At 35.7% G+C, this 72089-nt stretch overlaps 1 protein-coding gene and 1 pseudogene across 1 annotated transcript; one reads left to right on the top strand and one right to left on the bottom strand.

Moving 5' to 3' along the window:
• Positions 1 to 4764: 4764 nt before the first annotated feature.
• LOC133192459 (uncharacterized) lies at positions 4765 to 6492 on the top strand (annotated as a pseudogene).
• A 29645-nt stretch (positions 6493 to 36137) lies between these two features.
• LOC133192386 (prostaglandin E2 receptor EP2 subtype-like) lies at positions 36138 to 71857 on the bottom strand. Its single transcript, XM_061328401.1, has 5 exons — positions 71668 to 71857; positions 67148 to 67383; positions 64699 to 64822; positions 53383 to 53570; positions 36138 to 37425 (listed from the first exon to the last, which is right to left on the bottom strand). Exons 1-5 carry the CDS (start codon positions 71855 to 71857, stop codon positions 37189 to 37191), a joined length of 975 nt encoding a protein of 324 aa, XP_061184385.1. The 3' UTR covers positions 36138 to 37188.
• Positions 71858 to 72089: the final 232 nt, after the last annotated feature.

The following is a 72089-nucleotide window of genomic DNA, read 5'->3' as shown; positions in this document are numbered from 1 at the left end:
AGAGACAAGGAAAGTGGGGTTGTTTTGATGTTCAAAAAATGTACAAGGTTAACAAATACTCTAAATTTATTTCAATGACAATAATTATTTTTACTCTCAAGTTATTTCAATGATAATTATTTTGTTGATGAGCGCAAGGTTTAATCCTTGATATTTGCCGTTATAATATTTCTCGCCTCATGAATATTCATTTAATTACGCCTACTTACAGCTAATTCGTACACAAACCGATTCGTATAGAAGGAGTCAATTTGTATGAAACCACAGAAGTTAATTCGTACACGAAGTTTACGGTTTTGTGAACATGAAACAAATGCGAACATCAATTCATACACACGGCCTTTTTTACGTTGTGTAAATGTAAAATTTCAATAATATTTACTAAAAGTAAAAAAAAAAAACTTGGGGAAAATATATTTATGGATAATGGTTTCACATTTTAACACCTTACCAATAATTAGTGTTAAACCAACACACTGTCGGCAGTTTCTTTGATATGCAACAAACGCTAATTACGAGATTTCTTAATTTGGTATTCCCTAATTACGAGATACTCCTTTCTTGGAAAGCGTCGATCCCCAAATTTCTCCATTTCCAAAAATTCAATAAAAATGGTTCGAGGGCTGCGTATTCCTTATTACAGAACTGCATGATTTTTGAAATGTTTTACTTGAAGCAGAATTTATTCAAAAACCTCTACATGAGACGAAGAAAACACTTGCTGTGACCTTCAAGTCGACATTTCGTTATATCGACGACGTATTATCAATTAAATAGTTACTTTTTTTCATATGTCGACTCGATATATCCCAGTGAGCTTGAAATAAAAGATACCACAGATTCTGATACGTCTGTTTCATGTTTAGATATTTTATTAGAAAAGACGTTAAGGGTAACTTAAGAACAAAGCTTTATGATAAATGTGATGACTTCAACTTTTCAATCGTCAACTTTCCTTACTTAAGTAGCAATATACCCTTCTCACCTGCATATGGGGTTAATGTCTCTCGGTTGATTCGACACGCAAGAGCATGCTCTACGTATGAAGAATTTTTAAAACGAGGCAAAACTATTGACAAACAAGTTGATAAAACAAGGATATAAACAGTCTCGTTTGAGGTCGTCGTTTCGCAAGTTTTAAGGTCTATACAATAACCTTGTCAGCACATACAACCTATCATTAAGTCAAATGCTGAATGATGTTTTTCATAATAATTGTTAAGTCATTACTTAAACACTGAATTGTCTACGGATTTTCCCATTTTTTCCGATCATGACAAGGAGCACACAGCGGGTGTGACCGGTCGGCTCACTCCTCCATGGCTCTAAATTTTGAGGTCCGTGTTTGCTCTGCTCCAAATTTGTATCGTTTCATTGGACTTTCGAGATTGAATACTGTTCGATATCTTCATATTTCATTGAAACATTTTGTGGATTTTTTATACAATAATACTTTTACAGCTAATTGAAATTTTACGGTGTCTTTTGATTATTTGAATTTCTAGTATCTGATGGCGATACTATGTTAGAAAAAGATATATTTTCGAAATGGAAAAAAAAATCACGACCTCTTAATAAAAGTTTACATAAAAGAGGTGTTGAAGGCAGATACGATGCCATAAAGTTAGCAAAGTTCATTATGGTTCTTTCTTTTAAAAAAGCCATTGTCTAATTATCTCGGACACGAAAACTTCTGAACGGATGCTAATTTATCAAAGCTATAATTACAAGACTGTGACGGACATAAGCTACCCATATGTTTTATTTGTATTTGAAAATTTTATTGTTCCTCGATCAGTGTAAGAGGAGTTACATGTACAATACATGTACATGAAATATTAGGATTTTTTTGCAAATTCTTTCGGTCAGTCTTCTCCTGCATGTGTTTCCAAAACTTCGTATTGCACAATGACTAGCGAAACATATTATCAAGACTTGAGTAAGAAAGAGTAAGAAGGAAAAGCAACAACATTATGATTTACAAATTGAGTCAGATACAACAATTTCTACGAGCGGCAATGACTCTATGAACTGTCTGATACAAAGGAATCGGATCTGGGCCATCAACTCGATCCACACCATCCCTTACAGTAAACCTGCGTGATTTAAGACAATCGAAAAAAGGATCAGGGCTTCAGAAAACGAAAAAAGAACACTAGGCAGAGCTAGAAATTCAATAAAGAGAATTGAGGACGAAATCAGAAAGCTCAAAACAAAAAGTAAACAAATTGCGAGATTTAAAACAAAAGTAAACAAAGAATCTAGAGTGCAAAATAACACCATGGAAGGAAATCGACAGAATTAATTAAGAACACCGAGAAGGAAAGGAAAGATAAGAGAGTCAGAAGTCTCTGTCGAAACTGTAGCTCTACTGGATTGTACTTATAACAAAGGAATAGAAAAGTAGCACTTGGACTTGAAACTTTGCAGCAGCAATAAATAAATAATAATCCTTGTTTTCCTCTCTTTTTGTGGCAAGATGAATTGCAATCAGACTAAAACTGTAGAAAGAGTAGCCTTTTAAAAGAATTTTAGAGAAATTCCGATTTTAGTTACCATGGCAACATCATTCATCAAAATCGAAAAACAACAAAGACAATTATGTATATCAGTGTCTACTTGAATGCTACGTTATATTAAAATCAGACCAAACTGTAGGTGAAGTAATGTTTTTAAAGTATATCAAAGATAATTCCAATTTTTTTGTAACCATGGCAACACTTCATCAAAATCAATAAATGGATATACAGAATTATGTATCTCAGTGTAATCTATTTGTGTACCAAAACTGTAGGAAGAGTAGCGTTTTCAAAGTATTTCACAGAAATTTCTATTATCAATAACCATGGCATCACCGTTCATCCAAATCAAAAACCGATACACGGAATTATGTATCTAAGTGTAGTCTACTTGTGTGCCAAGTTATATTGAAATCAGATCAAAACTATAGGAGGAGTAGCATTTTGAAAGTATTTCACAGGAATTTCTATATTTAGTAACCATGGCAACACCGTTCATCCAAATCAAAAACCGACATATAAATTATGTATCTTAGTAAAGTCTATTTGTGTGCCAAGGTATATTGAAATCAGATCAAAACTGTAGGAGGAGTTGCATTTTGAAAGTATTTCACAGAAATTTCTATTTTCAGTAACCATGGCAACACCGTGCATCGAAATTTAAAATCGAAGCACTAAATTATGTATCTTAGTAAAGTCTTCTTGTATGCCAAATTATATTAAAAGCACACTAAAACTGTAGCAGGAGTATCGTTTTAAAGTTATTTCACAGAAATTTACATTTTTAGTAACCATGGCAACACCGTTCATCGAAAATTTTCACCCTCGAAAAACCATTGTATCGGCTGCGCCTCGGTTGACATTGATTTTCTTGGGGTGAAGATTTTCAATGTTACACTCAACTACATGCAATATTTATATATTATCACATATATCAGGCATAAATATTTTATTTGCTATAAAGCTTGAATTCATTACTGATTCAAAGAAATTTTAATTGCAAGCCAGTGCAGTTTCTGACTATAGTGCAATTTTTTTCAGCAAGAAAAGAAAATCACACTTTAGCATGTTTAGTGACATATTATTAGTAAGTTTTCAACTTTTTTTTATGAAAACAATGCATAAAAAATCACTTTTCCAAATGTGTTTCCCAAGGGAGACTATACATTAATAAAAAAAGTGTTTAACCGATTTTGATTAGAAATGGCTTGAAGAATAAAGTCCTAAAATTTAAATAAATTGTAGAATTACATGTTATACCATGTCAAGAAATACAATTCTGTGAAAAAATTGATTTTAACAAACTGTATGACAATCTCGCATGAAAAAAGAATTTCCAAAGTTAAGGAAGCTCTTAACACTAACATAAAATGTTTTTTTGGACTTCGAAAAAGTTATGCCACATAAAGGTATACATATTGAGTTTATCTAGTTCATTTTTAACATAGGTACCTACCATATTTCCCCAGGAATAATATTCAAAGACAATGAAGTCTTCCTGAACAGAAATTACTGCTGTTTACTTACACTGGAGAAATACATGCAAATAGTTTATTCAATTACTTTATCTTGATCCAATAGAATGTTTAGAATGCATTTATCAAGTACACATTATATCTTTGACTGTAGATTCCAATTTAGACTATCTTGCATCTAAGGGCAGATCACTGTAACTGCATAAAAATACCATGGAATTAGTACTTTTCAGTGAGCAGTGTTTAGAGCTTCCTTAAATAATAACTGGTATATCATATTCAATCAAATGATGTTTTATGAATTACAAGCAGCATTTATACGACTGTGAGTCATGTTCCTGTACATACATGTTTATGTGAAGAAGGTTGACCCTCAGCTTACAAAAACTTTTATCAATATCAAGGAAAAAAACCCACTTAAACCATTGATATATATTAACATAGGTACCTGCTTTAACCATTTATAGCTAATTATTTGTAAAGAGATTGTCTGACATATACTATAATAAGGAGATCAAAGCTTTTTTAAAGCAATAGTTGTAAATAAGGTTCATAAAATTATGTATATTTTGTCTTCCAGTATGCCTAGAAAGCGTCGAAATTCTGTGATGCAGAAGAAAAAGTACCACTACAAGAAGGCCCGAGAAGAACAATCCCATGTACAGGTGGAACACAATTATGGCCAAAGTGATGTTCCTCAAACTGAAGAAGATGGATCCCCCTGCTCAGAATGTGAATCTGATAGTATAGACCCAAGCACACAAGAAATGGACATAGAGAATTTGGATTTGAATGCAGGCATCTTTGTTGGAGAAAGTGTTGAAGTTGAGACAGAGGAGGTGACAGATCAATTCGAAATTTTATGACACCGGTTAGCTGGAAACGTGCCTTCACCATATATTATGGACTTCTATGAAAAGGAACATAGTATTAACATTCTCCAGCTCTACAGAAAAGAACACAACACAGCTGTGAAGTCATCACTTGTGATTGGACAAGACTGCCATGTTCAGCTGTATGTTCATCGCACATTAATTCCTGAAACACATGATTTTTGGAGTGAACTTTCAACACAAGTCCACAATGGAAATGAGTGTTCAAGATTCTGGAAAAGCTTTTACAGTATGGAGTGTGCATTGGAAATCCTGATCCAGAATTCCAGGAATTGACACCAGTTGGATGTAGAATCTCAAACGCCTCATCACCAGAAACTTTAGCCTACCGTGAAGGTGACTTTTGTGCTGTCCAAGAGAATTTGTCATATTCATCTACCATCAGATCTTCCCAATGTGCCATGCTTGTTCTTGAAGCTAGATGTCCTCAATGTTCAAGCTATCGTAGACAGTTAAAGGCAAGAAAAATCCGTCAGGAAGAAGAAAAAGAGAAGACATTATCTTTGAGCAGCACGTATAAACATAGGGATATGAACAGGGATATGCTTTTAAAGAAATTGGAACAACAAAAGGAACAAATCAAGTCCATGCAGCACACAATTGATAAAATGAGAAGAGACTGCGATAAAGAGATCATAAGAAATGGCATTCCTATGAATTCCGTCCAAGAGAATTGATGGCCACATGTGAGGAAGAAATGGTACAAGCCTATCCTGATTGCAACTCTTTCCAACGCCTCTTTTGGGAACAACAAAAAAAAGCCATTAGACATGGGAAAAATGGTATGCGTTGGCATCCGACAGTTATAAGATGGTGTCTTTACCTCAGACAGAAGTCGGCAAAAGCTTATGATGCTCTTCGAGACTCGGGCTTTATCACACTACCAAGTTCAAGGACACTCTTTGATTATACCCATTATCTTACCAGTGCCTTTGGTTTCCACCCAGATGTGGTAAAGTTATTGCGCGAAGAGTGTGAGAAAAGAGAAATGTTTCAGGAAGAATGGAAGAGCTACACTGGTATTTTGTTCGACGAAATACGGATAAAAGAGGATCTGGTATATGATAAACACTCAGGAGAAATCATAGGCTATGTAAAGCTTCGTGACATAGGAGACCAACTCTGTGCATTGGAGAGAAATGTTAGTGGTGATGCCGGAAACTCGAGTGTAGCCAAATGTATTCTTGTTCTGATGGTGCGCAGAATAACAAGCGACCTGAAGTTCCCATTTGCAGCTTTTGCTACAACAGGTATAACAGCAGACTTCTTGTATCCAATAATTTGGAAGGCTGTGGAACTTTTGGAGACTGAGGTAAAAGTTAAAGTCCTCTTTCTCACCTGTGATGGAGCATCAGCTAATAGATTTTTTAACTTACATCGAGTTAATGAGGATGGGATTGTCCATTTCACTCCAAATCCACATGACCTGTCAAGAAAAATCTTCTTTATATCAGATGTACCACATCTGGTTAAAACAACTAGAAATTGTTTCAGCAACTCAAATTCCCACTCAAATACAAGAAAATTATGGAAAGATGGAAAAGACATAACGTGGCTACATGTGTTGAGACTTTCTGAGGAACATTGCTAGAATAATTTGTATTCCACCTGCCCAAAGCTCACAAGATTACATCTTGACTTGACAGCTTTTAGCCGAATGAAAGTCAGTCTAGCAGCCCACGTGCTTAGTGATACTGTGGTGAATTCATTGGAATATCATTATGATGATACTGTAAGTGAGACGGTTAGATTCATCAGGACTATGAACAAATTCTTTGACTGTTTAAATGTGAGGAATCCATTTGAAGGCAGGAATAAACGTATTGCGAACTTAGACCCATACAGATTTACAGATGATGTAAGATTGGGATGGCTGAAAGAAAATTTCCTTGGTTACCTCCAAGAGTGGAAAATTTCTGTTAACAACAGAAGGAACCTATTCGACTCCCAGAAAGCGTCAATGCAGCTAAGCCATCAAATCCTAAATGGACTCAAAATTTCTACCCTTTCAATCACTGAATGTGTGGAGTTCATGTTGGAGCAAGGAGCATCTTATATTTTAACACACTGCTTCAACCAGGATCCCCTTGAACAACACTTTGGCCACTACAGACACAAAGTAGGACATAACAATAACCGAACTGTGTTTGAAGTCAAGAACATTTTGACACAAATTAGAACTGTAGGTGCTTTTGCTTTGGGACCAAAAAGAGGAAACATTCAGAGGGATGAAAATGCGAATGATGTCGACATAAACAATAATAAGTTGCCAAGGAGGAAGCCTTTGAGAATGTGAGTAGACCAAAGTGTGGCTGTTGCTTAAACGAAAAAAACTTTTTCTGTATACTATACAGTTAAAATTTTACCATTATTTATATTTAATTTATTTATATGACTTGTTTTTGTTTTTATCATACAGTTGTTGATTGTAATAAATTATCTGATTTGTAGTTTGTTTTATTTCTACAATGAAATATAAGTTTCTTTGCCACATTTTACAAAAGAGCTTATAACTAAGACCAATAACTTTAGGTGATTGTAAAATTTTAACAGAATCCATTTGATATTGCCTGCATTATTATAAATATATCTTTTAAACTCTTTACATAGATTAAACCAAATATTAAATTAATGTGAAAGAAAGTTATTTGTAGAATTACAATTTCGTCTTAGTCACAAGTTCTTTTGTATTACATGGCCCTTGGATGAAACTGTGTAGCCATGCTACCAAAGCTGTAGAATCTCATGGAATGTCACTGTGACATTCCCCTGAATTTTGCATTGACAAGATGATATAATTACTAGCAACCTGGTTGATCATATGGGCTCTTGAAAAAAAGTATTACTGTATTTTGACATCTTAAAATAGATCATGTCTCAGCAATGCGTAGTAATATTCCACTATTTGTGATTTTAATATTCCAATACAAATTGAAATCTCGTCCCCCCCCCCCCCCCCTTTCGGATCTGAAAATGACACCTCAAATTTTTCACAAATTTATTAAAAGAACAACAGTAACATTGATTGTGTCAAATACATAGAACTGTTGAAAGCACATTCATTAAATAACATTAAGTACATGACAAAAATGAACGCAAGTCAAGATAAAAAGTTCAGCAGAAGGCATTCATAATTTCCTAGTTGGTCAGTTACTGGTCTTTGGTTTAAGTGCCTGTCGAAGACTGTCACTTGGTTTCACAGATTTTGCATTCAGCTTCTTGCGGAGAAGTCTGGTCACAGCATACCCCTTTACTGTGGTGAAAACACATATAATGTCTTCCAAAATTGGTAATAAGTCAGTCTCTGGAAAATCAACGAACAACTGTGTCATGTAATGTTTTACCATGAACGAATCCATCATCTGCTCTTTTACAACACAACTGTTCAAAGAAATAGACTGCAAGTTGTTGAAATCCACTATTGTCCAGATGGTGTTCTCCAGTTCCCTCACAAGCAGGTAAAGCGCATCTGTTGGTCTCAGCAAGCCACCAAGACTACTTTTAGTAAGCCACTTGTCGAATTCGGCAATGAAACTTAAGTTATTTTTTTCACATGTCAACTTCTCTAGGATATCCAATCGCTCGCAACGGTCTTCCTTCTTCTTTCTAAAGCTTTTCTTCTTTAAACTTTTCACAATGAAACCACAAATATAAAACAGAATTTGCTGGTCATTGTTGGAGAGTTCATTTGACTGTCGATCGGACACTGTTCTATTTTGTTTGAGCATAGTACTCACAATCTCACAGGGCAGGTCTAAAATGTATGTTTGAAGGAAATTCACAATATCCTCTCTTTTCTCGGTAAAGTCTCTTTAGATGAATTGATTCACACAGTCGTGCTGTAAGATACTTGACAATCTAAGGGCATGAAGTTTGTAGAACATCTCTCTTGAAAGGTTGTGACATAAATTCAGGCTGAAAATGTCTTTCAAATGGTTCTTGAAAAAAGAATCCAAGAATTCCTGTGTGGTACAGAACATCGCAAGACGGCAACGCCGTTCATCGAAATCAAAAACCGATGCAATAAATTATGTATCTTATTGCAGTCTACTTGTGTGCCAAGTTATATTGAAATCAGACCAACATACATAATTAAGTGCATCGTTTTTTGATGAATGGTGTTGCCATGGTTACTAAAAATAGAAATTTCTGTGAAATTCCTTTAAAACTCTACTCCTCCTACAGTTATCATTTGATTTCAAAATAACTTGGCACACAAGTAGACTACACTATGATCCATTATTTAGTGCATCGGTTTATGATTTTGATGAACGGTGTTGTCATGGTTACTAAAAATAGAAATTTCTGTGAGATTCCTTTAAAACGCTACTTCTCCTATAGTTTTGGTCCGATTTCAAAAATACTTATCACACAAGTAGACTACACTGAGATACATAATTCTGTTTATCAGCTTAGATTTTGGTGAAGTATCGTAACAAAAAAATGCATAAAAATAAGAGAATAAAATAATTGTGTGTATTGTGCTGATAGAGATAACGGATGCTAACTCTATAAATAAAAATAATGAGAGATGCTGACCACGAGGGTTTGAACTTTTATCCTGTACGGTTCCAAGAAAATGATTCATTGGAATGCGGTTGTTTACTTGTTTATCAAAAGATATATTTGGTTAGAAGGAAGGAGCAACCAATAGTTTTAAAGTGACCAGAGGTCAGTTGTTGGTATAAATTAGCTACACCAATTAAAATTTAAAGATTATGCAAAAGATAGAAATGATTTTTAAAGTGCATTAGGGAATTAAAAAGTGTTGGAGGACAGAATAATGATAATTGAAATTCAAATTAAAATTTAAAGTAATTATTGCAAATTTCGAAGGAGTTACAAATATGGAGATGTAAAACTACAAGGATACACCTGGTATAAAATGAGCGGACGGGCGGACGTAGTTCAGTCAGAAACTGGATTGTGCCTGTCTCTGCTTACATTTTGTACAGGTGAGATCATTTTGTAGACTTGCGCGTTTTTTTAAAAATTAGTAACATTTTCAGATGGCTAATTTTATTTACAGGTTAAAATATTTAAATTATAAGTAGTAATGTTTATTATAATGTTTAGTATCTTGTGTAAAATTATTTCTTGTAATCATTAATAAAAAATGGATTGTTTAATTTAATAAAAGTCGGAAACTGAAAATATATAAATAGTGCAGGGTAACAGTTGAAATTGACACCCCAAGGAAAACCATTGTCAACCGACGCGTCAGCGGAGGTTGACAAAGATTTTCCGAGGGGTGTCAATTTCAACTGTTACCCTCAAAAACGTGCACTATTTATTTTATTATACTGAATGTCTTATTGATTTCGGATGTCATTAGAAAAAATTCGGAGATGGTCGTTAAGTTCACTCTTAGAAAGCTCTCAAACTCCCCGCTTCTATTTTTCTCAATAAGAAAGCTTCGGAAAAGATTTACCAACCTCTTTTTTGTTTGTTTGCTACTCAAAAAGTCCTTTATCATCTAAAGTTTGCACTCGCTAGGATGTGCTGTTTTCAAGTAAGCTACATCGGACGCAAGCTTTTATTGACGTCGTTTATTCGACTTCTTTCAAACGCACAACTGACGTTCTGAGAATTCTACGGTGAACCGTGCGCGCATTATTTGAACGCATGTGACATTTTCGTTATGTTACCCGTTGCCAGGTGTGTTGCTAACGCTGAGGATAACATTACGGATTGTTATATGCGTCTAAACCAATCAGATTTTAGTATTTAACATGAAAGTATAATAAAAAAAATTATCATATATATTATTTGCATTCGAATGATGTCACAAGTATGTACCACGCTATTTCATGTTTTTTTTTTTTATATAACCTAAATGATATGACGAGGTTAAAATGTCACCTACCTATATGGTGTGAGGTTCGAACACAAAGTGGTTAATAAATATATTATACGGTTTCGATTTTATTTTTGTTAACTTTATTTTGTCTCATCGAATTTATTGTTTTAGGTAGGGTTAAGCATTGATGCTTTGCACATGTGCTTGTTTGGGTCACAACTTTTTATGTGTACAGGTTTATGTCATTATTTTTATGTACGATAAGGAACAGCTACCTTTTATATTGGGTTAAATAAACAGAGAGTACCATCAGGGACAGTTATACTATCAATTAATAATTTATTTTTTTTTGGTTCTCAAAGGTGGAAGACAAGATCGCAAAATTAACAATATTTATGGTAACGTTAACTCTGGGTTAAGCGAATAGTCTTAACCTGCAGTGCGAGTTTTATGGTCAGCGTTTTTGTCATACCAGTTGTTCAAATCGAAATATCTGGATTTTATTTTTGTCTCACTACAGTTTGCTATTCTAAAGAGCCTTGCCGCCTCTACCCAGGTAAAAAGCCTAGGCAAAGTGTACACATTTCTTTTTTCATTTTTTTTTTTTGTGTGTGATTAATATATTGTAATTTTTTTTCTGACGGTGTATTTTATAATTGTATATCTCTGTGTTTGTATTTTACTCCATATGTATATATATATATATATATATATATATATATATATATATATATATATATATATTCTCGTATATTCTTTGTTTAAGCCATCTGAAAAAAAAGTAATAAAACTAGAGCCGAGCTCGTTGCAGAGCAACGAATAGGTCTTCCGTTGGAGCAGTGACCTTGAGTCAAGGTCATGCCATATTCTAAGATGATAAATAATCTTTTAAGGGACAATCAACTTGCAATGCTTCGCCAGTAGAAAGACAATAAAATAATGTACACTTTCTATTTTGTGACCTAGAACTTGTCCAGATGACCTTGCGTCAAGCCATGACACACTCTGGTTAAGACGCAAACCTATCTGTGTTACCGACTTGACAAGTTAACACATGTTCTTTCAGACCACACATCCAGTAAAAGCATCTTGTTCTTAGTGACGTTGAACTTGAGTCAAGGCCATGACACAGTCTGTATGATACCAACAATACCCATTCTGAGTGTTTCCAACTTGACAAATTTACACATGTTTTTTTCATTTCGTTTCCATATAGTTGTAATTTATTACTTTTAACTCGCTGGTTTCAAATTTTATTGTATATATGTTTTATGTCCAATTTCGATATTGAAAAACGTCGGCATCTTTGAGTACATGTACAAGGTGCATTACGTTACCCTATCACATCATGTTCTATAAAGCAGACCATACATGTATATATAGTCAGCGTTATAAAAAAAAAGGTTAAAAAAACCCATTTTATTCATCAAAAATCTCTGCTTAATTATCTTTGCTGATTTCTTACAGAACTAGAGTGTTCCCAGGAACGCATGTGTCGCCTGCTTTTAGCTTCATTAAAGATGTAACTAAGTCTAAAAGTTATCAGCTATTTATTTGCTAAGGCATTTAATATAGTTCATGCCAAAAAAACAAAACAAAACAAAACAATCCAGGGATAGTAAGACTGCGATAGAATCTAACAATCAAATAGAAATGCAAATCCTTAACCCCTGAAAGCTAAAATGGATATTAATGAAATTTGATTGATTGATTGATTGTATGTTGTTTTACGTCCCATTCGAGAATTTTTCACTCATATAGAGACGTCACCATATACCGGTGAAGGGCTTCAAATTTTGACCTTTACTCGGCACTCAGGGCCATTGAGCAGTGAGGGATCTTTATCGTGCCAACGCCTGCCGTGACACGGGGCCTCGGTTTTTAAGGTCTCATCCGAAGGACCCGCAACTTTCACTTCAAAGTGCCGAGCGCATGGCGAAGGAACAGTTGCTACCTATTTTTAATCGACTTAGGTCTGTCGCGGCCGAGATTCGAACTCACGACCTCCCGATCACGGAGCGAGCGCTCTACCGACTGAGCTACCGTGAACGGTAAATAATGAAATTTGAATAAATTTATTATAAATAATTATATATAAATTATTTAAGTACGTGATTTCAACAATCCTTCGAAAGAGGCTTCAGTCTTTCATATCAGCAATTGTCAGTCTACACCATCCATTTTGGAATACCGATCCCGTTGTATTTTCATAGTACTTAAATTTCAGTTTTTGTGGTTTCTTTATTTCATACAGTGTCAAAATACATTGTCATGAGATCATAAACATGTATAATAACTGTTAATTATTAAACCCTGCCTCTGTAATTTCAAAAGACATAAGTTAAATTTAACCCTCCGCAGTATATTTTACAAAATAGGTCAAAGGTCAAGGTCAAGTGAACTGTAACGCTGGTATTTTTCAAAATATTTTATGACAAACAGTGCACATTCTAAATAGCATAGACTTACCTCATAAATATCAAAAAGAAGTTGTATATCGGCATTATTGGTTATTTTGAAAAGTAGGTCAAAGGTCAAGTTCAAGGATATCTAGGTCGGAAGCCATGGAAAAATACAAAAGCCATAGTGTCAAGCTATATGTGCAAATTATCAAACCCATACCTCTTACATTTCTCGAGATATAAGGTGTGACAGACGGACGGACAGCAAGACAGACGCCAGGTAAATTGATCGCTAAGTGCTGCTCTGCTCTGCAGGCGACACAAAAATGTTTGTTTGATTGTCTGTTTGTTGTTTAACGTCCCTTGAGCTGCCAGCATTTGCCAGTGGAGGGCTGCAAATTCAGACCTATACTCGACACCCAAGGCCATTGAGCAGTGGGGGATTTTCTTCATGCCGGCACCTACTGCTAAACGGAACCTCGGTTTATACGGCCTCATCCGAAGGACCATACTCCACGTTCTGTAGTGAAATTGTTTGTTTGTTTGTGTGTTAACGTCCCCGTCGAGATTTTTCACTCATATGGAAAAACCACCACTTGCCGGTGGAGGGCTGTAAATTCGACACTCAAGGCCATTGAGCAGTGAGGGATTTTTTTCATCCCAGCACCTACTGCTACACGGGACCTCGGTTTATACGGTCTCATCCGAAGGACCACGTCTCGTAGTGGAATAGTTTGTTTGTTTGTGTGTTGTTTAACGTCCCTCTCGAGATTTTTCACTCATATGGAAACGCCACCACTTGCCGGTGGAGGGCTGCAAATTCAGACCTATACTCGACACTCAAGGCCATTGAGCAGTGAGGGATCTCTTTCGTCCCAGAATCTACTGCTACACGGGACCTCGGTTTATACGGTCTCATGCAAATGACCGGTCTCCACATCCCGCAGAGGGAGTCAAACCCACGACGTAAAGATTAACTCCTTACTCCGCGACTCTAGAGCAAACACTCAAACCACTGCGCCACGCGGGCGACGTGGTGGTATTCGAAACCACAACTACGAATCGTAGGGGTAGAAACATTTTGATAAATGTATCATCATTATGAAAATCATGTTCTGACTTAGCCTGTAGAACGCAATTTCATTTTTTTCTGGGACGGGGCACAAACAATAAAATTTTTTTGATATCTAAGCAAAAAAAAAAAAAATAAAATAAAATAAAATAAAAACATAATTGCAGGGGGGGGGGGGGGGGTGGGCACGACCATATAGCTTTAAGCTATATAGTGACTAAGAAGGAATAACTTGTCATCTGTCAAAGTCTTTTACCTAAACTCTTCACTTTTAATTGTCAATGACAGATTCTTGCTACAAAGTGAAAAGCATACATTTATATGTAGTACAGCTATCCATCTCATATGCATAATCTATTTAATGAATCGTTTTATCCTAAAGGGAAAGTGAAATCTCAATCAAAATTTGTCACAAATACTGGACTCTCTGATTAATTATAATATATATACATGTAAGAACGGATCGTCAATTAGGACTGCAGGTTTGATAAATTCACAGCATGCATCTTCAGCCTTAATTAAAACGTTGTTTCGAAATATTACACTGTGTCTATAAAAGCGTAAAATTAGTATTGACCTAAAGAATATTTTACACCACAGGGGAAATGCTTCCGTGGCACCAGAAGTTTACAATTTTGATTGACAGGTGTAGCGCCGTGCATGGATTTCATGTAACAAATGAAGGGATCTAAAGAAAAAAGTTATTGTGATTGACATTGTAATTAAAACAGAGACAATTAACAGTAGTTTGGCTGTGCTGGCCTTTCTGACATTTGAAGTAAAGTTTAAGAATAACTTATCATTGAAATGAAGTTGTAAAAGTGTATTATCAATTATTTTCATTTTCATCATTGGATGTGCTAATAAGTTTGTTATATTCAAGTCCATGTATATGTACTCCTTGTACATTTATTTTTTTGAACCGCGCGTGCAAGTGTAATTAAATTATAAAATTAAGTTAACATACTTCTTAAATGCATGGCATTTACGTTACACAGTTCTGGACATTAGAAATAATTAAGCTTATAGTGTTGGCGATATTTTATCGTATGCTAAAAATATGTATTACATAAAACATGTATTTTAAAAAATTCAGCACAATATAGCCTTTCAGATACTTATACATACAAAATCAGATTACATATAATATGAAATATTTTATTGAATATTAGGATCTCTTCTCTGTAAACAGGTGTGTCTTGAAGAGGACATTGAAGGCGAAAAGGGGCTCGAATAGCCGCCAGTTTTTTTTTTCTTCGGAAAGCTGTACAGTTATCTTGGACGACATATCGCGTACAAGTACAGTGTACAAAACAGCAGTGAAAATAAAAATAATGAACTCAAAGTTTAATTCTCTTCTCTCAATTATTTTGTGAAACATAATTACCAACAAAGATATAAGTTTTAACCAGAGTGTATACAAAGCGACTTTTCAAGCGGTACATGAAAGCGTTTGACGCGTGACCAGGTACTTGTAATTGCTTTCAATACATGCAAACTCAGACTACAGTATCAGGTAGCGCAGGTTGCTGGCCTGTCAATCAAATCAGCAGCTATTGTTTTATTTTTGTATGATTGTCGGGCGGTATGTTATCGATCTTAAACTAGGTAGATTTTGTGGGCGTTAATGGAAAATTGGGTGTTTAATAAAAAGCACATGTACTTGTCATATGCGGGAGTTACAAAACTATAGTCGACAGAGTTTTTCACATAGCATGTTAAAAGTTGGTGTAATCATAAAGATAGTCATTTTAAAAAGAAAATAATGTAAAAGTGTTTAGCAATGCATCTTATTGTTTCCAAAATATATCTCTTTTGAATTCTTTGTCTACAAACCTTGTGTGTCAAGTTAGAATTATCGGCAGAATTAACCACACGCAATGAATCTCCGAAATGAAACACATAATAACACATGATTGAGAAATAAATCGTTTATTAAATACATGTATGCAGTTTAAAGATTAGGATTCATGAAATCGGGGACCTTTATACGTCCTTAATAAAATGTTTTGGATTTAAATTAAATCAAATTAAGATAAGAATAAATGATCTAATTGAATGATCCGGTATGATTTAAAAAATAATTTTCCGTAAATCATTGTGTCAGCAAAATGAATATAGAACGACAATGTTTTGTATATGAGCACTAATAGCTGCTTCCTCGGCTACATAATTAGGTCACATAATTGAAAACAAACACAAAACCCGGGTATATGTGAAACGCAGTTAAATGCAGTTAAAGACTGATTTATTTTTTGCTAACTTTTTTTTAAAATTTAATATAGTGTATGTTTCAACATTAAACGACGAAAAGATGTTTTGTTTACGAACGCAGGTCGCTGGTTCACACGCAATGGATCTCTTGTAATTTCGGCCACAATAATTTAATAAGTATATCACCAACATGACCAACATAGATAAGATGAAATAATTTGAAAGATCCGATTTGACTAAAAAAAAAACAATTATCCGTACATAGTTGAGTTTGCAAAATAGATTTAGAACGGCAATGCCTGTTTAGTGTATGGCCACTGATCACTGGATCTAGGTCACGCGTGATCGGGGGATGGCCGGTTACGTAATTATAAACAAAAACAAACCCCGAGACGTATTGAAAATGTGTGACTCAATAATTTGGAGTGAAACCACAGAACACGTAAAAACCTATTTTAAAGTAGTATTAGTATTTATTTTGGATAGGTTTATCATTTATAGCAAGTTTATTTCAGTTATGCGCATAAAGATTTCACCTTCACTTGTCTAATGAAACTAGTTACCTGTATATGGGTCAAGCTTCTAGCTCATTTATTAAAAAAGACTCGAACAAAATAACAAGTTCACGAGATCAATAATATGTTAAAGAACAACTTTTTTAGCGACAGCTATTTCGAAATATTTACCGTTTTTGAGTTATAAAACGAAAACTTTCAAGGACCCTAGATCCCTAATTTAAGGGACCAGCCCCTTTTTGGAGGTGCCAAATGAAAGACCTTAAAATTGTGCACAACTTTTATTCAACATGTCTCAACAAAATATTTTTAGTTTAAAAGATACATAGGAAAATATGTGTAAATTTTCGCGCTTTTAGGCGTTCTAATTTTTGACCCCTATCTAGCGCCATTTTGAACACAGAAATCAAAAAACAAAAATAGATGTGCACAACTTCAATGCTTCTATTATTTAAATTCGGTAGAATTTCTACTCCAGCTTTTGTAGTCTCGGAGCCTTTATCCGGAAATAAAGAGTCCTAAATTTTCATTTAAAGGGAGATAACTCAAAAGCGGAAGTGGATTTTTGACATGTTTGACAGCATTCTGATAGAGTTTTGTAACGTCTATAAACCCTGCAAATTTGAGCAAAATCCGTTGAGAAATGAGCGAGATATGAGGCCTCAAAGTTGGCGTCTAGAAAGGAGAAGAAAAAAAAAGAATAATAATCTTAACCATCAGAATCAGTAGAAGGTCTTCCGTTGTGACGGAAGACCTTAATGAAATTTTATGAGGTACCTATTACAAAATACATGATCAGGCAATCCGAATGTGTTGCCCAGTATTTTTCTTTAACAAATTCCAAATTTTTCATACTCCATTGCCTATTCAAATAACAAATGACGAAATTATTCAACGTTTGTTTCATTTGTTTCGGAATATAACTTTAAATAAATTCAAATTTATTCGACATTTTTTTTTCGAGGCATGGAGACTGGATACATTTATTGGAAATTAGTCATTTTTTTCGGATTTCTTCTGTTTTGATTATTTACTTTGTTTACTTGATATTTATACTTCGGAACATACTCCCGGGACGTCGTTTGATCTCTTGTGATCATGTATTTTCAGTTGTTTGGATGTTCAAAGATATCTGCAACATATTTATTTAAAGCGTCAGATGTATGTAGAATGCCGCCGTTCAAAGTATTTCGATTAATTTATAACGGAAACACTGACGCATATTCGAAGTCGAAATTAAAAAAAATGTGTGAGAGAACAGCTGCGTACATTTACTATGATTTGGATCCTCCTTCATATTTGCTAGGTGTTGAAATTAATTTCACATATAAATGTGCATATTGTGCAACAATTTGTCCGCGATCCAACATCATTTATAGGGTTGCATGTTGTGGCATGCGAGTTCATGCTGATTGTAGGAACGAAATAAAAAGTGGGATGTTTTGTATTTATTGTGGGAAAGAATTTCATTATAGGGATCTTCGAAAATATTCTAATCAAAATCATGGGTATGATCCTTTTCCGGACGAAGTTTTATGTAAAGATAGATTTTTAAATAGACATCCACTTTCTTGTAAATTTAATGGAAACATTACAGACAACTTTCATTTTCAGTGTTCGGCTTTATTTAAACTTCTCAGCGAGAATAATTAATCAATATCTTATTTTTTTTTTTTTGAAAGCAAATCTTGTGGACAAGATTTTTTATTAGTAGGGGGAATTTATCGTAACAAAAAAATGCATAAAAATAAGAGAATAAAATAATTGTGTGTATTGTGCTGAGAGAGATAACGGATATGCTAACTCTATAAATAAAAATAATGAGAGATGCTGACCACGAGGGTTTGAACTTTTAACCTGTACGGTTCCAAGAAAATGATTCATTGGAATGCGGTTGTTTACTTGTTTATCAAAAGATGTATTTGGTTAGGAGGAAGGAAGAACCAATAGTTTTAAAGTGACCAGAGGTCAGTTGTTGGTATAAATTAGCTACACCAATTAAAATTTAAAGATTATGCAAAAGATAGAAATGATTTTTTGAAGTGCATTAGGAAATTAAAGAGTGTTGGAGGACAGAATAATGATAATTGAAATTCAAATTAAAATTTAAAAGTAATTATAATTGCAAATTTCGAAGGAGTTATAAATATGGAGATGTAAAACTACAAGGGTACACCTGGTATAAAATGAGTGGACGTAGTTCAGTCAGAAACTGGATTGTGTCTGTCTCTGCTTACATTTTATACATGTTGGGTAACAGAGCCACTCCTTAACACCTGTGAGCCGCTCTGGAGAGGAAAGGGTCTCAGATCTTGAAGGAATTTGGAATTGTAATATTCCACAGTCATTTCGTAAAAATAAAAAGTTGACTTGGGTCACTCCGACCAAGCTCAAGGATTATGAGAGTTATTCCACTTGGTGCGTCCTCTCTCTGGCGTAGCCAGAGATCCCGGGTTATATGAACAAAATGCATGATCGGCCCAATGTCATTCGGGACTCTTCCTCCTCAAACTTCAATGGTTGAGGTATAGGGAAACAAAACAATTAAGCTGGAGTCCGGAATGAGGTTGACCCGGTTATGATGGAAGTGTTGCCATGGTTACTAAAAATACAAATTTCTGTGAAACACATTCAAAATGCTGCTTCTTCTACAGTTTTGCTTTAATTTCAATGTAACTTGGCATGCAAATAGACTACACTGAGCTACGTTATTGTCTTTATCAGTTGTTTTTTTTTTTTGATATTAATGAATGATGTTGCCTTCGTTACTAAAATCAATATTTCTGTTAAAATCTTTTAAAAGGTTACTCTTCCTACAGGTTTAATCTGATTGCAATAAATCTTGCCACAAAAAGAGACTAAACCAAAGATTATTACTCTATTTATTGCTGTTGCAAAGTTTCCAGTCCAAGTGCTACTTTTCTTTTCCTTTGTTATAAGTACAAACCAGTAGAGCTACAGTCTCGTCAGAGACTTCTGGTTGTTTTTAATTTGTGATGCTGGTAGGTCAATGCTGATTTTAACTAGGTCAGTGCTAGCTATGCTAGTTCTATCCCCTGCTTGCTGATACTGATCCTGGGAATGCTGTTTTTTTTAAATGATGCTGATTTTTGTAACAAAATTAGTTCCCTGTACTGTATGGTGTACATACAGAGTACATGCAAACTGCAATATTGTCAGTAATTTCAAAAAGTTTTACTTTCTATCACAATTGTTTTAAAACATATTCTATTTAAATTAAATGTTCTTGTTGGTTGAAAGAAAATGTCGTATTATGCATATCAAAGTTCGAGTACAGTAAACACCAGACGACGCAGTCTTCTACTAATGGTATAAAAATGCAATTAATATGGACGTCAATGCCTAAATGTTTGATTGGAATTTTCGTGATAACTCTACAAGAGACTTATATCAGAGGTTTTAATTCTCTATTAAATACTACCTGTAGATAATGCAATTTTAAATCTAGTGATACATTTGAAGTGGTCTCAGTTCAAAGTCTACAGAAATAACAATTCATGTATCGTGAATTACATGTTAGATCTCAAAAATGCCTACTGAAAAGGAATACTGCTATGCGATACATTTACCCTAGGAAACCCCGATAATATTATGATTTCAAACGTGTCCTATGGAAGTCGAATACATGTATATGTAAATATAAATACATTAAATAACTGAAATTGGCTTGACGTATTCATTCTTTTGTAAAAATCAATGATACTCTCATGCATCTTATCGTACAAAACTAAATGACTACCCGCGGGAATTTAGCTAATTAGGATCTAGTCATGACTAGGCTTTTGAAGATAAACTTTGAACTGAAGGATATTAACCTTAAAACTCCTTGTAAATTTATTTTAGGCAAGGCTATTGTACGGCTTTGAATAAGCATTTATAATTGCTGTTTGCATGAACAAAGTTAAAACTATCAGAACTAGAGAGTTTGTTTTACTAATGTATACTTAGGCCTGCATAATTACAAACACGCTCACTTCAGACTTTCCGGTCGAAAAGAGATATAGATTCTATTTAAAAATTACTAATTATGGTTTAATAAATAACATTTATATACAGAATGAACAAGTAGCTGATTCCTTAGCCAATATCTATTCTAATTTTGCAGTACAATGCTTGTCGACAAGACCTATCCATCGGCAAAATGTACATATTCTGTGCTATGTCAGATTTTATTCCCAAAAAATCGTTTGTTTGCGGCAAAATAAAAAAAAGGAAGGCAAATAATTTTGGTCTATTTTCACTGAAAACCCTCCTGGATACCAAAAGAACTCCTCCAGCCACTTACATGTAAACTTGTTGACAGCCGGTAGGTGCGGTTTTGTACTAAATCACGTAAGAAATAAAACAAGAACATTTTCTATTTAAACTAGAAAAATAATTCTTTACATTATTGTGACTGAAGTCATTTATTTCTTTTTCCTAAAAAAAATAATTTTCATATGCACTTTACAAACTTGGTCTACGTTTTATGTACTTTAAAATCCCATACAAACCAGAAGTCTCTGTTGAAATTACCGCTGTAAAAATTGTACTAGATATCTAGAGGAAGTAGTGGACTAAAAAAATACCAGGACTCGAAACACAGATTGGCTTATATAATTCTTTTTTTTTCAATTTCGCTTAATGTGTTTTTAGCTCACCTGAGCTGAAAGCTCAAGTGAGCTTTTCTGATCACCAATTGTCCGTCGTCCCTCCGTCCGTTTGTAAACTCTCTTTCATTTTCAACTTCTTCTCAAGAACCACTGGGCCAATTTTAACCAAAGTTGGTACAAAGCATCCTTGGGTAAAGGGGAGTTTGAATTGTTAAAATAAAGGGCCAAGCCCCCTTCCAAGGGAAGATAATCAAGAAAAGACAAAAATAGGGTGGGGTCATAAAAAAATCTTCTTCTCAAGAACCACTGGGCTAGAAAAGCTGAAACTTGTATGGAAGCTTTCTGGGGTAGTGTAGATTCTAAATTATTCAAATCATGACCCCAGGGGGTAGGTGGGGCCACAATGGGGAATCAAAGTTTTACATTGAAATAGATAGGAAAAATCTCCTTCTCAAGAACCACTTGGCCAGAAAAGCTGAAACTTGTATGGAAGCATCCTGGGGTAGTGTTTATTCTAAATTGTTCAAATCATGACCACCGGAGGTAGGTGGGGCCACAATGGGGAATCAAAGTTTTACATTCAAATAGATAGGAAAAATCTTTAAAAATCTTCTTCTTAAGAACCACTGGGCCAGAAAAGGAAACTTAAATGGCAGCATTTTGCTGTAGTGTAGATTCTCAATTATTCAAATCATGACCCCCGGGGGGAGGGTGGGGTCACAATGGGGAATCAAAGTTTTGCATTGAAATATATAGGAAAAATCTCTAAAAAATCTTCTCAGGAAATGCTAGGCCAGAAAAGCTGAAACTTATATGGAAGCATGTTGGTGTAGTGTAGATTCTAAAGTGTTCAAATCATGACCCCCAGGGGTAGAGTGGAGCCACAATGGGAAATCAAAGTTTTAGGTTGAAATATATAGTTAAAATCTTTAAAAATCTTCTTCTAAGGAAACACGTGCACTGGGCCAGAAAAACTTAAACTTATATGGAAGCATCTTGGTGGAGTGTAGATTCTAAATTGTTCAAATCATGACCCCCGGGGGAGGGTGGGGCCACAATGGGGAATCTTAAGTTTTACATTGAAATATATAAGAAAAAATACTTAAAAACCTTCTGCTCAAGAACCACTGGGCCAGAAAAGCTGAAACTTGTATGGAAGCAATTTGGTGTAGTGTAGATTCTAAATTGTTCAAATCATCAGCTTCCAAGGGAGAAAATCTGGTGAAAATCAGCAGGGCCAAAGATACTCAGGTGAGCGTTGTGGCCCATGGGCCTCTTGTTATATTGGTATCGAAGGACTGAGCTGGCCATGACATAGTGTTGGTATCTTTCATAAAGGCACCGAGTAATCGTGGTCTATCGACGGGGGCATTGTCATCTGGGGAAATTTCCATGAGTTACCTGGAAACTATATATCCTTGAAACGGTGACCTGCTCAACAGGCATTTATGTAAAGTACGTTAGGATGTAAGGAATCGGACTTGTCTGGTTCATTCTTCTCCCATAAAATCCTGGTGGGTTGTGCAGTATGAGAGGTAAAGATCATAACTGATATCTGAGTGAATTTCATCTCCACTTGGAGCCATCTAGCCCACACCTTATTTAAAGAATAAGCATACACATGTATGTCAAAAGTCTAATTCCATAAACAGTCCTTTGAAAGGAGATCTAGAGAGAAATATGAACAAAGATTTAACACAGAATGTTATTTAATCCTTGATTTTTGATGAAGAAAATTAGATCAAGGTCACTCTACCCACAAGCACTCATTGTGAAAAGTATAGGCTAGGATTTACAAGGGGTAGACAAATACTTAAGACAAGTACCGGTGTTTCACACAGATCTGCTTTGTCTTTACCTAGAAACTTAATTTAAGGTAACTGCACACCCTCATTCATTGGGTACTCTATGGGTGAAGTATGAGCTAAAAAGAGCCAAGAGGAGAGAAAATATGCTCCGGACAGATTTCTTAAAACATCTGCTATGATCTTGACCTTTATAAAAAACGGTTCAATGTCACTGCACACTTTTTACCAACAAGCATTCTCTGGGTGAAGTCCGAGTAAGATAGGACGAAAGGAAAAAGAAAAGGGACATGATTTTTTTCATAAAGGTTTCCTTTCAGCTTGACCGTTGATCGAGAAAAGTGGTTCAAGGTTAATGCACACATCCGTCCGTCTATAAACGTTTGTTCTCGAGAACCACTCGGCCAATTTCAACCATTTAAACTTGCCTTATAGTATTCTTGGATGATGGAAATTCAATTCTGTTCAAGAGTAGAGCCTCGCTCTTTTGGAGATCATTAAGAATTAGTGAAATATTGCGATCATTTTTTAAAGCAAATCAGACTAATGACAAGTCAAACTTTTACGATCGATGTTTTTACACAAAGGTAGGCTAATGACAAATAATTCAAAGATACAGACTTTTAACAATCGCGTTTAAAGACATCATCTTGCCCATTCCATTGTCGTTATGACCACGTTTGCATTCGTTAATTTGACTTACGTTTCATACCAATTGTAAGGCTATTGTTTAAGCTCACTTAAGCCAAAGGCTTAAAGTATCCTTGGGTGAAAGGGATTCCATTTTATTCAAATAAAGGGTCTTGTTTCCTTTTAAGGGAACATAATCAACAAGAAATTTAAAATCCTCTCAAGAACCATTGGGAAAAAAAATTGCTTGAAAGCTTCCAGACGTACTGTGAAATCAAGTCTGTTCAAATCATTACCCCGGGATCAAGTTGGGACCAAAATAAGGGATCAAAGTTTAACATGGGAATATATAGGGAAGAATGTTTTAAAATCTTCTCAAGAACAGTAGGACCATGAATAGCTATATAAATATAGATCTCCAGGAAGTGCAGTTTCAAGTTGTTTTTTTTTAAATCGTGACCGCTTGGGAAGTGGGAGGCCAAAAAAGGCACTCGAAGTTTTATATGAGGATATGTAGGGGAAAAAAATATTTAAAAACTTTTCAAGAACAGAGAGCCATGATTAGATATAGCAATATACAAGCATAATTTAGGTAGCACACTCAGGTAAGTTCAGATAAAGGCCCTTGAGCAAGGGTGGGGCACAAATAGGGAAACACTATAATTATGAGGATTTTTTTAAAAGTAGGTCCATACTCAATTGCATACATATGGAACCACTCCCTAGTTGTGAGGTGTAAAGTTTTTTCCCTTCAAATTATGGAACCGTTCACGGTAGCTCAGTCGGTAGAGCGCTCGCTCCGTGATCGGGAGGTCGTGAGTTCGAATCTCGGCCGCGACAGACCTAAGTCGATTAAAAATAGGCAGCAACTGTTCCTTCGCCATGCGCTGGGCACTTTGAAGTGAAAGTTGCGGGTCCTTCGGATGAGACCTTAAAAACCGAGGCCCCGTGTCACGGCAGGCGTTGGCACGATAAAGATCCCTCACTGCTCAATGGCCCTGAGTGCCGAGTAAAGGTCAAAATTTGAAGCCCTTCACCGGTATATGGTGACGTCTCTATATGAGTGAAAAATTCTCGAATGGGACGTAAAACAATATACAATCAATCAAATTATGGATCCTGGGGTACGAGGAAGGGTTTTTTTACGAAGCAGGTTTTTTTTATACTCAAAGCATTTTTACTTCTGCAAGACAGCAAGGACACAGGCACTTGTTTCGTATACAGTTCACCCCAACTCTGTCTTTCCAGAAGGTACTTAATTCAATTTCAACCCCCCCCCCCAAAAAAAAAAACAACAACAAAAAAAAAAAACAAACGAAAACTCATATTTCATTAATTTATCAGTTATAAACCTACTTTAACAAGACTTAGTTCGCTTCAAGAGATTTTTTTTTATTTTCTAATGAATCGTTCCAGGCATCTTTCGTCTAGCCTCTATGTCTTGCATGTCGACATATTTGACAGAAAAATAACTTGCACACATGGGGCAGAAATATGCCACCATAGATCAGATTTTGGAATGAGTAATTATAAAAATCACTTTCATGCAATTTAATTCATTTAATACATTAATGATATACTGATAAGAAATGCAATTATCCTGAGAGAAGTTGTCATAAAGCAAACTGTAAATACCAATATAATAGCCATGTAGGGTTCGACACTAACGGTAGCCCGCTAGCCCGAGACTACTGAAACTTGAAGTCGGGCTACTAAACAAGTCATAAAGCTTGTCCTGCGGGGCTACTAATATTCTAAATATCATAATATCAATCAAAGCAATGTGTAAAGATTTTTTTAAATATTCGCCAGCGAGATTTTGAATCGTCGGTGTAAACTAACTCGGACTCTCTTCTTCGTTATTGCTCGACGTTGTTTTGGTCCGACTTATCAAAAATCTTTATCATCTAAGTGTTTGACACGCCGGCGTAAAAGAAGGAGAATGCGAGCAGTGCACTGAGGTAGACAATTGGCATTGATTGATTGATTGATTGTATATTGTTTTACGTCCCATTCGAGAATTTTTCACTCATATAGAGACGTCACCATATACCGGTGAAGGGCTTCAAATTTTGACCTTTACTCGGCACTCAGGGCCATTGAGCAGTGAGGGATCTTTATCGTGCCAACGCCTGCCGTGACACGGGGCCTCGGTTTTTAAGGTCTCATCCGAAAGACCCGCAACTTTCACTTCAAAGTGCCGAGCGCATGGCGAAGGAACAGTTGCTACCTATTTTTTATCGACTTAGGTCTGTCGCGGCCGAGATTCGAACTCACGACCTCCCGATCACGAAGCGAGCGCTCTACCGACTGAGCTACCGTGAACGGTCAATTGGCATTGAAGAAAAAAATTGAAAATGTGGAAGTACCTGACGGGTGTCGCTCCACCAACGAAGAAACCGAAAACATCCGCAGAAAAAAAGAAACAGTTTTCAAGAAATCCAAAAGGGAGAGAAAGTTCCAGTCCACATGGGTAATAGATACCTTTAAGTGGTTACGATATGATAAAGAACAAAACTTCATGTATTGTGATGTATGTCGTCGACATGACAATGACAAAAATGGATCATTCGTACGAGGCTCTGCAAATTTTAGACTAGAACCTATTAAAGCCCATCAGAAGAGTTCAACACATGAATTGTCCCAAATTCTCAAGCTGCTAAGGTCGTTTTAATTTTGAACAAGGCCCTGGTGAACAGACTGTTTTCTCTTCAGAAATTCTCACTACGTTGCAAAAATGGGCAGCCCTTATACAGATTACGTCAAGTTGTGTAAGTTAGATCTGAACAAAGGAAATGGCATTGGGAAAACATATATGACAGACAGATATTGTCAGAAGTTTATTACAGCGATAGCAGATACATGCAAAGACAAGCACAGAGAAGTGATCAGAAGTGCTGATTTTATTTCCATTATGTCAGATGGTTCAACAGATTGTTCTAAAACTGAAGCAGAGATTGTATATCGAACATCAGTCCACTGTGAGGTAAATTTTATAAATATGTTTGGCAATAAAGTTTTCATTCATTTCTGATTTTTTTTTTTTTTTTTGGTTTTTGGTTTTTGGTTTTTTCCCCTTTTTAATGCTGATACATGTATTTCTAACTGTTTATTATTCATATCTTATTCCTCAAACATTTTTTAGATCAAAAATTTTTTTGTGGGTCTGAAAAATGTTAGAAAAGCAAATGCAGAAACCATATCTACTGCTATTATGGGATTAATGGATGAGAGATTTGGCGAAGATTGGAAGTCTAAACTGGTAGCTATTGGGACTGATGGTGCATCAGTAATGATTGGAAGCAAGGACGGTGTAGTGACACGAATTGCTCAAGCAACTAACCATCCATTCCGCAGAGTTCATTGTACTGCTAATAGGTAATGAGGTATTGTAAAATATTTGAAGTAATATACTTTTTTATGAAAAAAATCTTTATAATATGTTAAAATTAATTGTTGCAGGTTAGAACTTGCATACAAAGACGGTGTACGCAGCATGCCTATTCATCAGAAATCTGAGCTTCTTTTGACTAATTTATACCTGTTTTACAAGTATGAGCATTTAACATTTTTTTTCACATTTGAAATGTCAATAGAAAGAATGGTCTGTTATGTTTTTTTATTTTTTACATCATTGAAAGGTACAGCCCTTTAAGGATACATAACACAAACAAAAATCTGATGCCTGGATTGATATATATTTTTTGACTGATTTTGATACATGAATAGAAATGACATAAATAATAAATCCCTAAAATATAAGGAAATCGTAAGTTTTCTTTCGTGCTAAAATATGCGACTTCGTTTTGAATTCGATATAATTCTATGCAAATTTTTTCAAATAATTTTAACATTATGACAAAATCTTACAAATTTATCCCACTTTACACGGCAAACATTATTCAGGGTACCTATTGGAATATAAATCTATGAAAATATTGCTGATTTCTGAAAAAAAGTTTGTGTTATTTATCCTTAAACAGAGCAGGTCTGAAGGCAGTTAGTGAAAGTTTTGACAAGAATGCATATATACCATGCAGAGCAGGTGGAAGAAGGTGGCTGCCCCATATAATGCGATCGAGTACTAACAAACCTTATGAAGGGTGAGATGCATTAATTCTTTATCTAAAGCAGGTACAACAGACATGCTTTATAATTGGTTGATTTAGAATGTAGAAAGCACAATTGAAAATTAAATTTAAATGCCAATATCATTATGTACCTTACTTTAATTTCAGATTCAAGGAGAGAGGCAGCAGCAAAGGCTAGAAATTTCTTAAAGTGTATGAAAGACGGGTGATTACTTAATATTTGCCCCTTCCTCATCAATAAATATGAAATCATGTTATTTTATTTTAGCATTTCAATGTGATATATGTATTTGTAGTTCCATTGTTTACTGGCCGCACTTGTTAAGGTATTCCATCCCTAATAGTCTCAGATTCAATGAAATTGAATACACAACAGATGTACGGGTGGAATACTCAGTATATTCAGACATAATTCCCATTTATTACTAAGAATGGAACGTGTCCTAATTTATGTCCTTGACCTTTGTTGAAGAGTTATCTTCCTCTTTTTTAAGTAATAAAAATCAATTTTTAAAAAAATCTATATGGTAAAAAAATGTTTTTCAATTGTCATTCTATTTCTAATGATTTAATGCATCTTTCCACCACAATATTTATTGATATTCTTATTATTTGAATTTTTATTTTAAAAAAATCGCTCGTCTCCGTAGACTTCTATGCAATTTCTGTTAATTAGTTACTGCTTAGTTAATTACACTTTTGAAACTTGGTAAATCCTTTTAGAAATACTGTAAAATGCTTTGAATTAATATCAGAGTATTATATACGTGATTGATATAAGGATAGAGAATTAGGTCCTATTAGGGATGGAAAACCTTAAGAGATGTAGTGAAGACTTTAAGTGATTTGTCACAGTGTATTCAGGAGAGGGAAAACAATGTAAGTGATATTCACAACTATGCAATGGGAACAAAACAGATTCTGCAAGAGTACAAAACCAGGTATAAAAAGAAAAAAAAATTAATAGTAGCTATTTTCCCACGATCTTTTCCTGTCTAACAGTCTTTAGCAAGTAACAAATATATCTGCTTTCTGTGTGATACTTGTTGCATGTGTCTATCTATATGTATCACTTACTCGTGTTGGTGTTGGATTTTGTATCTTTACTAACATGCTTTGCTTTGCCTTGCGATAGCCCGTTCTTGAGAATTGCTGAGCTCACAGATTTACGGGATGAAAACAAAATGAAAAGCCCCGAGAACAGAAAAAAATAGTTCTTGACTCCCTGCTTGAAAAACTTACAGATCGATTCAGTGGATATTCTGATCTATTCAGTGCATGCAGTCTTCTCTCTTTAAGGAAATGGCCGGAAAATTTGTCAGATCAGATAGGTAGCCGTGTGCTTGCTAACATAAATCAATGTTTGAAAAAAATTCTGGTATATTTAAAAATTTACTCTGTATTTGAATATGTTTGAATACAATACAATGTATTTTACTTTCAGACTTTGGAGACGAATACATCAGAGAGTAAGTATCCATAAATGCCCCAGCACTCAACTCCTGTACCTCCATGGATACCTTTGCTATAGAGGATGAGTGGACCAGGTTAAAAACTGAACTCATAACAAGGTTGGTGCCTTAGATAAGAAGATTACATGTTCATAGTAACTTGGATATACATAGATATTTTAATATTACATGAGATACTTTTTAGAAATATCTGGTAGTTACACAAACCTTGCAAATATTTGAAATGGAATTTACTTTTAAAGGTCAGGAATTCATGTTTGAGTAATGTTCGATATATTTCTTTTAGTAGGGACCAAAATGTGAGAACAAGTACTTTGTCCAGCTTATTCCTGAAATATGGAGAATCCTTTCCCAATTTCTTACTAATTACTTACTAACTCTACTAGCATCATCTGTGGAGGCAGAGAGGGGATTTTCATGGTGAGTCAGTTTCATTTGATTTTAACTGAAACTTTATTGCAATTTTTTAATTGATTGAAATGCACATTTTCATGTTTCTCTCAGTATGAAAATGGTAACGACTGACTGGAGAAGTCGATTAGGGCAAAAACCCTATCTGATTTACTGATGGTTTCGATTGAATCGGAGGATACTGAATCTTTAATTCATTACTAAGCATAAACCTTTGGATGTCTTCTGGGGAGAGGAGCCGAAGACCCTACTATAAGGATGAAATGAAGGTAAACTGGTTTTGAAGAGCTGCATTTCACAAAATATTTCAAACCAGGCTTTTAGATGATAATCAGAACCTTTATTACATTAAAACCCATTTTGAATGTTATACAGAGACCCATAAAAAATGTCGCCTGCGTGGCGCAGTGGTTAGAGCGTCTGCTCTAGAGTCGCGGAGTAAGGAGTTGATCCCTACGTCGCGGGTTCGAATCCCACTGTGGGACGTGGAGACCGGTCCTTCGGATGAGACCGTATAAACCGAGGTCCCGTGTCGGAGTAGGTGCTGGCACGAAAAAGATCCCTCACTGCTCAATGGCCGTAAGTGCCGAGTATAGGACAAAATTTGCAGCTCTCCACCGGCAAATGGTGGCGTCTTCATATAAGTGAAAAATTCTCGAGAGGGACGTTAAACAACATACAAACAAAAACCCATAAAAAATCCTGATCAAGAAGTTCATGATGAAATTGCTGAAGAAGAAGAAATTGAGGAAGTGCACGAGGCTTTTGAAGATGATTGTACATTTGAAAATGACTCTGATACTGAAGATAACATGTGTCAAAAGGACTTGCAAAGCTTACAAAACAAAACATACAGAATGTTTCAAGAAATATTGATCTAATTTCCTCAATAAAATAAATGATAAAAATCTTGGAACCAGTAGTTTTTTATAGTAAAAATATGACAAATTAATATACTTGCCTATATAAAATTTGATTCTTTCATTAAGGAAAAATGTTCATTTTGCTTAAAGTTATAAAGTGACAATTGTGCTAAAAAAATACAGCCCCCCCATTCAAAAATCCCCCCCCCCAGCATGAGGGGGAAACCCACTCCCGCATCCACCCCCTCGTCGCTTCGCGACTCGGCCAGCAGCCTACGGCCGCTGGAAAAGTTATTCATGGACAGGGCTAATAAAAAATAAAATTTGGTAGCAGGCAAATATGGATTTATTTTTAGTGTCTACCCCTGATAGCAGAGCGGGTGAGTCTAATGCCCAACACACACTGACATTAAAACATTCAATTTTTCCACCTCATTTAAAAAATATGATCATCATTTCTTGATTTAAATAGCACAACAAAGTAAGTAATTATTTGTTAAGTGTCATTTTATGTGACATCACATTGATACTGTACTTGTTTTTTCCCACTTTATTTGATTTATAATTTTACTTACAAAATGCATAATTCCAGCTCAATGTTACATTATACATGTATGGAGTTTAAAATTATCATAAACTTAAATAATATTGTGAAGATACATGTACATGTTTCTTTAATTCATATGAAGCTTGCAAGAATTCAATAAAGGATATATTGAGATAAATAACATTTTCAATTCTTTCAAGGTTATACAGTGCAACAATGAACAGTCTATTTAGGTCACCATATCCCAATGATGCCTACTTTGAACTTTTAGGGGGCAATAAAGACTTTGACTTGCTTTAAATTCATTTTGAGTTTTCAATTACTGTATTATACTGATACAAATAACTGCTTTTCATACGAACTGCTACTAAATTGCCTGTCAGTGAAGACTGTTCATTGTTGCACTGTATAACCTTGCTCAACAATTTTGACTGCATTTATCTCAGCCAGTTCTATTCTGATATTTTGTATTTGCTAAGTTAACAAATAATATATTTCAAAACTGAAGGAACAATTTTAACAGCATATGCTGTATCAAAAGAGTGAGACTAAGAGACAGAAAAAAAAAAGATCAATAAGGATGTCTGCAAGTATTTACAGAAGAAATTCCAAATTTCTGCAGCTGACGATTCCATCATCTGCAACAGATGCAGACATAAAACAGAAAGGAACGCTCTTATCAACAGTCCACGACCACCCAGCTTCCTGAGAGTGATGATGGATTTCAAATACAGGCACCAGTACGCCCAACTCCAAAAAGTCCTCCATCTATCTCCTTACCAATTGCATCAACTGTAAAGAGCCATCCGGACTGTTTCATTTGTAAAAGACCAGGACCCAAGTTAGTTGTGTCTTCAGAATGCCGGCTCTCTGTTTTTGTTCAACACAATACATGTACATGTTAATTGTCGAAGGTAACAGATGTTGTCCAAATCATTTGAAAGATGGCGTCTTTGCCCCGGACTCCCTTCAAAATCTAAAGACAACAGATCATGCATTTCTGAACAAACATTCTGTGCTAAATCTCCTTTCCAAAATGCGTCATCTTTGCCAAATGAACAAAAACTACCGACTTGATTTTAACAACACTGAAAGCCTTACTAATGAGGATTACACTTCTTTGACTGGCTTGATCAAAGGAAACTTTCAGGATTTATATATCATACATTAACATATCAAATCACTCCATCCAGAAGTGTCAGAACAACTTTGGCTATTTTTCTGTGCAAGTGAAACTCTGGACTCTCCAACAGATTTCTGGCAACCTTATTCAATGCGACAAATCAAATCTAAGGTGAGCAATTAAGGCTATGTGTCAAGTTTTGATAGTTCCACAGAATCTTGGCTTTCGTCATGTGTCCCGTGAAGAGGTAATAAAAAATCATACTTAGCTGCATGGCAGCCTTCCTCATCTATTTTTTTTAAATCAATTATATCATTTTGGAATGTACCGAATTTTCTCCTACTCAAATTAGACTATTTAATAATGTACGAACGATGCATGAACTTTTTACAAATATAAATGATTACACAAGTTGAGAAATTTTACATGAAACTGATTTTTACTGTAAAATTTAGAATACTATAATTAAGCAATTTTGTCTAAATTTTAACGATCTGAAGGTCGCGAGTTCGAATCTCGGCCGAGACTGGCCTAGATCGATAAAAAAAAAAATAGGTAGCAACTGTTCCTTCGCCAAGCGTTCGGCACGTCGATAGTGGAGGGGTCCTTCGGATGAGACCTTAAAAACCGAGGCTCTGTGTCACGGCAGGCGTTGGCACGATAAAGATCCCTCACTGCTCAATGGCCCTGAGTGCCATCGCGAGTAAAGGTTGAAATTTAAAGCCCTTCACCTGTATATGGTGATGTCTCTATATGAGTGAAAAAAAACGTAAACAGCATACAAATGAATCAATCTAATTTTTATGTTACATGTAACATATTTTTAAATTTTGAGTCCGTCGGATGGGAGTTAAATGGTACCCCGTGTCAAGGATAGCAACCCCCTTTAGATTGGCACGTAAAAGATCGTTTTTCTGGTTTTTGAAAAGGAAGAAAGACTCCAGAAGGAGCCGCCAGAGAAACCACAAACTTCAAAAATGGTCAAATACTATACAATAATAATCAATCAATGAATCGACTTTGGTCAGTTGCGGCTGTGATTCGAACACACGACCTTCCGATCACGGAACGAGCGCTCTACCGCCTGAGTTACCGTGATAGTAATTGTTGCAAGAAAAAATCCAAAGAACAATTTCTACTCTGGATCAGAGAATATATATATATATATATATATATATATATATATATATATATATATATATATATATATATATATAAGTATAAAATTTTATTTAATTCGAAAAAAAATATTTTTCCTGATATGTTTTATATAAATGATGAGTTGAATTTGTCGCCTGGGACTTTCATGGTAGAATACGCTGGCCGAGAAGTATTGTACCAAGGAATTCAAGGGAAGGAGAGTTGAACTGAAGCATCTGCTGCAGCATCCTCATTAGAGACAAGAGAAGGGGTGACATACAATACAGAAGTGGTGTGCTTTCTACTACCAGTAGTATTTCAGACAGTTACATGGAAACCATACCACCGATACCGGAACATCAGGGTCTGTTTTGATCTAGATGTGTGGATAAGATCGCATTATACTTTCGTAAAAATTCTCTGTTATAGTATTACATGTACACACACTTTTTCAGGATTACCAGCTGACATCATTCAACTGGCAGCAAGGTATGGAGATGCTGTATTCAGTCAGTATGTTTTTCAAGCCACCAACATCAGTCCATTTATTTATTATTAGCTTTTATATTCTACTGGGTACAATGCTATTTATTTTTATAATCCTTTTACCCAAATGAGTGTGTTTTTATGCAGCAAACAAGTCAACATACACTACATCAAATGCAATTTGATGAAACTGAGATAATTCCTGTTTTCTATTATTTTTTGAATATGTAATGATCAATTATCTCACAAGATCACCTGTATAAAATGGTAAATAATTATCGATTCTTTATCATAATAAGGAGTACCTTCAAATTATTCACTGTTTTGTAAATTTTGTATTTATTTGTTTGCTTGATTTATATAACTTTTGCATTACTCTGCTTGTAAGTGATCAGCAGGTTCAGGCAGCTTAAATTCCGCAGTAATAAGATATTTCATTTTTGTGCTATGTCCATTCATTTTCATACTCTTAGACATTCCTATATATAAAACTTGAATGTCACAGGTGACATCCGTGTCACCCTGATATGTCTAATTCCATTAGTGTTTGGACCAACAAATTAAGTGGTAAAGAGCAAGGTCGGACTTTTTTTAGAGGCAATATACTATTGAAATGATAAATATAGCATATTATAGAAAATAAAAAGTGCTTAGTGATAAAATAATTTCTGTACGGCTATGATTTGTATATGATATTATATCCAATATATATTTCTCGTCATTAACACTTCTGACCTCTTGTTACAATGACGCACCTGACATTCTCATAACCAACACGCGTGAACCTTATGCAGCAAGGACGTGGAATCCAAAAGAAGGTTGGCGCCAGTGAAGACATTGCATTAACAGAATGTTATTGACACGTATTTTCATAGATTCAGTGATTCTGAGAAAGGAACTTGTTATAACCATCTTAAGATGTACTTAGGCATACATGCAGGTCTGTAAAAAATGTTGAAGGAACATGCATTTAACCATGTACCGGACTTCAAGAAATATTTGATATTTATAGCCAAGTCCTGCTGGCTACAATGGATTTGTGTGAAACAGTAAGCTTAGCTAGGGACCCTCATAGAAATGCATCAGAAGATGGGATCTTCCTGAATTTGATGTAAGTGGAAGAGTTGCTAAACTAATATGGTACATGTATTTTCCTGGAGTTGACAAAATCCCTGCCAGTGATGCCAGTCAGGAAAACAGCTATATTTACTGCCTTTTCAAAACTGGGAAATACTCTCTCTCTCTCTCACACACACACACAGACATTTAATGTCTGATTTTGTTCAACAAATATTTTAGATCTTGTAGATGAGGCAGCTTTAGCTAACCTTCAGATAAAAACATTCTCTACCGTGTATAAGAAGAGATAAAACGTCTAGTCAATATTAAATTAAAACACAATTTAAAACATTCGTTCACATGACACATTTTGATGAAATGGTCAAGTATGGTTGCAAATTTATTTGCGATCATTAAAATTTAAATGCGAGTTTCAGAGCGTCTAAACTCCCAGATTTTTTAAAACCATTTTAAACTTTCTCTTGGTTTCCTTTTAGTTAGGATATGGCTGAGTCAAGTTACTGCACTGAGTGGTTTGAGAACGGACATTCCAAGATTTACATCGAACTATAATTTTTTCCTCAAACCACAAAAATCTGACCCAACAAAATATTGGAGTTCCAGCAAGTTTTCACAGAACTGTTTAATTTCGTTTTTATCGTTCTTTTTAGAGTTCCTTCCGAGTATTATTAAGTTCAAAGTTGTTGGCTTGTTTTGAGCGAGATCCAGTCTTGTGATTTTGACCCCCGATATTTTTTGGGGGGGGGGGGTAATTTGGACTGTTCAGGGCAACAGAAGTGTGAACACTTTATTTCGTCTACTTCTCTTGTGCTTGAATTGTAGCATCCTGCTTTATAATACACTCACAAATCATTTTCTGGGAGACTCTGAACAAGCACGCAAGGTTCTAACATCTTTCAGTATCTTCTAATTAGCGGATTCGAAGAGATTCAAAAACGCAATGCATTTTCTACACTAAACTGCCAGTTAATAATACCAATCGAAACTCAATTTTAAATGCTGCATTAATTTTAAAATTTATGCAATAAGACGTTGGTAAAACATGACAATCTTATGGCTAAAAGTCGTGAAAGACAGAATTCATAGCATACCAGGTGGCATTTAGACAGTTATTCGTGCAGAAGGGGTAGCAACTAAAATCAAAAAAAAATTAATCAGGATGAAAACAGATGTAACATACATCCAATTACAAGAAGCCGATGTTAGGTACCCTCATTTAACATAACCCAGAAATTGATAAATTAAAACTTTTAAATACCATTTAATCCCAAAGCATATATATATACAGCTACAACCCATGTGAACATGACGCAATAGACTTGTTCAGACAATCGACTAATAAACTTCTAATTCACAATACAAATATTTAAATTGTTAATAATATATAGAAAATCTTCTGCTTGGACAAATACAGGGAGCTAAACTTCCTTTATATGATTCTAGACACAATATAGAACTGTTAAAGATTCAAATGTACATCATTGCATAACCGGAAAAAAAACGCAACTGTGTGGAATGGAAAACAATTAAGGTTATGAAAATACTTTTACATTGGAATTAATTCAAACGTGTCAAATGTAAAATACATATTTGCTATGAGATCGCACATGTCTGTTCCACATTTCCATCACATTCTAAATAATATATGTATTGCTTAATGCAGAGTCGGCAGTATCATAGCCATGTTTTCAAAGAGAATATCTTTAAAAATGACAGTTTCATAATTTCCAAACCATTCCTTACCAAGGTTTGATACATACTAGTTTATTTCTGTAGAATCAGAATGACACGATGTTTCAATGTATACAGAATTGTGAGATTCGACAATTGCTTTAATGGGTAACTTTTTTTTCGACAGAGATTATCCGATAATCGAGTGTGACATATTTGAGTCCGAGCATTTACTTAAAATTTCTTTGTATAACCTAGTTTGAAAGCCCATGTGTTAATGTATTTTGAGATATCATTTAAAAGGTGATGGCATTGGTATCATGGTACAGACTATAGTCTAAAAAAATTTAAATTTCTAATTATTGGCTATGGTGGCACGACGACTTCAGATGTCTGCATTTCTGCAACTGTAGTGTCATTCTCTTTAGACGCATGCGCACAACAGCATGCTCGGAATTTGTCTATCACTTTGGGATGGAACAAAACTTGAATGAAGAGAATAAGGTAGGAATTTGTCATGTTGTTGATGATGTACATTCTAACCGCTTGGAAGTCTTTTTCCAGTGATCTGTCAATTCCAAACTGATTGCACATAAGCCTGATCTGCAATCCAGATGAAGAGTTATAGGTAATATGTTTGACAATAAACAGAGAAATTACTAGTCGCCCGCATGGCGCACTGGTTAGAGCCTCTGCTCTAGAGTCGCTAAGTAAGGAGCTGATCCTTACGTCGCGGGTATGAATACACCGCGGGACGTGGAGACCGGTCTTTCGGATGAGACCGTATAAACCGAGGTCCCCTGTCGCAGTAAGTGCTGGCAGGAGAAAGATCCCTCACTGCTCAATGGCCCTGATGCCAAGCAAAGGTCAAAATTTGCAGCTCTCCACCTGCAAGTGGTGGCGTCTCCATATTGACGTTAAACAACAAACTTGACTATCATAACCATTCATCAAATTTATCTGCTTTATATACAGGGGGAAAGAAGAAGATTTTTAAAGAATTTATGCATTTTCACTGTATAATCAATACAGCCCCGCCTTAACACCAGAACTTCTGACCGTAGGACCAAGATATTCACAATTTTGGAAAAGGTGCCCTTGCTCAACATAACCTATTAAATTCATTATAACCATGCACCTAGTTTAATTGCTAAACATCTAGGGGTAGAGAAGAAGCTTTTTTAAGAATTTATGTATTTTCACTGTTTAAACAATAGAGCTCCGTCTACATGTAACACCAGAACCCCTGACCTTGGGGCCAAGATATACTCAATTTTGAAAGAGGCACTCTTCCTTATCATAACTATAAACATGTTTTATCAGCTAAATACCAAGGAGCAGAGAAGATTTTCAAAGAAATATGAAGTTTCACTATATAATCAATACCCCCCCCCCCTTTTCCAGCAGAACCCTCTCATGCTGGGGCCACAAATTTCACAATTATGAGAAAGGCATCCTTGGTCATCATAATCATACAGCTAGTTTATCTGCTTTATATACACGGGGAGAGAAGAAAATTCTTAAAGAATTAATGCATTTTTACTATATGATCATTAGAGCCCACCCTAACTCAAAAAACCCTGACCCTGGTGCCATGAATTTCACTCTTTTGGTTGAAGGCTCAATGCTCATTAAAATAATGCCAACAGTTTGACTGCTTGATGTCCAGAGTAAAGAAGATTTCTAAAGATAGCTCTAATTTTGATGGTTTTAGCCCCACCCCTCAGGCCCTAGGGGGCAGGGACAATGAAATTCACAAATTTTGTACCCCTTCACTCATTGATGCTTTACATAATTGGTTGATTTGGTTAAGTGGTTCAGCAGAAGAAGCTGGAAATGTTCAAAAGTTAACAACCGCCGGACAACGACAGAGTAGCAATAGATCACCTGAGTGACTCGGGACACCTTAACATTCAACAAAAAATGGGGTCGGGGGTATAATCAAACAAAAATTCCTTGACAAGCAAAAAAAGTTACCAACGTTTAAATGAAGTATTGCAACCATAAAAATCTATCTGTATTTCAGAATTATTGTAGATATTGGTAAAGAGTGCAGGGGCCTGTTTCACAAAGGTTTCCTAAGATATGTCGTAAGATATAACTTAAGATATGCCTAAGTTATAACTTAGGAAGTTCCTAAGATTTGTCACAGCTGTTTCATGAAACAATCTTACAATTATCCTTAGACATATCTTAAGTCGTGTTACGGACTAATGAAATAACTTCTCCACTCTATCTACAATTCTTACTGTTAAGAGGATGTCAGTATGAGTAAATTTTTTTAGTTTGAATCGGGTTTTTTCAAGTAAAAAAAAAAGCTTGAAAAGGGGAGGGTCGGGAGGTAAGGGGTTACCCTTCACTTTCAAAGGACTTGGACAGAAGTATGGTTTAACCTTGACAAGTTTCCTACTTAAACTAAGCACTCACACATCCTCACACACACACATACCCCCCCCCCCCCCCAGTCACAAGACGTGTATTTCTTTAAACTACTTTTTAAATTATTAAATTGAAAAATTAAACTAAATTTGTTCTTTTATATGTTTGCCTTTTATTTTGCTCTCTATAAGGTATCGGAGGTTTGCAATGGTTTATTCCCCCCCCCCCCTATATATTTTTCTACTAGTATCGTTTCAATTAGGAAATGGAATTATTATAAATTTAAAACAATAATTGCTTCGAAGGGCAAGCAATCTAACAGAGGCCTTATTTTCTTTTTATTTCTTCGCGAATGGGTGCTCCACGTTAGTTTTGGAGAGACAGCTATATCAGGAGCTGAAGAGAACAAATTTGTTCCCTTATCAAACTATAATCTTTCAAATACTAAATATCGATTCAAATACTAGTAATATTATTAGATTTAAAAATATATAATAATGGTTCAAATTATATGCAAAGTTTTGTAACACAGACAATAGTGTTTATAGCGTGGAATTTTTTTGTATACAAAATCGTGCTCTTTAAATAAAGGGGAATTAATCCAACATGTGCACCGTCCATTTTGTAGTAACATTGGGAAATCCACGAATTCGTAAGAAATCAAACATTCTTTAAGTACAATGTATTTGTAGTCCCAACTTCACCATTAATTTTGACCAGTGATGCAGATACATCTCCGACAATTCTTAAAATCCTTTTCTTAGCTATTACATACAAAGTAAAGCAGTTATAGCCTGAAGGGATCACAATCATTCATATACTAGTAGTCCTTTGGATTTTTTCTCTCCCTAAACACACACAGTATCTCTCTTTAAGAATTCTTGTACATGTATCTACAGTCGTCATATTTAGTTTCTTCCTAAGTCATTGATTTACAGTATACTTGTCTTAAAGTTACGACATAACTTAGGAATATCCTAAGATAAGACGAGGTTAGTACAACGGATAAGTAATGAACTTAGGAAAAAGTTCTTTCCTAAGATATAACTTAGTCCTAAGTTAGCTTTGTGAAACGGGCCCCAGGTCTTTAAAATAAAAACTAAGAAAGGCTTTGGCACGATAAATAGATCTCTTACTCCTCAGATCAATGGCCTTGAGTGCCGAGTAAAGGTCTAAATTTGAAGCCCTTTACCATCATCCGGTGACGACTCATGAATGAAAGAATTTTGCTATCATGTTGTTTTTTAATTTACTATTTGGAGGTAAATACAAACTTTACAACCAGATGACAGTAAATTTTGTATTTGCCTCCACCAAGTATATTCAAAATTTACAAAATGATATTGCAATGCACGTAAAACTACAACAATCAATCACAGGAGCCCTGGCTTTGTGACCATAAAAGAACTCTCAGAGGAAAAAGTTCTTAACTCAATTTTTTTTTCTTCAGAATTCTAATATTTTTCTCTAATGGTGAACAATCACGCACACATAATATAACCAGAAGTCTATGATGAGACTAGTACTGTAGCTCTACAAGGAAAAGTAGCACTTGGATATGAAACTTTGCAACATGCAACAATAAACAGAATTAGGTATCTTAATGTAGTCTATTTGTGTGCCAAGTTATATTGAAATCAAACGAAAACTGAAAGAGGAGTAGCATTTTGAAAGTATTTCACAGAAATTTCTATTTTTAGTAACCATGGCAACACCATTCACTGAAATCAAAAACCGATATACACTATAGTGTACTCCAATTGTGTGCCAAATTAGATTGAAATCAGACCAAAACTGTAGCAGGTGATATGTTTAAAAGAAATTTTACAGAAATTTCTATTTTTAGAAACCAGGGCAAAACCATTCAACAAAATCAAAAACTAGTTCATCAAAGTATGCATCTTAGTGTAGTCTACTTGTATGCAAAGTTATATTAAAATAATTTAAAAAAAACGTTCATCATAATCAAATACCGATGCACTTAATTATGTAATTATAGTATGATCTACTTGTATGCTAAGTTGTATTGAAATCAGATCAAAACTGTAGCAGGAGTAGCTTTTTAAAATAATTTCAGAAATTTCTATCCTTAGTAACTATAGCAGCACAGTTAATCAAAATCAAAAACCGATGCACTTTATTATATATCTTAGTGTATCTTATCTTAGATACTAGTATCTACTTGTATGCCAAATTATGTTGAAATCAGACCAAAACTATAGCAGCAGTAGCGTTTTGAAGTAATTTTGCGGAAATTTCTATTTTAAATAACCATGGCAACACCGTTCATCGAAATCAAAAACCAATGTATTAAATTATGCATCTTAGTGTAGTCTACTTTTGTACCAAGTTATATTGAAATCAGACCAAAACTGTAGGAGTAGCATTTTAAAGGAATTTCACAGAGATTTCTAATTTTATTGACCATGGCAACACCGTTCATTGAAATCAAAATCAGATGCATTATATAAATAGTGCACGTTTTTGAGGGTAACAGTTGAAATTGACACCCCAAGGAAAACCGTTGTCAACCGACGCGTCAGCGGAGGTTGACAATGGTTTTCCGAGGGGTGTCAATTTCAACTGTTACCCTCAAAAACGTGCACTATTTATTTTATTATACTGAATGTCTTATTGATTTCGGATGTCATAAAAAAAATTGGAGATCGTCGTTAAGTTCACGCTTAGAAAGCTTTCAAACTCTCCGCTTCTATTTTTCTCAATAAGAAAGCTTCGGAAAAGATTTACCAACCTCTTTATTGTTTGTTTGCTACTCAAAAAGTCCTTCATCATCTAAAGTTTGCACTCGCAAGGTTGTTTCGTCTTTCGTTTGTTGTTTTCAAGTAAGCTACTTCGGACGCAAGCTTTAATTGACGTCGTTTATTCGGCTTCTTTCAAGCGCACAACTGACGTTTTGAGAATTCTACGGTGAACCGTACGCGCATGATTTGAACGCATGTGACATTTTCGTAATGTTACCCGTTGCCAAGCGTGTTGCTAACGCTGAGGGTAACATTACGGATTGTTAAATGCGTCTATACCAATCAGATTTTAGTATTTAACATGTATAATAATAAATCATGTATCATAGTGTATTCTATTTGTGTACCAAGTTATATTGAAATCAGACCAAAACTGGAGGAGGAGTAGCGTTTTAAAGGAATTTCACAGAAATTTCTATTTTTAGTAACCATTGCAACACCTTTCATTGAAATCAAAAACAGATGCACTAAATCATGCATCATAGTGTTGTCTAATTGTGTGCCAAGGTATATTGAATTCAGACCAAATCTGTAGGAGGAGTAGCGTTTTAGAGGCATTTCACAGATATTTCTATGTTTAGTAACCATGGCAACACCGTTCATCGAAATCAAAAACCGATGCACTAAATTATGTATCGTAGTGTAGTCTACTTTTGTGCCAAGTTATATTGAAATCAGACCAAAACTGTAGGAGGAGTAGCGTTTTGAAAAATGGTTTACAGACAGACAGACACCTTACTATCGCATAAGCTCTTCTGGTCTCTGACCAGTAGAGCTAAAAATTCTTAGATGAAATAAAGAAAAAGTGAGCAAGCTCAAATACCCAACGCTCCCCCAAAATTTGACAATGCAACACGTTATGAATGGCACAGTGCATTTTAAAAACATAGTATAATTCAAAAAGGGGCATTACTTGCAAAAAATCGTCACATCAAAACTTCTTGCCTATAAGCACATTCAAATCTTTGTACATTACAAATTTAATAGGGATGAAGTTTCTAGATAAATAATGGAATCAAAATTTCTTGGTAATATACAAATCTATTCATTATGTCTGAAATACCTACAAAGTTTCAGGAAATTCAGTGCAGGGGTTGTGCTGACAAACTGTTATTTAAATTCCTCAGTGATTTCGATTTGTTAATGAGTGTAAGTCCATGTCCAATACATGACAATTTACACATTTAAATAATTGATGGAAACAAATTATGATGTAGTCACATGAATTTGTTTATATACTGTACTTATGAAATTATTTAAGCAAAAGCACCAATATGAGGGGGGAGGGGTACTATCCAAGATTTTGTGTGTGTGTTTGTGTGTTAAATCATTAATATTTTGATCTCAAAATCAATAGGGGTCTTTTAAGGTCATAAAATATTTCACATAAAATTTCATTACAAAAGCTAATTCCAGTAGATTTCCTTATTACCTAGCTGGAAAGTTTCTTCAATAATAGGCAAAACTCTTAGGGCAAAAATAATGGAATCGGAGTTTCCTGGTAATATGCATATCTACACACTTTGTCCTAAATATCTGCAAAGTTTGACCAAATTCTGTGCCGCGGTTTAAGAGGAGTTGCGCTGACAAACTGTTCATCTCTATATTCAAGATATGGCCAAAAATTCAAGTTGAAAAGTGCCGAAATTCCCAGAAAAATAAAGGAATCAGAATTTCCTGGTAAGATGCACATTTACACAATGTGTCCTTAATATCTGCAAAGTTGACTAAATTCTGTGCAGTGGTTTAAGAGGAGTTGCGCTGACAAACTGTTCATCTCTATATTCAAGATATTGCCAAAAATCCAAGTTGAAGAGTGCCGCAATTCTCAGAAAAATAATGGAATCAGAATTTCCTTGTTATATGCACATCTACACACTGCAAAGTTTGACCACATTCTGTGCAGCGGTTTAAGAGGAGTTGCGCTGACAAACTGTTCATCTCTATATTCAAGATATGGCCAAAAATCTAAGTGGAAAAGTGCCGAAATTCCCAGAAAAATAATGGAATCAGAATTTTCCTGGTAAAATGCACATCTACGCACTGTGTACTAAATATCTGCAAAGTTTGAACAAATCTGTGCAGCGGTTTAAGAGGAGTTGCGCTGACAAACTGTTCATCTCTATATTCAAGATACGGCCAAAAATCCAAGTTGAAAAGTGCCGAAATTCCCAGAAAAATAATGGAATCGGAATTTCCTGGTAATATGCACATCTACACACTGTGTCCTAAATATTTGCAAAGTTTGACCAAATTCTGTGCAGCGATTTAGGAGGAGTTGCGCTGACAAAAAAACAGGACTGACGGACGGACTGACTGACTGACGGACGGGTCAAAAACATTATACCCCCTGCAACTTGTTGCGTGGGGTATAATAAGTAAAACTCTTCAGTTTGGTTCAAAGCAAATCTAAGAAAATTCCAAGACTCAGAAATGGCAGCCCTGCACAGACGCACAAGATGTAATGAACACTATCGAATGGCACTGCCTCTACCTCTGGTGTTGCGTAACAGAAAGAATCCACACCTTTACGTTGGATGAGAAAGAGTGTTTGAGCATTACTGTTTCCGGGGGGCATCGATTTTGTTTCAGCATATCAAGACAAATAAAAAGTTGGTACGGATATTCGAAACGCATAAAAAATTGCCTTGTCCCCGAATCTCTTTATTCTACTGTGTTTGAGGTTTCTGCCCACCGGCGCTAGGCATGTTCTAATAGAAGAAACTCTGATTTTTCCGGGAGGGAAATTGGGAAGGTAACTTCCTTAATCAACAGTTGCTTTTTCCAGTCGGTAACTTTCAAAGATTGCTTACAAAGTTATTGAGGGTTTCAATGAATTGCAGGTATTTATTTGTTCCCTACACGTCCTTTCATTATTTGTAGATGTACGTTTTAATAATGTGAGAACGATATATGAACTCATTACGAATTTATATGTTAAAACAATTTTAGAATATTTAGTACATGAAACTGATTTTTACAGTAAAATTTAGAAGTGAATAATTTTAGCAGTTTTGATGAGAAATACACAGAGCAATTTATTTTTTAACAGTTTACATATTTTCTAATTTTGCCAGAGAAACCAATAACCTTTCAAATACCGGTCAAATAAACTTCCGCCAAAATATGCCTGAAATATTGCCGACTCGGCGTTAAACAATAAACAATCAATCAATCGTCACAACTTGAAAATACCCACGGCACGATTTCTATGTCGGTTAGCTCATGAACTTTAAACTTTAGAGGGAATGCTCTCTCCTCCATGGCACCTGATCCAACCTCTAAATTTTGAGGTCCGTGTTTGCTTTGCTCCAAATGTGTATTGTTTCATTAGACTTTCGAGATTGAAAACTGTTCGTTATCTTCATACCTCATTTCTAATAAGAGGCGCAACGGTCACCTGAGGATATGTTGCCCAAAAGAAATAGGATGATCAGGGAACAAAAAGTCATTAGTCTAGTACTCGGTAACAAATTATATAGCAGATCTATGTACTTCTATGCTAATACATTCCCATTTGTCACAATCACATGCAGGATTAAACAAAACAATAGTGCTTGAGCACATATAGTTAACACATCTCATTCTCTTTTTCGCTGACCTCTCTTGGTCCTTAAGAAACATTCCACGTATAGGTAAGGTATTTCTCGTTTTTATGTATGTATTATTTACAAATCTAGCAGACCAATAAAAACTGAGAAAGTTTTTTAGCTCTACTGGTCAGAGACCAGAAGAGCTTATGCGATAGTAAGGTGTCCGTCGTCCTTCCGTCTGTCTGTCTGTCTGTAAACAATTTTTCAAAACACTACTCCTTCTACAGTTATGGTCTGATTTCAATATAACTTGGCACACAAGTAGACTACATTAAGATACATAATTCTATTTATTGCTGCATGTTGCAAAGTTTCAAATCCAAGTGCTACTTTTTCATTGTTACATGTATATGTACAGACCAGTAGAGCTACAGTTTCATCAGAGACTTCTGGTTTTGTATTGGACATAAGAATAACTTTTGCTTAACATAACCATTCACTTGGTTTATCTGTTTATTTCCCCGTAGCAGAGAAAGAAGGTGTTAAATCAATAATAGTTACATTTTCACATTACAGTTAAGTACCAGTCCGCGTATAAATCAGACAAAAGGTGATTCATGGGGGTTCTCAGAATTCGATGATTTTCCACACATAGATTTCTCTTGCACTATGATCCATGAATGTAAAATGAAAAATGTTTTGGATCATGGTTACTATGGAAACCTGGTCAAAGTAATTTCCTTAGCAACCAGCCAATTTTTCCATGTGAAAGGACACTTATTTTTAAAATATAAATTATATATAAAAACTTTAACAATTATTCTTATTTACTGGTATAATAAAGACACACACTTTAGGTGTTTAAACAACACAAGACATTGATATTTTATTCAAAGGTAGTACTGTGGTAGACATTAGAATATATACATGTTTTTGCATTTTTGCTGACTCTGCATTTTCCTCGATTTTGGCAATATTGAAAGTCAATTTAAAATTAATACCAAGCAAATACAGCTGTTGTGTTTATTTCACATAAAAGGGGAGGACTCCCTCTTTAAGACTCTAACTTCGAAAACGCGGGTTTTTTTGAAATATCCTATCCGTTGCCTAGCAACAAAGTTGGATGTTTTGATAAAGAAAAAGTGAAAAATGGTAAAGAGTTGAGTCAAAATCTTATAAATTGTTATCTTTTAGTTGTAGATACAATTTTTCAAGTAATAGAAAATAATTCTCATTCATTTTAAAAATGAATCAATAATTCATAATTATTTATCTCCATGGCAACAGCAAGTTTTACACAGCAACAATGCAAAAAGGGTTATTTTTGGCAGTTTTGTAGAGTTATAATGGAGACGAATAGATAATTATTCTTAAAATTGCAATTTAGCTATTTTCAATTTAATATGGGTCTGATAAAAGTAAATTTTACTTAATTAACCCATGGCAACAATTCTGAATACCTATAGCTAGCAACCAATTTTGTAACCACTATACCCTTTTACATACAGGCATTTTTTTTTGGAAGCTGAAATGAGATTTTCCGAAGAAGGCCTTCTGAATGAAAAATAGACCACACCCTAACCCCAGATCCCCCAACCAAGGGCCAAGAAATTCACAATTTTGGAAAAGGTATCCTTCCTCGTCATAGCCATGGGCTTAGCATATCTACTTGATATTCTTCAGCCGAGAAAATATAATGCGTTTTCACTATATCATAATAAATATTTTTCAAGTATAATATATCTATGTAGATGATCTGTGATCCCAATTTCGGTGTAAGATCACTTTGTTCCGGACAGCTTGCATCAACGCACGACAGTCGAGTACGGAGGTCATATGCGCTATGCCATTAGATTGAGAGATGTAAGGAATCTGATGAGTTTTGTAGAGTTCCTAACATGTAAAATTACTAGTTAATAAGTTGATTATTTTTTACTAGTAAACAAAAATAATAACTAATGAAAGCAGTAATTTATGAGTAAAACTCTCAACACAAGACACTTTAGGCTATATATTAATATGTGCAATATGTATGACAATTTTTGACTGAATGAATTCTTGCTTTTCTGGAAAGAATGCACAGTGGACTTTTCCAGAGAGACTCCATTTCTTACTTCTTACTCTACAATATGCCTTCAACCCAAGGAGAGAAAAAATCCGCTCAATATCTGAAAGCGTTTAGAAAATTGCAGAAAACCCTGAAAAATTGAAAAGGCCGTAATTCCGTCAAAAATCAATGAAGCGGTACAAAATGCAAACTTGATCTGTAACTCATCAAGATACACTCGCATACCAAAAATCAGCTCAATATCTGCAAGCGTTTAGGGAAAAAGTGCGGAAAACCAAGTGGGACAGACTTACAGACAGACAGAGGGACACACGCACAGGCAGACAGACAAACGGACGGACAGACTCAGAGGAAACCTATAGTCCCCTCTGGTTTCACCGGTAGGGGACTCAAAAAAATAGACCCCCCGTCTCTCTCGTTCTTTCCTTACTGGTGAGAACCAAACCAAACCAAAAAAAATTGTTTCAACTAGATAAAGAAAGAAAACTTATAATGTTTAAACAGGTCGAGACCACTAGATTTTCTGACGTCAGCATAAATTTGCATGTAAATTAGCTATCGGTTTACTTTACCGACTGTTGAATGAGTCGCAGTGGATTATGGGCTACTACACGTATCAATACGAACTCAGTTGCGTTGAAAATGAAGGGCAACTTGAATTGTTCCTTGGAAACTCATTTTCAATTCTTTATTGATATTCATGAAAGAAATATTGAAAATGATGTATAATCTTCCATTTCTATGCTAACATTTACAAAATTTGTTTTGTGAAGCCTTATATCAACTTGTAATACATCGGCGTATACCATTGTTCAAAGAGACGTAGGTACTATTGTGTCGATAAAGCATTGAGTGTGTTTTTTCACGTGATATACATGAACATAAATTTAGACAGCAGTACAAGGCGCACAATCATTATATATTATATCATCAAAACGTGTTAATGTACACGCAAACGTCAAAGTGTTTGTACGGTGTTTGAAGCAACTATTAATCATCTATAACAACTCAAATATCAAATGTGAGCATGGAACAGTGTCTTTGGAATATAATCTTTCAATTTTAGCCTTATAAAGTAAAAAGAAGCTGTACGGTTTTTCCGGTGACCAAGTAAATATTATACTGTAAACCGAGGAAAACCACATGTCGCTATTGAATCGTAAACACGTAGTAGACCGTCATGCTTTGCGACTCATTCAATTGGTTGGGGAATGGGTTAGACGAAAACATCGTCACGTGTTGAAAAGTGCCTTCCATAAAAGGTAGTGTACCCGACCTGTTAAAGGGACAGCACGGCAAATCTCAGCAAAAAAAAAACGGATAAATAAAAATAATTATAAAAAATAATTAAATAAAAAAACGACTCGATAAAATTTTCTGATCGAATTCCAAATTTTTATAAATTTTCATAAATGTAAAAACTTTCAGAAATTTAAAAGATTAATAATTTTGATAATTCCATTCAAATTAATAAATATAAAATTATTTAAGGCCCATAAAAATATACAACGTAACGTGTTAGGAGTTTTACCTCCCATGCTATTCACGCAAGCGTACTTATTAACAAAGCAGCATGGCTAGTAAATAAAAGACGGATAGGCCTGTAACCTTGACAGAGAAGGCCAAGAAGAGACTTGACCAAACTTTATTTGGAAGATCAATGTGATCTTGAAGGAAGAAAATCTCACTTATTCTATACTTTACCAGAAAGTCTGTTTTTGACCCCAATCGCCCCCAGGGTGAAATTCTGAAACCTTATTGCACACTTTCAGGACACCACAAATCATAATACAAAGATAGGCTGGCTACTGCAGAAAAAATAAGAAGCCAGGGAACCAGGTTTTTGCACAGAAACAAGTTTTTTGATCCTCACTCGACCCCTAGAGTGAAAATAACAATTTAATCTTATTGCACATCTACTGGACACTATTATTCATATTCCAAAATATAATCGAAGTACTGCGACCAGTTGTTTTATATAAATATTGTTTTACCTCAATTTTACCCGTCGCGAATGGAAAAAGAAATTAAATCTCAAAACCTGTTTACTCATGTTCAAGCTTTAAGGCACCACAAATCATATAATTCTTAAAGATGAGTTGGCTACTGCTTAAAATTTAAGAGTAATTTAAGGAAGTCTTAGAAGACAATGTGACAGATAGACAGATCAGGATGACAACAATATTTCTGATTTTTTTTTTTAATTTTGTTTTTGTTTAGAAAATACAGGTATTATATATAACTAGTTAAAGATATTGTGTTGTATCAAGGAAATTTTGCATTCAGTTTAATTATTCAAAGTTAATAAGGCCTGGCCTATCGAATAACCTATACTGACTAGTCCGTCTATTGGTCCAATATCACTTGACCCGAATGTTCTCCCTTTGGACCAATATGGCTTAAACTTTAACCACAAAATGTCTTGGTTACAGGGTGTGCAAGGTCCTTGAACCATTTTCCTGGCCAAATGTCAAAAAAAAAATATTCAAAATCTTTGGCTTAAGACATTTTCCCTCAGCCCATATAGGTCATACTTACTAGCACGATGCTGTGTAAAGGTTGTTCAGTGACCTTGAACAAAATCTCGAGGTAAAAGTCATAGACCTTTGCTTAAAATCCATGTTAGCATACTTACTTTCCCTTTCATCCGATTCGGCTTATGATTCCCTTTGGTTAACATTTTAAGTCAAAGTAGATCTTTTTGTTGTGAGCATATTTATACCCCCGCTCCGAAGGAGAGGGGGGTATACTGTTTTATCCTTGTGTGTCTGTCAGTAACAAATTTTGGTCGCAGTTTTCTCAGCAACTTCTCATTGCAGATGCTTGAAATTTTAGCACAATCTTTGCTTAGGCATGCCATATGGTGGGATTCATTTTTGTACGAATTCGATGTCAACTTCCTTTTTATCCTTGCGTCTGTCCGTACCATACATAACAAATTTTGGTCGCAGTTTTCTCAGCAACTCTCATCGCAGGTGCTTGAAATTTTAACACAATCTTTGTTTAGGCATGCCATATGTTGGGATTCATTATTTTTGTACAAATCCGATGTCAACTTCCTGTTTATCCGTGTGTCTGTCCGTACCATACATAACAAATTTTGGTCGCAGTTTTCCCAGCAACTATTCATCGAAGATGCTTGAAATTTTAGCACAATCTTTGTTTAGGCAAGCCATATGGTGGGATTCATTTTCGCACGAATCCGATGTCAACTTCCTGTTTATCCGTGCGTCTGTCCGTACCATACATAACAAATTTTGGTCGCAGTTTTCTCAGCAACTACTCATCGCATATGCTTGAAATTTTAACACAATGTTTGTTTAGGCATACCATTTTTTACAAATCCGATGTCAATTTCTTGATTATCACTGTGTTTGTCCATAACTGAACTTGTGTATTGACATCAGAGCGGGGGTATTATTAGTGAGCAATGGCTCACAGACCTCGTTTTTTTTTCATTCTTGTACAGCCGGGTTCAACTTTAGTAAGTTTGAGCCCTGTGATGACCAAACATGCATGTATAATGCAGCTTGGTATGCACACTACTACTCTTGCCTCGAATTCTGGTTCTAACCTATATTTTTCAAGCAAGTGAACGGGATAGAGGTTTTGGAGAAGGTCCATTCCCAAGTAACTACATGTTAGCTTTGCATAGACTAAACTTGCAATGATTTTGTTTGTTTATTGTTTAACGCCCCTCTCGAGAATTTTTCACTCATATAGAGACGCCACCACTTGCCGGTGGAGAGCTGCAAATTTTGATCTATACTCGGCACTTAGGGCCATTGAGCAGTGAGGGATCTTTTTCGTGCCAGCACCTACTGCGACACGGGACCTCGGTTTATACGGTTCTATCCGAAGGACCGGTCTCCACGTCCCACAGTGGGATTCGAACCCGCGACGTAAGAATTGACTCTAGAGCGAACGCTCTTACCACTGCGCCATGCGGGCGACAACTTACAATGATGATGCATGTAAGGTTGAAAGTTACCTGGCTTGCTTACAAATTCTGGATCTGACCTGCATTATCCGGATGAGTGTGCATGTTATAATTTTTGAAGCAGGTCCATTTTAAAGTAACTTTTAAGCTTACCTTTACCACACCTGCATGTCTGATGTATGTGAAAGGTGAAAATAAAGAACAGTGATCAATCTCGTTAAAAAATCGTAAACAGGGCAAAAAAGGACATCTGGAAACACCAGAGGAAAGACTAGTCGACAGGTAACGCCCGTCGCGAGCCATGTCTTCACGGATCAGAGAGATGTAGTATTCCTAGTAATCCGTAGTCAAATAAAAACAAATGACCTAACCAGTGGTATGAATCATGTCAGACAAAATCTGGTCATCCAATTTATCATACAGTTTAGTTTTAAGTTAGTCATCATCGCAAAACTTTCTTAATAATGTATCAATGGATACAATTTCCATTTCCAGACTTGCTTCTCATGTTTTATATAACTTTCATGAACGGATAGTTTTCGGGGCAAGTCCATTCCCACGTATCAACTAGATATCATTGAGATGGTGGCCATCTCAAAGGACCCCGCTTTCAGCAACGAACATGAAAATGCAAGGTATAGCTGAAAAGGGTTTATTTTGAAGAGGAACATTTGTGTACTATTAAGGGATGTGTTGTTTGAATCTAAAGGGCTTCTATGTCATCCTTGTTATATTAAAAAATGGCACGAAAATCACGAGTGCTCCATACCCTCTAACAAAAAACGGCACAAAAATCACGAATGTTGCATATCCTCTATCAAAATTTCGCATATCCTCTATCAAAATATGGAAGGAAAATCACAATTGTTCCGTACCCAAGTCAATTGGTAAGGTTTGAGGCTGACTGGACTTAAGGGCAAGAAATTATACACCGAACAAAGATTTTAAACAGAGAGGTTATTTTTGACCTTGACCTAGAAACTTCGTTCAAGGTCACTGCACATTCATTGAACAGTGGCACTCTGTGAGTGAAGTATGAGCCACATTGGACGAAGGGGAGGGAAGATATGCTCCGGACAAGGATTGTTCATATAATTCTGCTATGACCTTAACCTTAGAACTAAAAACATGATTCAAGGTCACTGCACACCTTTTATCCAAAGACACTCTGTGGTTGAAGTATGAGCCAGATTGGGCCAAGGATAGAGAAGATATGCTGCGGACAAGATATCTCGGACGGATAGACTGATCACTGAAGGGCGCCCGCAAGCGGGGCCCTAAAAATGTTACCTAGACCAAACTTTCATCTACGGATGCACACTGTATAGCCTAGCTACCAGATCATTTATTTTGTGTCAGCCTTTGCCTTAATTTTACATGGTGAGTTCTGTAAATCTTTTTTTTTTACCCTTTTTTAATTAGATTGCATTTTTTCTCTTTTCTTTCCTTTTAACCATGTCACCTTCTCATTGAATTTCTCTTTCTTACGACGCTTAGGTTGTGTGCGTGCCTATTAAGCGGAACCTATAACGGCTAAAGTCTGAAGGGTAGGGAAATCTGGAAAATTACTTCTATTCAACTTCAAAGCCTGCCTCATGTTTGATGATCAATAAAACTGGACAAAATAAAGCATAACTTTGTAATTTGAACAATAAATAGAATACAGCTCCCTCTTACGATTCATTCCAAGTATGATCGATTCCCCCAGGAGTCCAGCATGGAGGGGTCAGAATCTTTATTTTTGGCCATTACGCATTTTTGTAACGGGTGTGAAAAAAACTAATAAATGGTTGGTTGACTTTGGACGGATGGTCGTGATATCTGTTGCATTCTTGTTAAATATTTGCAGAATGCATACTTAACAGTTTCTGAACGTACTAGATATGGTGTTGAGCATATGATGTAGAAGATTGACACCATCGCCATGATTGCCATAAACTTGAAGTGGTCCAGCTTCTCTTTGAAAGACGCTTTGCTGAGTCCAGGCCCAACTCGCCGCTTAATAGCAAGTAACTCGTATATCACAGAAATATTGCAGTAAACAGTTAACAGCATACAACCAAATCCTATAAAAGAGTAAATGTGCAAATTTGTTAGATTTTACTTCCTCATACTATAGCCTGTATGAGTCGTCTAATATTTTGAATTACATTTACGTTAGTTGTAAACTTGAGTGAAATCTTAAGTGAAATATACTTAAGATTTCATTCAAGTTTAAAACTTTGAAAAAAAGGGCTGAAATAATATTACTCATAGATAATCCCCTGATAGCATCATCTTTTAGAGTAATAAACGATATAAACTTCGATCTTAAGAACTTTTTAGTGCTCTTTATCATTTATTTTATTATAGAAGTGATAAGTATTGTAAAATGTATATGTAATGTACACCGGTATTTAATACCGTGGATGTATATGTTATATCATAGTGGCTCAATGTTCGTGGATACCCTTCATCAACGAATTTACATCCTCCACAAATGAATATTTCAAAATCACATTTCGTTTGTAGATATGAATAAATACACGAAATTGCGTCCTGTAAAATTCAAGCAATATACGAAGATTGGCCCAAGTACTTTCATTGATTCCATGGTATAATAATCTAATTAGAGTATCCATATTTACATTGTTGTGGTGTTACGGATATTATCCGTTCCGGTTCAGATTTTATAGTGTTTCAGATTATGTTTGTGTATATCCGGGAAGATCCCGCATTTTGTCAACGAAAATTTGCCACTTGTTTCGTTGTTATTAGACAGTCCAAAGAGTAAGTTTTATGCGCAAAATGTTTTATATTATTTAGTTATCAAATATGTAAAGCTACGCTTATTGTCATCGAATTGTTTTTGCATATTTTAATGAAACATGAATTGGAAAGCGCACATGGTCATGGCATTATGTGAAAACTGGATTAGATGTTATCATCTGTATTATTTTGTTACATTTCCAAGACATTTACATGAAGTTACTTGTACTCATAAGTCGATTTATATATTCTACAATGAACATGTATCTGCAGACCTGTTTACTCTTACGATTTCGCCGTATTTTGTACGGATTTTGAGTCCAAAATACGTCTCACGTTTTGCTATTATGAAAATACGGAAATCGGAAATTCGTTCGTTTGGATTTTAGCACTTAGTTTTCTGTATGATCAGTCTCAGTTTGACGCTTTTTAATCGCCATAAAAAGATGAGGTTTCAAACACTTAAGGGATTCGGGTTGGCTAAACGCGATGACAGAGACCCCTCGAAAGAGAGCGAGATACGATCAAAATTACAAGACGACATATCCGCAGATATTTGGGAATTTCCTTGGTCCGTCAACGAAAGGCAGTACTTATGTCCATTGTGGTATTTGTAACATAGACTTTTCTTGTGCCCATGCTGGCAGAAATGACTGCAAACGACGTATTGAAACTAAAACGCACAAACAGTGGGAGTCAATTCGGAAGGGGAACAGAAATATGGATGAATTTCGTGAACAAGGTGATGATTCATTACAGATAGGGATAACAAAAGCGGAAGTTCGTGTTTGTGAAATTATCGCCGATATGAATCTATCATTAAGTACAGCTGACACTTTGTGTTCCAACTTGAAGCAGATGTTTCCGGACTCAAAAATAGCTCAAGGTACGCATTACCCAACATTAACAAAAAAAGTTTGCTAATAAAACAAAGAATAAATATTATATATAAATAAAGTAAAAAATAAATCATTTTAAAATTAGGGAAAGTAATTTGAATAGATTTGAAAAAAAATATTCATTATAAAGGTGATACTCAAAGTTTAAATATTTATAAATCATTTAGATTTTTTTTTTCAAAAAATTCTATATTATAAACTGAAAACTCGATTAATTTATCTATTTTTGATAACCAAATTAATTTCATTAAAATCAGGGCTACGATGTGGTAGAAACAAGGCAACTGCAAGTATCAAGGAGTTATCAGCTGTGACAATGGACAACATTGCAGCCAGAATGAAGGTTCAACCCTTCACAATTTCTACTGATGGGAGCAATGATGACACAAGCAAACAGTTTCCACTTGTGGTCCGAACATTGGATCCCATAACAATGTCGGTGGATTCAGAACTCTTGAGCATTCCCATTTGTGTTGGAGCGGCAACAGGTTACATGCATATAATATAACTTGCATTAAGACAGAAAGAAATGAATAATAATATGCATGTAATTATGTTTTAAAATGACTTAATTCACTTAGAACATTTTATATCATTGACTTTTTTGTTTACTTAGGTGAAAACATTTTCAAACTTATGGATGAAGAACTAACAGATAAAAATATTCCTTGGGAAAACTGCATTGCCTTTGGATGTGATAATGCAAATGTCATGATAGGGAGTAAACGAGGTGTTTTTGCTTTCATAAAAGACAAGCAGCCAGTGTCTTTCTTGCGGGTTGTCCCTTGCATTTAGTTCACATTGCAGCAAAGAAAGCAGCTAAATGTCTACCACCAATTGATGATGTTTTGGTGGACATATACTATTATTTTGCCAAAAGTGAAAAGCGAAAATCAGAGTTTAAAGGCACACAAGTTCTTTTTGATGTTGAACAACGGAAAATGTTGAAACATGTTTGTACAAGATGGCTGAGTATTACCAGGTACATATTGAGAGATTTTATAAATCTGTTAATTTGTTTACTCTGAATATGGCATTAGCTTTCATTGTTTTATTGTTAACTATTTACTTTCAGATGCATTGATCGTCTCATACACAACTGGGATGCTCTCAAGCAGTATTTCAAGAATCAACATGACATCGTGCTTGCGAAACAAGAAAAAGAAAAATCCAAGAAGATTAGCAGTGAGAAAAGAGATATTGGAAAGCCAGTGACAATAAACAGCAGTAAAGAGAATACTTTTGGAAATAAGAAGACAGGTGGCATTGAGAAGTCCAAGAAGGTAGAGGTAGAACCAGCTGGTGCAAAAAGCATGGAAGAAAAATCTTTTGAACCAAGTTATGCTGAGAAAAAGGTTGAGAGTATATTCAACTTTGTCAAGTCACCAACAAACAAACTGTATGCCTTGTTTTTGAAATACACAGTGAAAGTGTTTGATGAGATTCTAACAACTCTCCAAGCAGAAGATCCCAAAGTTCATATACTCAGACGGTCACTCAGACTCCTACTAAGGGATCTTCTAGTAAGATTTGTAAAACCATCTGCCATGGTGGATAGATGTGTTGAGGATGTTGACTATCATTCTAAATACAACATCAAGGCAAACCAAAATCTTGTGATTGGAGAAGAAGCCAGAGAGTTTTTAGTCCACAAGGAAGAGAACCACTTGAGGGAAAAGAGAATCAAAGAATTTCATTCAGATGTAGTAAAATATTTTCAGACAGCCTGTACCTATATCAAGGAAAATTGCCAATTAACAACAAAGTTCTTCAAGATGTGGAAGTAGCAGATGTCTCACTGAAACTGACAGTTAATTCCACATCACTAGATAATCTCCTGACAAAGTTCCCATGTCTTGTATCATTTTCTGGAGGTACCAAAGATCAAATTATAGAACAGTTTGTTAAATACCAAAGCTCTGACATAGATGACTGCAAGAAGGAAAGGATGGATGAAACCTGGAGAAATATAGCTCAGTATACTGATGAAACAGGGAAAAAGAGCTATTGTGAGCTTGCAAAGGTGATGCTTGGAATTCTTACTATTCCACATAGCAGTGCCCATTGTGAACGTGTATTTAGTACAGTAAGAAAGAACAGAACTGACCAGAGAAGTTCACTTGGTGATGAGACCTTGGAAGCTCTTCTTGTACTGAAGGCCAGGCCAGGAAAATTAGGAAGCACTGAGAGGGAACACAGCAAATCAACAATTCAGAAGCTGAAAGGGGCTTATTACAGATCCCTTAAAGACTAATTAAATATATGTAACAATATGGAAGACATTTCTTCATATGGCATACTTTCAGTTTTGACAAATGAATTAATTTCTCTGTTATTTTGATATTAGTATTTATTTTAGTTTTTCAGTGCAAGGAATGCAATCTTTTTATATGTTACTATTTTGTTAAACCATGTTTTTCTGTGTTATTAAGCCATGTTTTGGTAATCAAAAATGTAGTTGTTCTCTAGTAATATATGTAAAATTGATGGAAGGTGAAATCTTACTGGCAAATGCCAAATCTCACTGACAAATGTAATAAAAAATACTGAGAGACAACAATATGGGTAAACAGGTCTGTATCTGTGAGCGTCATGTTTACTGTCGTAAATCCTTATTTTCTCGGAATTTTGGCATTGTGTAAAACATGGAATGTTAGTTTGTAGCAACTTTGTCAATTTGATGTTTATAATTTTAAGTTGTTTGCCTCTAATTTCCACTCTGTAAGATGACTTATTATTGTAGTCTCTTACCCTCTGAAGTAAATCTATGAATGAGGAGGCCAATAAACATGTTCAAAAATCTTTGGAGCTTGTTTGTGCACAGTAAGAGATCTGGACTCATCACCAAGCAATGATGACTGACCTATACACAGAGTTAATGGAAACAGGTGAACCGTTAGAGTCAAAGAGAAGAAGACACTTAAGAACTCCAGCCCAGGAGGAATATGAACGTACAGTGACCAAATTCACGACGGAGCTACGCAACACCAAGGATGATATGGACGCAGGTGCAGCTCAGATCAAGGACGATCCAAGCTCTCTAAAATTTGTTAGAGATTTAATACAGTCATGTGAAAAGGCATACAAAGAACTTTCAGTCAAGTTTATTGATATCTTAGAACAGTCAGGAGTTATGAAAGTGATAATGAAGAATCCTCACACAACCTGATATGCAAAACAGTGCTCTGTAAAGCAAGTATGGTGTCTAAAAGAAGAGACTCTTTATTGAATCCCCCACCACCTTCTGTTTCACAGAGTCGCTACTCACTCAGGAACTCAGTGAAGTCAAATGTAAGCTATTTAGAACGAAAGGAAGCAGAACTACGGGCAGCTGTTGTGAAGAAGAAATTTCTGGAGGAAGAAGCTAACATCATCCGCCAGAGAGCAGACCTTGAGACAAAGTTGAAGGCCATTAAGATGGAAGAGGAGATAGAGACGAAAAAGGCTGAAGTCACTGCTCTGAAACAGACGTCTGTAGATTTCAACCTTCCTGAAGAAGACTCCATGTTGAGGACACAACGGTATGCTGATAGCTTACCCAAGAGACAATCAGCTGTTCAGCAACATGGGTCATATCTTGTGCCGCATCAGCAGACAATTCAAGAACCTACTGAGCATCCCTGGGAAACAAATCCTGCGCCATCTATGCATGTTCAGCCTGCACGACTCCTTTTCACTGAACCCCGACAGCCTTTAAATGCAACACAAATTTCAGGCTCTTTACCAGATCTACCTGAATTCTCCTCATCGCCTTTGAACCCACACGCTACACCATTTAAGAGTGAAACTTCCGTGCCTGTTCTGAACAGTGACAATCCGTGCTTACCCCTGATGAAGCCATAAACAACATTCCTATGACTGCAAATCACATGTACTGTAGTAAAGAACCAATTGCAAATTTAGCAAAGTTTCTTCTGAAAAAGGACCTTAGTTTGTCGCGGCTCACAAAGTTTGATGACAATCCGAGCTTCTATCTTGCGTGGAACCATTCATTTAAGGCCGTTATGGAGGAACTCAGCACTACGCCTTCAGAAGAATTGGACCTGCTGGTGCTCTATCTTGGATCGGACTCCTCTAAGCAAGCAGCCACAATTCGGAAATGCAATGCAGAAAATCCGACAAGAGCACTCACTTTAGTGTGGGAGAGGCTGGAGGAACGTTTTGGTGCCCCAGAACTGATTGAGAACTATCTTAAGAACCAGATTTCATCATTTCCCAGGATTTCAATTACTGACCCGAAGAGACTGTACAGTCTCGCGGACTTAGCTGATGAAATAGCCTCGGTAAAACGTCAGACCCTTTATGCAAATCTGTTTGCATACTTCGACTCTCAAACAGGGATCAACTTACTCGTCTCAAAGTTACCCCCCAGCTTCCAAGAAAAATGGACAGTTGAAGCTACAAAATTCAAGAATCGTGAAACTGTTGTGTTTCCCCCACTCTCTTTTTTTCTGAAGTTTATAAAAGACCTTGCTAAAATGAAGAACAATCCTAGCTTCAATTACGAGAAGACAGAGAAGATGCCTGTCCAGCAGCATCAGCGAACCATCCGTCACAATTCAGTCATTCCGGAGGTTCGGAGAAGGAAAACAGAAACAACCCCTTTGCCTAAACACAGTGAAAATGGTGATATAGTACGATGTCCTTATCATCACACGAGACACTCACTGAATGAGTGTACCAAGTTCAGGTCTAAGACTATGGAAGAAAGAAAGAAGTTTATTATAGCTAATGGAATCTGCCTCAAGTGTTGTGGGCCTGACAAACATTATGCTAAGAATTGTACGACCTTGGTAAAGTGTGGCTTGTGTAGCCAGTCCTCTCATCCTACAGCACTTCATACTGACAGTCCTAGTCGTCGAGATCACAGGGAAAAGGAAGACCACGGGGGGGGGGGGGGAGAAAAACCATGAAGGGGAGCAAAGTCGTGAAGCTGTCACAATTTCTTGCACTAAAATATGTCGGACAGTGAAGGGGACAAGCAAGTCGTGTGCAAAAATCCTGCCAGTGAAAATATACCTTAAAGACTCTGTAAAGCAGTTCAGAATTGTTTATGCTATGTTGGATGACCAAAGCAATCATTCCCTAGCAGCACCCTCACTCCTCGATGCATTCAATTTGGATGGACCTGAGTATGAATACACTTTGACGTCTTGTTCAGGTTCAGTTATGTCAGCAGGAAGAAGGGCTCTAGGACTCGTTGTGGAATCCCTTGATGGCAGTTGTTCCTTTGATCTCCCCACATTAATCGAATGCTCAGATTTACTGAATAACAGGGAGGAAATACATCGCCTCATATAGCCGAACAATTTTCCCACCTTGCAGATATCAAAGACAGCATCCAGAGTTAATTGAGAGTGCCGAGATTGAACTACTGATTGGAAGAGATCTCATTTCTGCTCATGTCGTTGAGGACCAAAGACATGTGACAGGAAAGCCTGTTCCCTACGCTCAGAAACTTCCCCTAGGCTGGGTAATTATTAGGGCTGGGACGATATATCGAGATATCGATTCAATGTGAGGATGATACGCATATCGATACGTATGAAGAAATATCGAAATATCGCCCAAAAAATCTGACTTATGTTTTTTTCTTTATTTACTTAACATTTTGGGTTAAATATATAAAATAAATATGCAAAATATAAATATGAAATACCTAATAATAAACACCACTTGTGTAAAATAATTTTGTTTTACAACAGATATACAACTTCTTTGAATAAATTATTCCTATTTGTGAAGAAATGTTTTGTTCATTTCAATACAAAAAATATTTTTTATAATTAATTCAACATATCGTGATACATATCGTATCGTGGCTCAAATATCGTGATATGTATCGATATAGAAAATGTTGTATCGTCCCAGCCCTAGTAATTATTGGGCCTGTTTGTCTAGACGCCATTCACATGCCTGATAAAGTGACAGTACATAAAACATATGTGTTGAGCAATGGCCGTCCTTCAGTGTTTCAGCCTTGTGATAACAAGCTGTTGGTTAAGGATGATGTCTTCTTGAAAACAGATCATGATGAGAAGATTGCTCTATCCATAGAGGACACTACCTTTCTTGACATTATGGACAAAGAATTCCAAAGGAACCCAGACCCAAAGGCAGCCGTTACTAAACAATAAACCCCAAGCCATCATTCGAGTACTTTCGCTTGATCGTAGTTTGAAACGGAACCCTATCAAGGGAGAACATGTGTCAAAGTTCATGGACAAAATATTTGAGCTTGCACTGAAAGAAGGGGGACAGCTTAAACTTCACAAAATCTCCTCAAACTCAAAGTCAGTGTTGTTGAAGTTTCCAGCGGATGATCTAGCCAAAGACCTGAAGGATTTAGATATTGGTGATGATTTACCTGTCCAGAGAAGTCTCGGTATGTCATGGGACATCAATGCTGACGTCTTCACCTTCAAGATGTCTACTGACGGGAAGCCCTTCACTCGCAGGGGGGTTTTATCAACCATCAATAGTCTGTTCGACCCCCTTGGTTTTGCATCACCAGTGACTGTACAGGAGAAGATGTTATTCCGGCAGATGTTGACAACTTCTGGCAATGTTGATTGGGATAATCCTCGAGATGATTCACTTCACTCGAAATGGTCAGCTTGGGTCAGCTCTATCCGCCATCTCCAGGACATCAATATCCCAAGGATGTGCTGCAAGTTTTCTGTTATCGAAGCATTGCGCAAGGAAGTGCACATCTTTACCGACGCTTTTAAGGATGCGATAGCAGCTGTAGCATTTTTGAAGGTATGGAAGGATGATGTTAACAGTGATGTTGGTTTCCTTATGGGAAAGGCAAAAGTAGCCCCAGCACATTACATGGGCACACCATTCCTCGTCTGGAATTGTGTGCGGCCATACTTTGGACAGAAATCGCAGAGATCATTAAAGAACACATGGATCTAGAGAAGAATGATTTCTGGTTCTACAGTGACAGTCAGATCTCTCTTGGCTACATCACTAATGAAGCAAGACGTTTTTATGTGTATGTCGCAAATAGGGTCAGTAGGATTCGATCTTTCAGTGATCCTGAACAATGGCGACACATAGCTACAGACCAAAACCCAGCCGACTTGGGCACTCGAGCGTTCGATGCCCAAAGTCTCCCACAAAGTACGTGGCTGCGAGGACCAGCATTCCTAAGGGAAGGCAACCTCTCCACTGCTTTTGTGGGAGAGCACCAGAACTTTGCTTTCATCTTGGACGATGACAAGGAAGTGAGACCAATGGTTGAAGTCAACAAGACGAGTGTCGAGGGTGACTCTTGTGACTTGGTGGTATCTCGCCTTGAAAGGTACTCACAGTGGACAAAACTGGTTCGCAGCATTGCCATATTGAGACATATCTTGGTGACAAAGAATCCATGTGAGCATTCGACCAGACGATGGCATTACTGTCCCAACTCTTTGGATTTAAACTCTCTAAAAGCAGCCGAGATGTTTATCCTGAAAGAGATACAAAAGTCTGAGTTCAGAGTAAAGATAGAAAGTCTCAACAAGGGAAAGGCTATTCCTAAGAATAGCAGCATTATTGCTTTGGCACCATTCTTAGATTCGAACGGTTTATTGCGTGTTGGTGGTAGGATTGGCATAGCTCAGAAGTTTGTCAGCTTTGATGTGCATCCTATAATCATACCAAAGAAACCCCATGTAGCAACTCTGTTGATAAGACACTTCCATGACAGTGTGTTCCATCAAGGACGTCGGATAACAGAAGGCAAGATACGGTCATCAGGATTCTGGATAATAGGAGCCAAGCGTCTCATAGCAGCAGAGATCCATTAGTGTATTACATGTCGCAGGTTACGAGGATTATTCTGTAATCAAAAGATGGCTAACCTTCCAGTAGATCGATTGACTCCAGGACCCCCATTCACATTCGTCTTCGTCGACACATTTGGAACTTGGGATGTCACAGCTCGACGTACGCGAGGAGGAGTAGCCACAAGTAAGAGGTGGGCAGTTCTGTTCACTTGTTTGGTCTCCAGGGGAATCGACATCAAGCTTGTAGAGGAATTGAGTACTTCCTCCTTTATTAACGCATTAAGGCGTTTCCTTTCCGTACGAGGACCTGTCCGTCAATTCCACTCAGACAGAGGGACCAACTTTGTTGGCGCTGTAAATGAATTACAGATGGTGCACCGATTCGTTGAGAAGCCTACAGTGCAGAAATCCCTTCAAGACAAGGATTGTTCCTTAACCCTCCACATGCTTCCCACTTTGGTGGAGTGTGGGAGCGTATCATCGGCGTAACTCGCAGAATTTTAGATGGCATCCTTCTCCGATGGAATGAAAGGTTTAACCCATGAAACCTTGTCTACATTTCTCTCAGAAGTTTGCGCCATAGTGAACTCACGACCACTCGCCGAAATATCAGAGGATGCCAGCGACCCATCTGTCCTTACACCTGCAATGATACTCACTCAAGAGACAGGACACTTACCAGAACCATTACCCACAATAGATCCCAAAGAGTTATATAAGTCTCAGTGGCGCTACGTACAAACTCTTGTAGCTGAATTTTGGCGTAAATGGGAACGAGAATATCTGTCTGTTCTTCAGACTCGACGCAAGTGGACTTCTGATGAGCGTAGTTTGAAAGAAGGAGATGTTGTCATGTTGAAGGAGACTGAAAATCCAAGGAACCCGTGGCCCTTGTGACCAAAACTTTCCCTTCAACTGATGGACATGTACGAGAAGTCGAAGTTCGTGTCGTTAAAGGGGACATTGTGTCAGTATATGTAAGACCCATCCAAAAACTTGTGCCCTTTGTGTTTTCGTAATGATATAATGTATCATGTTGTACATTTTTGCTTTAGATCTATTATTTTCAGTAATGTAAACACAAAAAGTGATTTCCCATAGAAATCAGAAGGGGAGTGTGGTGTTACGGATATTATCCGTTCCGGTTCAGATTTTATAGTGTTTCAGGTTATGTTTGTGTACATCCAAGAAGATCCCGCATTTTGTCAACGACAAATTTGCCACTTGTTTCGTTGTTATCGGACAGTCCAAAGAGTAAGTTTTATGTGCAAAAGGTTTAATATTATTTAGTTATCAAATATGTAAATCTACGCTTATTGTCGTCGAATTGTTTTCGCATATTTTAATGAAACATGAATTGGAAAGCGCACATGGTCATGGCATTATGTGAAAACTCGATTAGATGTTATCATCTGTATCATTTACATGACGTTAATTGTACTTATAAGTAGCAACTTTGTCGATTTGATGTTTAAAATTTTAAGTTGTTTGCCTCTAATAACCACTTTGTAAGATGACTTTTTATTATTGTAGTCTCTTGAAGTAAATTTATGAATGAGGAGGCGAATAACATCTTCAAAAATCTTTGGAGCTTGTTTGCACAATTGTGTAATGATTTTAAACGATTGAAGAACAGTATAATATATTAAGTACTTTCATGCTGAGGAAACTTTTCTTGTGAATGTCATTTACTGCACTTTAAAATGTATTTGATAGTGAAATGACCTTCCTACCGACTCGGCCTACACTGATGTGTAAAATGTATTTACCTTGAATGAGGAAGAAAATGACAAAAAACCTGCCCGCCGGGGAGGTATCGTTCCAGTGAAAATCGCACCATAATCCATAACCATATTTGTTCACTCCCATTAATGGCAAGGTTGCAAGAACAATCTGAATGAGAGCATGCCATACTGAAGCTAAAATAACACTATGGGAGACATACAAAGTAAGGCAATTTATATTGCATGGTATCTAAAACCTAATTTAGCTAAAAATCTTTGAGGTCAGTTTTGTATACTTTTATGACCCTTTCTACAGGTATTATTTAGTCGAAAGTCAAGAAATGCTAGCTAGTCGACAGTGTTCTTAACATGATTTCTAAAATATTAAGAGTTTACATTGACAACCTAAAAGAAGATGAGCGAACAAGGCGAATGAAATACCTTTAGTGCGACAAACGTAAGGGTGAAAAATTAAATCGCAAGTATAACAATTTTTTTATGAAATTTATGGAGATAACGAACAGTATTCAAGCTAAAAAATCCATTGAACAAAACAAATTTTGTAGCAGAGCAAACACGAACCTCTAAAACATCAGAGGTGGGATCAGGTGCCATGGAGGAGTGAGCATCCCCTGCCGACCGGTCAAACCCGCCGTGTGCCATGATCGGGAAATAACGAAAAAATCCGTCGACAATTCAGTGTGTAAATAATAGCCTAACAATTAGTATGAAAAACGTCAGTCAGCATTTGACTTAATGATAAATTGTATTTGCTGACAAGGACATTGTATCGACCATAGAACCTACGAAATGACAACTTTAAACAAGGACTGCTGATATTCTTGTTTAATCAACTTGTTTGTCAATAACATACCTTTTTTTAGAAATTGTTTATACGTAGAGGATGCTATTGCGTATTGAATTAACTGAGAGATATAAACCCCTTATTCAGGTGATGAAGGTATACTGCTGCATAAGTAAGGGAAGATATTTCTTACAACATTTAAGAATACTTTATGTAAGATCTCCACAATTTGCAAAAATTGAACATTATTTGTCTTTGATATAGCATACACACACTAAAGAGGGCAAAAAGGATTTTTTACTCGTATTTTAACACAATTTTTCAAAATAAGTGGGTTTTCGTTCCATTTTTTAAAAGATTATCCTCAAAGTTTGCGTAAAAATACATGCATACATTTCTTTGTTCATAAAAACTTGGAGAAAAGACCCAATATATCTTTAAAATAAATACTTTTTTGCCAAACCATTCGCACCTTTCTGGGAAATATTTAAGTCCATTTATTCAAGAGTCATATCACAAACATGATTTAAATTCCAAGATTCATCTGAATTTGTATAGCGAAGTGGTAAACGGGTGCGTCTCAAAGGGAAATGATACTCAGGATTTTCATGGCCGTAGGAACCCGGGGGAGGGCGTGCCCCCCCCCCCCCCCAATAATTTTGCCGATATGTAGAATATTATAGAAAATATAGCTACTAAATGCTTGTGCCCCCTCAATGATAAAGTGATATGACTTTTTTTTCTGCTTGTCAAGGAATTTTGGTAGTTGATAGTGCCCCCCCCCCCAACTGAAAATGTATGGTTTTGCCCCCTCAAAGTGAAATTGCTTCCTACGGGCCTGATTTTTATTGCTAGGGTTCGAACCCAACGAATATCACATTATTTTTTGACAACAGAATAAATTTTGTTTAGAAAATTTTCCAAAAAGAAGTTTTGCTCATCATAATTTCAATAATGAGAACTTTACTCTTAAATTCTAAATTCACAAATTGAATATAATTTTTATATATCTTTATCTATAGGCATTCTGCACGCCTTGTTCACTCATCTCCATGACCTAAATCATGTTACATAATTCTCTCACTCTCTTAAAATTATGGGGGGTTTACAATCCCTATCATTTCTAACAGCATAGATATCAATTAACCTTGCAGTAATTTACATATAGGCCAGTGTTTATTCCCGTATATAAACACAGTTCAGGGTTATTCCGGGCAATCGCTAATGTTCATACATGTATAACAGGTGTAATAAGCATTCACATCTTTTTGGTGTATCCTCAACGCAATACTGTAAAATTACACATATTTTCTTTGGGTCAAAGTCATATATTCGTGGTTTGAAATAAATTTGGAATAAAATTGGTCTGAAGGGATTAAATTTCGTGGTTGACGACTTGCCGTGTTGTCATACAAATGAAATTTCATGTTTGGTGGAGGACATGAATTCATGGGAATTTTCATACCACGAATACAAACAAAAATTAATCACATACGAAAATTAGTGACTTCACAGTATAAAATATAGTCAAATCTTATAAGATTTCTCTTCCGTTTAAACAATGGTTGATATGCACGAACAGTCTACATATATGCAAAAAAAAAAACCATGTCATAGTGTCTCTTTTAATAGTGTAACCATGCTTAATTTCGCATATTGTTCTATACGGAAAGTGTGTCCTATACTTACTGAATAAATGTACAAACTAACGGCTACAGTTACCACTTTCCGTGGTGTCAACAAGTGTTGATAACGAAACGGAAACCGTAGAGCGATAAATCTTTCCATAGCCATGAACACCACCATCAGATGAGAGGCCACCATTGTGGAGTTCCTCGAGAATCCACGTATGATACAACCTTGATCCCCTCCCAGCACACAATACCCTAACCACGATGCAGCAACAACTTGCGAGTTACTTATTGCTGAAAAATAAAGAAAAATTGACTACATGGTTGAAGATTATTCATGTAGATTTGATATTTGACCTGAATATTTCGAGTTCCTCTTGATAGCCCAAATTTGAACTGATACACTGGAACCCGGTGATGTCTGAACCACGGACAAGGATGTGGTGGGGCGTAAGGTTAGTATTTTTGGTAGATGCTGAATGAGTCATTATCATGCTATAATTTTTGTGCAGGAAGTTCCTGATTAAGGTAATGATTGAAAATTGTACAAATTTTGATGTTTTTTAATTTGTTGTTTTAACGTCCCTCTCGAGAATTTTTCACTTACAGTGAGACGCCACCACTTGCCGGTGGAGGGCTACAAATTTTGGCCTATGCTCGGCACTTAGGGCCATTGAGCAGTGAGGTATCTTTTTCGTGCCAGCACCTACTGCGACAAGGGACCTCGGTTTATACGATCTCATCCAAAGGACCGGTCTCGACGTCCCGCAGTGGGATTCGAACCCGCGACGTAAGGATCAACTCTTTACTTCGCTCTAACCACTGCGCCACGCGGGCGACCAAATTTTGATGGTAAAGACCCACTCAAAAATGACCTAGATCATGAAATGCACAATTTTTGCTTTTCTTTAAGTTAAGTTATGAATGCTTACGTGACAGTACCTATTATTGTTTTTTATCCCATAAAAGCAAATTACCTTTATGTTGTTTTTCAGGTTTATCCGAAAGACCCTTGACTTTCACTTCAAGTGCCGGGCGCTTGGCGGAGGAACATTGACTACCTAAATGTAGGCTACTTTACGTTTTAGGTTTGATGCAGTGTCGGCAACGAGAACCCGGTACCTCCCGACCATAAACCGGTCGTCCTACCACTAGGCTACTGCGACCTGTCTGGGCCTTGAGAAGATTTTTGTAAGATATGTCATGAAATTTTCTTTAATTCTTTGTTATTAAGAATATTGACGGGGATCTCAAAAAACTTCGTTATATCCGTAAATTCGCTATATCCGTTTTCGTACTGTAACGGGTATTTTCTGCGACTGTATTTTCTGCGGATGGGAAAAATCTGCAAAAATTACAATTGCAAAAATATTTTTTAAATATTAATTAATAAGATACCTAATATTTATTCCCAAACTCTGTATATGGTGCTTACGTCAAGGTAGTCTTTCATGGTGACCTTATTTAACCCGTATATTTATTACTGATAACTGCATAATATTTTTTTAAGTTATCCAGAGTATGCAATATGTTATTTTTTAAACAATTCACAACATTAACGAAAAGACTGTAAAGCAGCAGACCGGTCTGATTCACCCTTAATACGATCATGTCAATATTTAAAATACGTAAAACGTTGCAGTATTCTGCTAAATTTAATATCCGGAAGTCAATTCCGGTAAATGATTTTTTTTTTGCGGTAAATTGCAACCGTAAAAATTTTTCCTTTTATAGGTGAAATCGCAAAATAATACAAACCTCAGGAAATACTCGTTATACGGTACTGAATTCGAATAGCAGAGATTTGCCTCTCAAATGTCCAAAGTATGCTGTATATCGACATAAGGAACTATTTTGGAAAGTAAATTAAAGGTAAAGTTGAGTGTCATCAGGTTGGTAACTATTATACAAAAGCCATTGTGCCAAAGTATCAAATCAATACCTCTTTCACAAGAGGTGTGACAGACGGACGGACATACGCCAGGTTAAATGATCCCTTAGTGTCTCTTTGCTCTACAGGCGACACAAAAATGGAGTTCACAATTTTCATCTGTAAAATGAATTGTTTAAATTGCTTTTGTTTCTTAGTTAATACGGGTGGGAAAAAACCAAAAGAAATGAATTTATATCTCGATTATTAGTTATCTCTATTTCATTCACTACTGCCAATATGAAGTGTTGCCGCTTTAGTCAAGACAAGGAAGCAGCATACATAACTTTATACTTATATTTGAAAATATTACTACACGAAGTTAAATGGGCAATTCTTGTCATTCTTCGTGTTTAGAAATCAATATCGAATACAATGTTAACTTCCTTTTTTTTTACTGGTTTGATTGACTCTGGGTGTTCTCTTAACAAGTCCATCCGATTGTATTTAATTTTGCAACAATTTCTGTAACTCTACTATTACAGGTATGCTGAATACTTGGTTTAATATCAAGCCTTAGACGAAAGCGTTATCATAAAAGTTAAAGATAAGCAAAAGTGAAGACGTGAACTAAGTTTAACTGAAATCTGATCAAAACTGTTGGAGGATTAGAATTTTGAAAAATTGTTGTGAGACAGACAGACGGACCGACACCTTACTATCGCATTTAAGCTCCTCTGGTCTCCCGCCGATATATTGCCGACTCGGTGTTAAGCAATAATTAATCAGTCAATCTTCTGGTCTCTGACCAGTAAAGCTAAAAAATGGCTTGCAATGTACATGTCTAAAATAAAAATTTTGTGATGACACAGGTACTGAGTTGGCTAAATATGGCACAAAAATATAAATGCCACTACAAGGATCATTAAAATGGTTCTTGGCGCGTAACTCGATAAGTTTAATATTGTGTACGCGCTCCCTCTCCAATAGCGTTATCAGTGTTTTAATTACATGTATCATACAGAAGCGCGTACATATATTAACTACTTTTAAAGTATTTTACTATCCATTATCTTTAAATTCCTTACACTGATCTAAGATATTTTGTAAAACTTTTTGTCAATTCTCTTTGGATTTTTTTTTTTATTATCTTGCCAGACAAGTAATTTTTATGCTATAGAAAACAACAAATCACCTGAAACGTCAGGACAAAGTGATTGAATCAGGAACACGTATTGGTCATTCAATCTCTCTCTCTCTCTCTCTCTCTCTCTATATGTAATATATATATATATATATATATATATATATATATATATATATATATATATATATATATATAATTCAAAAGTACTTAAAAGATGATGTCACACAGTAAAAATAATCATAAAAGAAAATGCACTGTTTCCAAAATTTCATTCAACACGAGCGCTTACTGGATTTCATAATCCGTCTTCGGGTGTACATAACATTTGAACTGTTTTGTTTTGCTCCAACAAAACAAGCAACACAAAACAGTTCAAACGTTATGTACACCTGAAGACGGATTATGAAATCCAGAAAGCGCTTGTGTTGAATGAAATTTGGAAACTGTGCATTTTCTTTTTCTTGTATATATATATATATATATATATATATATATATATATATATATATATATATAAATTATATATATATATATTCAGAGGAAATGGAACAGTTTTTATTGGCTACAAATAAGTCATTTTGAAGCTTAAAAATTTGCTGTTAATTAATGTGTAATAAAGATACTTCATAAAAGATGTCGAGAAGACTTTGGGAGACATTTCATTTTTTTTTTTTTTTTTTTTTTTTTTTTTATAAAAAATGAATATGATAAACAATCATAATATTGTTGATATTTTTAAATGTTCAAGAGACGTTTCACTTACATAAAGCCATGAGAGGCGATCATATTTTTTTTAAATAAGATTGCGGAATTTCAGAAAAATTCCTCATTTTAAAATTTGAAACCACATATATCCTTAAAATATTACTGATCCCGACTGGAATTATACAGAGAAGAATTATTTTCCAATTTTAAGAAAATAATCAGATTGCTTGACTGATGTATTTGGTTTACAAATTAATTGATTTAATCAAAAACTTGATTTCTCCGTGGCGAGAGTTTTAGATATAATTTGTTGAATATTTTTATTTTGTATTGATCTTTATCGGAATCGGTGTTATTTCAATCGATATTGGTGAAATATAGCAATGTTATTAAATTTCGAAATTTGACTACATTTTTAAAAAAAAAAAAATGATTGTCAAATATTTCTTTCCGATAAATAAAATGTTTTTGAAGATGTTATTAATAGTTTTCAAATTATCAACAAATCTTGTGTTTCATTTTAGTTTTTTTTTTATTAGTTTACACGACTCTTCTGCCATGTTTTATAAGATATACATCTACATATGATGCATATATTGAAAGCAAATTTAAAGTTCTAAATGATTTATTTGCAACCAAACAATTTTCATATTTCCTCTGAAAAGATAAGAAATTCTTTAAAAAAAAATAATTAAAAGGTAATATTTTTTTAATGCTGAAATCAAATGCCAAAAAAACATGCAACTTATACATCTACTAAATAAAGTTTTGGTGTGTACCTTCTATAGTTTTGTGCTCAATTCTGCAAAATGAACCTACATGTGTAATTACACATTAAAAAGTATGAAGTACTTACCAGCGTACAACAAATCACAAAAACACACCGCCAGGGAAAGAAATTTAGGTTGCGAAAAATGCCTTTGTTTGTACATGGACCTAGACAACCAGATCACAGCCACTATACTAGACACCCCTGTCCAAACATTGATAAAAATCGCACTGACACTCTCCCTAGTCTTGTTGATGCAGGTACTGTTCACACTCATCTCGAATGCTCTGTGTTAGTAGATTTGCTAGTCTGAAAATGTTGTTTTTTCCCTACTTATATGATAGAGATTCATACTTTGATGATCGATAAAATAATTGAGACTCGCTCATCTGAAAAGGAAATGGGTTTCAAAGAATGAAATTAGACATGAGAAGAGTCTTAAACGGAATACTTCTGTAATTTCAGTTTCTGTTAAGCTATGCTAACGAGGGATCGTTTGCAAGATCATA

This window comes from Saccostrea echinata, unplaced genomic scaffold, assembly GCF_033153115.1.
Source record: "Saccostrea echinata isolate AGI-Se365-2 ecotype Australia unplaced genomic scaffold, CSIRO_AGI_Sech_v1 ptg000025l, whole genome shotgun sequence".
NCBI classification, from domain to species: Eukaryota; Metazoa; Mollusca; class Bivalvia; order Ostreida; family Ostreidae; genus Saccostrea; species Saccostrea echinata.
Note: the sequence above shows the minus strand (reverse complement) of the source record. Positions and strands in the feature narration are given on the sequence as shown.

Excerpts from the sequence above, each read along its gene's own strand:
- LOC133192386 (XM_061328401.1), bottom strand. The coding sequence starts at position 71,857 with ATGAGTGTGAACAGTACCTGCATCAACAAGACTAGGGAGAGTGTCAGT. Across the intron at positions 64,823-67,147 it reads TTAGTTTGTACATTTATTCA|ATTGTTCTTGCAACCTTGCC; the intron begins GTAAGTATAGGA and ends GCTCTCATTCAG. Across the intron at positions 53,571-64,698 it reads CATTTTCTTCCTCATTCAAG|GATTTGGTTGTATGCTGTTA; the intron begins GTAAATACATTT and ends ACTCTTTTATAG.